Source organism: Macaca nemestrina, chromosome 14 (assembly GCF_043159975.1).
Source record: "Macaca nemestrina isolate mMacNem1 chromosome 14, mMacNem.hap1, whole genome shotgun sequence".
Lineage (NCBI taxonomy): Eukaryota > Metazoa > Chordata > Mammalia > Primates > Cercopithecidae > Macaca > Macaca nemestrina.
Genome location: NC_092138.1, coordinates 9761878 through 9833058, shown reverse-complemented (window position 1 = coordinate 9833058; position 71181 = coordinate 9761878). Strand labels below are relative to the sequence as shown.

Sequence of the window (71181 nt, the reverse complement as noted above, 5' to 3'; positions counted from 1 at the left end):
GCACTTTGGGAGGTCGAGGTGGGTGACCAGCCTGGCCAACATGGCAAAACCCTGGCTCTACTAAAAATACAAAAAAGTTAGCCAGGTGTGGTGGCGGGCGCCTATAATCCCAGCTACTCAGGAGGCTGAGGCAGGAGAATCGCTTGAACCCGAGGGGCGGAGGTTGCAGTAAGCCGAGATTGCACCATTGCACTTCAGCCTAGGTGAAAGAGCGAGACTCAGTCTCAAATGAACAAACAAACAAACAAACAAACAAAAATCCCTAACCCACGAGCTTTGGACGAGACGATTTGATTATAAACTCCATCTCCCATGGTCGTGAATGGCCTCATGTCTATTAAACTTTTTCTTTACTGCAATGCTGTGGTCTTTTTTTATACAATGGGCATGAAGAAACACCTGGGTGGTTACAACCTGACTGCGGGATCCCCAGGCCCTAGTGCCCATAGGCTCCTGGTCTCCACTCCTCCCCACACCCCCAACAGTGGGCCATGCTGATGATTGTGCTATACGCTTTAGGACCTCACTGCACCCAGGGTCAAGACTCAAACATCAGCTGTTTGTCTGGTGGAATGAACAAAACTTTCCATTTCAGGTGGTGGCACATAGACAGAAATTCTTGTGATTTAATGTTTTTCATTCCACCAGGGAAAAGCATTTTCCCCTTAGACACGCTCGTCCTGACAACCTATTTGTTTTCTCAAAGCAGTGATATTTCCAGAATTTGTAAGTGCCTGTGGTGGGGGAGGAGGGCTGATTGTAAGGGAGGAGACCACCCCTCATACTGTCTTATGCCCAATTTCTGCCTCCGAAGAAAGAAAAAGTAAAAACTAAAAGGCAGAAATGAAATCCACAAGCAGACAGCCCGACACCACATCCTGGGCCTGGTAGTTAAAGACTGACCCCTGGTCTAATCGGTTCTGTTATCTATAGATTACAGACATTGTATAGAAAAGCACCGTGAAAATCCCTATCCTGTTTTGTTCCAATCTAATTGCCGGTGCATGCAGCCCCCAGTCACGTACCCGCTGCTTGCTCAATTGATCACAGCCCTCTCACGCATACCCCGTTAGAGTTGTTAGCTCTTAAAAAGGACAGGAATTGTTCACTCGGGGAACTCAGCTCTTGAGACAGGAGTCTTGCCAATGCCCCCGGCAGAATAAACGCCTTCCTTCTTTAATTCAGTGTCTGAGGAGTTTTGTCTACGGCTCTTCCTGCTACATTTCTTGGTTCCCAGACCTGGAAGCGAGGTGATTGGCAGATGGTCGAGGCAGCTCCTTAGGCGGCTTAAGCCTGCCCTGTAAACACCCCTGCGGGGGACTCTGACCAGCCCGAGCGACACGGATCCTGAGAGCGCTCCCGGGTAGGCATTTGCCCCAGCGGGGCACCTCGCCAGAGCAGTGTGTTGCAGGCCTCTGTGGAGGATCAATGCAGTAGCTGAACACCGGGAAGGAACTAGCACTTGGAGCCTGGACATCTAAAACTTGGTAAGACTAGTCTTTGAAACTTGCACACTCTGTTTGAGTGGAAGTGTGTCTTGATCACCCACAGCGTGCCTTTATCAGCACTTTGGTTTTGGTTTTGGCTTTGACTTGGTTTAAATTGCTTGACAGGACCGGTTGTGGGAAGTTGCCCACTCCATTTGAGTGGAAGCGTGGCCTGATCACCCACGGCGTGGCTTTATCGGCACTTTGGTTTTGGTTTTGACTTGGTTTGAATTGCTTGACAGGATTGGTCTTGGAACTTGCCTACTCCATTTGAGTGGAAGCGTGGCCTGATCACACGTGGTGTGCCTGTACCGGCACTTTGGTTTTTGTTTTTGACTTGACTTGGATTGCTTGACACTTTGGTTTTGACCTGACTTGGATTTCTGGATACTCTGAGTTTGGTTTTGATTTTGGTTTGGTGCAAACTGCAAAAGTGTGTGTGTGCCCTTTTTACCTGTTCTTTGTTTTGTGGTGTGCATGTGGTTGGAGCATGGTGTTTTGTCTTGAAGAAGCATAGGTCAGGCACAAATAAGGCCATACTACTAGGAACTATGTTGAAAAATTTCAAAAAAGGATTTAAGGGAGACTATGGAGTACTATGACACCAAGAAAACTTATAACTTTGTGTAAGATAGACTGGCCAGCATTAGAGGTAGGTTGGATATTAGAAGGAAGCCTGGACAGGTCCCTTATTTCAAAGGTATGGCACAAGGTAACCCGTAAGCCAGGGAACCCAGACCAGTTCTCGTACATAGACACTTGGTTACAGCTGGTTTTAGACCCCCCCGCCCCCAACACACAGTGGTTGAGAAAATAGCAGTATAAGCAGCTGGCAGAGGCAAGGAAAGACCAGGAGAGAGAGAGAAAGGAAAGAGACAGAGAGGAAAAGAGGCAAAGAGAGAGACGAAGGGACAGAGAGGAAGAGACAGACAAAGGGAGTCAAGGCCAACATGATGAAAGCCTGTCTCTACTAAGAATACAAAAAATTAGCCAGGCGTGGTGGCATGTGCCTATAATTCTAGCTACTCAGGAGGCTGAGGCAGGAGAATCACTTGAACCAGGGAGTCGGAGGTTGCAGTGAGCCAAGATCACACCATTGCACTCCAGCCTTGTGACAGAGCGAGACTCCATCTCAAAAAAAAAAAAAAAAAGTCAAATAGTATGCTGGCATGGACAACATACAGGAAACCTCATATCAGTTAAGAAAGGCCAATTGAGTGTCTTGCAGAAAATTACCCCCAAAGGAAGAAGGAGAGAAGGAGGCTCTCCTAACCTGAGTGCCAAGAAGGAGCAGGGCAGATTCAGGGGAGCCCAGACCAGGTCACGCTTTGGAGAGATGACCCGAGGAGCCTCTCATTTTCTTCTTTTTCTCAGACAACTGGTCACTCCCCAGGGTTTGACTCTTTCATCCTCAAAGCAAGTTAAAATAAAGGCAGAGCCAGATGAGGACCCATCTTATTTATTTATTTATTTATTTATTTATTTATTTAACTTTCACTGCTTTACAATGTCCATTTTTATGAGGAGGGTCTGGGACCATCCCACTCTCTCCAAGGGCCTCTAACTCCCCTTTATCCTGGCCACATCGTGAGATCCTCCCTCTGGGAAGGCACAGGGTCACTCAGCTGGGTGGCTCTGCGGAACCCCAAATCCTGTCTTCTCCACAGTTGACTGCACCCTCCCTTCTGTGTGGCCAGTGGGGAGGAAGACAGAGAGGACACTGGTCCTGTCCTTGAGGGCCCAATCTAGATGCTGGCCTAGGCCACACTGGGTGGGTGACACCTAACCTGAGGCTGTGGTTGAAGGGGCTGTCTTGGATTGGGCTGGTTAGAAGCAACCCCTGCCTTTTCACACAGTACCTGAGATGAGCATTTGAGTATAAATTATTATTATTGTTATTATTATTGAGATGGAGTTTTGCTCTTGTTGCCCAGGTTGGAGTGCAGTGATGCGATCTCGGCTCACTGCAACCTCCGTCTCCTAGGTTCAAGCAATTCTCCTGCCTCAGCCTCCCGAGTAGCTGGGACTGCAGGCACCCCCCACCATGCCTGGCTAATTTTTGTTTTTTTAGTAGAGACGGAGTTTCACCATGTTGGCCAGGCTAGTCTCAAACTGCTGACCTCAGGTGATCTGCCCACCTCAGCCTCCCAAAGTGCTGGGATTACAGGTGTGAGCCACCACACCCAGCTGAGTATAAATTATTAATATTGGGAGTGATCTCAGGTAGTACAAACTAGAGTGGGGCAGTGGGGCCAGCGACGGGGGAAGCTTCAATAGGTAAATTGTAAGGCAAAGAAAGAGATGGACTTGGACAAACAGATAGAAACAGTGTCTAGGGATGCGGCCGGGGTGACGCACCAGGAAGAAATGTGAGGGGGCGATTTCTAGGGACATCAGGATGTGGCCACCTTCCTGGGGAGGGAGGGAGCCTGGGAAAACCTTGGGTGGGGGCAAAGCTTCTTCATGACTTAGGTGAGGAGTGCAGGGGTATTCCTCTGAAGATAACTCATTCAGCTCTATGTTTGTTTTGTGTGGTTTTCTGAATCTCATTTTTGTTTTACAGTCAAAGCTGGAAGAAACACATGGATGAGATCAGGAAAAAATGGGGAGGACTGAGAAAATGTCTATGCGTAGGCTGCTGGAATGTGTCCTTTCTAGGGAGGTCTAGCAGACTTTTTATGCTACACAGATTTTATGCAAAAAAGCTCTTGCCTTTTGTCTTTGACTTGGGTACCGAAGAGTTGAAATGATTTCCTATAACTATGAATTATGCCCCACTTCCTGCTTTAATTGCTTTTTGCTGAAGTTGATACAAAGATGAATGAGTCTGATAATGTGGTGGTTTCTCATTATCCAAATGCAGGTGACTTGAGGTCTCCAGGTTTGGTCTAAGGTGAAGTCACGTGTTCTCAGGCGAGACTCTAAGACCCTGGGCATTTGCACATGCTAAAAATGGCACAGGAAGGAGCCCAGGGAGTCCTGTATCCCTAATGACCTTCGGTGTGGCATGGAGGCATCCTAGCCATGGTACCCTCCACCCCAGGGGCTGGCCTTTAAGAATTCATCAAATCTCTCTTTCTTTCTTTCTTTTTTTTTTTTTTTTGAGATGGAGTCTTGCTCTGTCGCACAGGCTGGAGTGCAATGGCACGATCTCGGCTCACTGCAACCTCTGCCTCTCAGGTTCCAGTGATTCTCCTGTCTCAGCCTCCTGAGTAGCTGGGATTACAGGTGCCCGCCACCACGTCCGGCTAATTTTTGTATTTTTACTAGAGATGGGGTTTCACCACGTTGGCCAGGCTAGTCTCCATCTCTTGACCTCAGGTGATCCGCCTGCCTCAGCCTCCCAAAGTGCTGGGATTATCTCTTAAAAGCAAGTAACTGGCCAGGAGTTGGGGAGGGAGGGGACGTGGACAAACATTCTGATAAAATGATAAAACAATGACAGGTCTCAAAGGCTGGATACTATTGGGTTGTACTCAGGGGATACAAATTCAAAGGAAAAAGTTCCAAGTCAAAAGCTGTGTGGGTCAATGGAGTCCCCCACCTCACCCCGACATGAACAGCTATTTCCTGTTAACACAATTTTTGTACAGCTCCTTCTTTCTTCAAATTTCCCCTCACATGAAATGAGGTCTTTGGAGATGGTTTCATCTGGAGAAATGGTACATTTCACGAGGATGTGATAGGACGTGGGGCATGAACACCCCTCTGGGTCAGCAGTCAGGGGTTTTGGCTCCAAGCAACAGAGAGTCTTTCTCAGAGGGGACAGGGGATGGTGGGGGTGGGGGGGTGGTGCATATAGATTCTTTTAAAAAGGTCCAAGGGCAGGTTTGGCTCTAGAAATAGGCATAACCCAAGGGTGGGTCCTGCCCTGCACTCTACAAGCCGCCACCCTGGCCCTTCCCACTGAGTGACCTCTTCCCTGTTGCAGGGGGAGAGAAGCCTCTCATGGGCTGAGCCCATGACTGTGCCAGGCTGCGGCTGCCGAGTCAGGGAGGAGCAAAGGAGGCTTCCACGCAGGCAAGACCTAGCCCCGAGTCCTAGAGGGGCCATCCATGGGGCTTGGAAGCTGGGACACACATGCATATATATACACCTATAACCCTTATGCACATGTACATACATGCACAACACTCCTATACACACCACCATACACACACACTCACATATGGATGCATGCTAAGTTAAAGACTGAATTTTCTTCTTTTTTGTTTTTGTAGAGATGGGGGTCTTGCTATGTTGCCCAGGCTGGTCTCGAACTCCTGGGCTTAAGTGATCCTCCCGCCTTGATCTAACAACTTGCTGGGATTACGGGCACGAGTCGCTGCACCTGGACTGAATTTTCAGCTGTGGGTTAGGACTATTGGGTTTTCGTGATTTTCTGACTTGGCGATGGTAGTTCTCTGGTCAGGCTTAACAGATGACTGAATGCTGTCTGTGTCAAGGGTTTTGTTCTGAAACGAAAAGGACTTCGTGCTAGGGGGCTTGCTGCTGTCATAATTAGGAGTAGCTCGTGTGGTTAGTTTTGGGGAGTGTGATGAAGTGATGGTGACTGTTGGAAATGTTGTCTGTAAATGCTGCTGGAAAAATGCTGGAAAAGCAGAACAAAACAGAACACCAAAATCAAAAGTCCTGGGCACCTGGAAACGTATTTTAAAAAATACAAGCTATAGAAATGTGTTCTGTGTCATAGCGAAGCATCTTTCAGGTGCCCTGGTAGGTTTTCTTTTTTTATTATTTTTTTTGAGACGGAGTCTTGCTCTGTCGCCAGGCTGGAGTGCAGTGGTATGATCTTGGCTCACTGCAACCTCTGCCTCCCGGTTCAAGCGATTCTTCTGTCTCAGCCTCCCAAGTAGCTGGGATTGCAGGCACGCGCCACCACGCCCAGCTAATTTTTGTATTTTTAGTAGAGACGGGGTTTCACCATGTTGGCCAGGATGGTCTCGAACTCCTGACCTCAGGTGATCCACCCACCTTGGCCTTCTGAAGTGCCGGGATTATAGGCTTGAGCCACCGTGCCTGGGCAGAGAGTGGGTGATTTTAATGTGACAAGTTACGTTTGCAGAGCAGACAGTCATGGCTTGTTCCCTCTTCATTTCCACCCTTCCTTGTGTTATCAAGAGTCCTGTCAGCTGAACCTCTTTCCCCCATACAGTCTGTTCTGTCGTGCCCTGCCTGGGCCGTGGGGTTTATCTCCTAGGAAATCCCCATAGGGGTTTGACCAGATCCTGCTTCCTGGGCAACAGTGTGTCCAGCCCTAGAACTTGACAGTGGGGTCAGATGTCTGCAGCCAGTGACAGCCACCCTCTTGCAGATCTTGCCACAGTGTGTTGATACTGTACATCTGTCACCTCTCTAGGTGGGAGCTACCTGGGGGCAGGTACTCTCTGACTTCTTGCTTTCCATCTTGGCCAGCTGGTACTATAGGAGGGCACCACCCATAAAGATTTGTGGGTAAATGCACAAGGGAATGAATGTGGGCATTTATTGGCTCACCGGGTTCACATTTCTTAAAATGATTTCTGAAGCTCTTTTTAACTCCAGTGATAGTAGCTGACTTTTGTGAAGGTTCCAGAGGAAGGTCTGAAGACAGATTTGCAAATTATTGGGAGGAGGACAGTTCTCTGGCCCTGAGGCCAAGCAGAATTGCCAGGAAAGGGTTGGACAGGGCTTGCTGGTGGGTAGGGAGGGCTCTGTTCTCTTGGATGGGAAGGAAAGCTGAGGGATACACACAGGAAATCCTCACTGAGTAACCACACCATATGGCATGACTTAGAGAGGGCCTGGGGTCGATAGGGGCCCTTAAAGCTATGTAGAGAAAAACCCCGAAAGAGCAGGAGAGTCAGCGAGAGATTCTCAACGCTCAGCTGCTCTAGGTAAGTTGCAGTTTTTGCTCTGTTCTGCACTGAGCCATCCTCCTGGTCCTGTTTAGGTTACAGCTATCTTGAAATAAAAAGACGAGAATCACTGGGTCCGTTGGTGGATGCTGAACCATCTGGGGAGAGGGGGACAACACCTGGTCAAAGTGGACATGAAGACTCCATGTGGGAGGGGCGTGAGGGGGCATAGGGGCTTGGGGGGGCATTATCAGGGCGTGGGGGCTAATTTTTGTATTTTCAGTAGAGATGGAGTTTCACTGTGTTGGTCAGGCTGAAATCCTGAACTTGAATTTCTGACCTCAGGTGATCCACTCACCTCGGCCTCCCAAAGTGCTGGGATTATAGGTGTGATCCATTGTGCCCGGCCAGAACTTTCAAATGTTGACCTAGTTCATATAACATAAAACATAAATCACATTTGTTAATACCACCACCAGTCTCTCCCGAGAAGTCTGTAAGTATTCGGAAGCTGTCAAGCTCTTGGTGCCGGGTAGCTGCTTTTCAAAATCCTAATTTTTGCTTGAAATATTGAATGGTATCACTGGCAACAAAGGGTGTCAGTTGATTCATTTAAATGGACAGGTTCAAGTTATTCATATCTAAGAAAATGTCTGTCACATACCTATGTCTAAATATTCATAGTTCATCTGTCATTTGTTCCTTTTTTTTTTTTTTTTTTTTTTTGAGACAAGGTCTCACTCAGTCACCCAGGCTGTAGTGCAGTGGCATGATCTCAGCTCACTGCAACCTCCACCTCCTGGGTTCAAGTGATTTTCTCACCTCAGACTCCTGAGTAGCTGGGATTACAGGTACCCAACACCACACCCAGCTAATTTTTGTATTTTTTGGTAGAGATGGAGTTTCAACCATGTTGGTCAGGCTAGTCTCAAACTCCGGACCTCAAGTGATCTGCCTGCCTTGGGCTCCCAAAGTGCTGGGATTACAGGTGTGAGCCACTGCACCCAGCCTCAATTGTTCTTTCAAGAAGAAATGATGTTCCATGAAAAAGTGGCTAGTTCAGCTGGTAACTAAAACAATCACACAACTGCATTTCCTCAAGAACACCCACATACTTTGGTATGCAAAAGTGCCTTCTGCAAACTCCCCATTTTGTCCCACAGAATATTAAAAAGATTTGTACTCAGGGTTTGAGATGTAATAAAATGAGTAACTCTTGAGCATCACTGTGAACATTCTTAAGTGAAACTGGCTTATTTATTTATTGTGTATCTGGCAGAGAAGCATACAGTGACTACTGAGTATAGTTTGGTGCCACTGGCTTGATTCAGGTCCTGACAGCAGTTTATCCATCATTACTTTGGCATCATCAGGGCAAATGTCAGCACAGTGAATAAGACAAATATCATCTTTGTGTTATTAAGAAAACAGTTTTGGCCAGGCGTGGTGGCTGATGCCTGTAATCCCAGCACTTTGAAAGGCTGAGGCATGGATCACCTGAAGTCAGAAGTTCGAGACCAGCCTGGCCAGCAAGGTGAAACCCTATCTCTACTAAAAGTACAAAAATTAGCTGGGCGTGGTGGTGGGTGCCTGTAGTCCCAGCTACTAGGGAGGCTGAGGCAGGAAATTGCTTGAACCCATGAGGCGGAGGTTGCAGTGAGCCGAGATCACACACCATTGTACTCCAGCCTGGGTGACAAGAGTGAAAACTCCATCTCAAACAAACAAACAAACAAACAAGCAAAACAAAACAAAAAAAGAAAAAGAAAAGTTTTGACCTTGCAAACCACCTCTATGGGTCTTGCGTCATCACCTGGGGTTCTGCAGAACACGCTTTGAGAACTGTCTACAGTTGGGATGTATTTTTTTGGTGAGCTGTGTGGGGGTAGATCATTACTGGTTTGGGTTTGTAGATACAACAATTTCAGAAGTTTAGGCAGATGTCTCTGAAATTCTCTTGGTCTTTTTTTTCCCCACAGTGTTAAGATTGCTGCAGGAGCTCCAGACATGTCCTCATTCAGATTCAAAGTCAGGAAGAGGGGGCAGCATGAGGCAGGGGATTCTTCTTATTCCTCTTGTATCAGAAAGAAGTACATCATTCAGGAAGAGCTTTATATCCTCCCACTGGCCAGGCCTGGGGAAGGCTTGGAAAGGAAGTGTTGTGTTGTCCTGCTTCTGTGGAGGGTGGCAGGCAGGATTAGCCATGGAAAGCTACAGTGTCTGAACAAGCAGACTGCTTTCGGACTTCATGGTTTCTTATTTTTATATTTATATTTTTATTCATTATTATTTATATATTTTTTGATACAGGGTCTTTCTCTGTGTCAAAATTCCATTCTGTTCTTCTCCAGGCTGGAATGCAGTGGTGTGATCACAGCTAACTGCAGCCTGGACCTCCTGGGTTCAAGTGATCCTCCTACCTCATCCTCCTGAGTAGCTGGGACCACAGACATGTCCCATCAAGCCCAGCTAAGTTTTAGGTTTATTTTTTGTAGAGAGGAGTCTCACTCACTATGTTGCCCAGGGTGGTCTCGAACTCCTGGCCTCAAGCAATCCTCTTGCCTCAGCCTCCCAAAGTGCTAGGATTACAGGCGTGAGCCATTGTGCCTAGCCTGTTTCTCATTTTTAATAAAACCAAAGTCCACATTTCTGATATCATAGTTTCTTTTTTCAGAGTGAGGAGTTCCATATATTATTTTGTTTCTGAAATACATCACAGGAGTTTTTTGAGGATTTAACAAATTAACATAAAATAGGTAAAGTACCTAAAAGGGGGCCTGGCACTCAATAAACACCATCATTGTTATTATACATCAGGCATCCAGGGCCACCCTGGCCAAAAGCCACCTTCCCACTGTCCTCTCTACCTCCCAAACACCACGTTCACGGCACCCAAACAGAGAAGCTCACTCTTCCCTCTCCCAATCCGCTCTGGCTCCGCTCTTGCCACCTCTTTCAAGGTCCAGCCTCCTTCCAAACTCTTTCCCAGTCGTGCCCCTTGAAGAAACTCTCCTTCCTCCACACCTCTATTATGGGTTGGATTGCATCCCCCCAAAAGATGAACCGTTCTGAAGTCCTAACTCTCAGGACCTCAAAATGTGACCTTATTTGGAAACAGGATCCTTGCAAATGTAATAGTTAAAGTTAGGTCACACTGGAGGGACCCAATGTGACTGTGTCCTTATAAAAAGGAGACCGGTGAAGATCTAGGATTGGAGTGACACAGCCACAAGCCAAGGAACTCCAAAGATTGCAACAGCCATCAGAAGCCAGGAAGAGGCAAGCAAGGAGTCCCTAAGGTTTCAGAGGGAGCACGGCCCTGTGCCACCCTGATTTCAGACTTCTGGCCTCCAGAGCTATGAGACAGCCCATTGCTGTTGTTTGGAGCTACCCAGGTTGTCTTTGTTACAGCAGCCCTGAGGAACTAACCCAACCTCCATCCAGGAATGGACTGTATTTCCTGCTGCCAATGCTGGAGCAGGGTGGCTTCATGGCCATGCAGCCCCACGGAGGCACAGGGCCCTGCCCTTGGGGCTCAGTGCTCTGTGGTTGCTGTCTTGAAATTCTTAATTATTTTATCAGGCCGGGCGTGGTGGCTCATGCCTGTAATCCCAGCACTTTAGGAGGCCAAGGGAGGCAGATCACTTGAGGTCAGGAGTTCGAGACCAGCCTGGCCAGCGTGGAGAAACCCCGTCTCTACTAAAAATACAAAAAATTAGCCAGGCATGTTGGTGGGCACCTGTAGTCCCAGCTGTTTGGGAAGCTGAGGCAGGAGAATCACTTGAACCTGGAAGGTGGAGGTTGCAGTGAGCCAAGACTGTGCCACTGTACTCCAGCCTGGTTGACAGAGTGAGACTCTGTCTCCAAAAAAAAAGAAAAAAAAACTTAATTATTTTTATCTTTGAATTTGTGTGGTATAAGTGAGGCCTCATCGCGCAGTGGAGCATACGTGAGCACCTGGAGCCTATCTCATGCGTGCTCCCATCTGCTGCTGATTCGCTACCTCCCCCAGGCACATTCTTGACTGCTCATCTCCCTCCCTTTGGTGTCCTGGGCCTCACATGGCCACCCCATCCCCACCCTCACCCAGCAACCACTGGTGCCCTCCATGGTCAGTGGGAGCCTGAGTGTGTATGTGTGGTGGGGTGTGGGGTTGACATCAGATGCTTTTACTGCACTACCTGTGGCATCTCAGGGTGGACATGGCCATGCAAGCAGCTGGTGGGCTGCATACCCACCATGTCACTCAGCAGGGCCTCTGGGCAAGTGTGAAAGTTGACACTCACCCTGTCCCAAGAAAGCATGATATTCAGTAGCAAATAAAAACACCATGATTGGTCAAAAGAGAGACCATGGAAGAAAGGGAAAAGCCTTTGTTTTAGTTCCTTTGCTGGCCCATTCTTTTCCTGCTGTTTGAACAAGGGGCTCTGCATTTTCATTTTGCACCAGGCCTTTCAAATTATGTGGCTGGCCCTGGTTGGGAGCTGCAAAGTGATGCTCCAACTTAGAAACGAGACATGGGATCCATCAACTATGATACAAGATGAACTCCTGGTGGATTGGAACCCGGCCAAGCAGCCTCATGAAGAAACAAGGTATGCATGATTCTATTAGCAGGCAAGGGCCCTGGTCAGCTGAGACGGTCCTGTTTCCTCTGGATAGGGTATCCTGGCCACTGGAATATTTAAAACCAGGAAATTCAGAAAGTTATATTTGCACACTGGGATGTCTAATTTGTTTGTTACGCTGATCAGTGCAAAAAATTTTTTCCATAATTGTATTTGAATATTCATAAGTGTTGCTAGAAGAAAAAGTGAATTTCACGTCAAACCACCAAGGATCACATTTTCTTCACATGCTGCTCTTTTGCCAGGGAGAAGCGATTCAATGTATGTCGACGAAAAGCAAGAAGAGTGGAACTGGTCCAAGAACTTCTGAAATACCCACATTCAGGGAGACTTTCTCTAAGGAGAAATACGCCTCTTCAGAAGTCCGGGGGGCTTGCATGCTGAGTAGAAAGGCAGAGCCATACCCCCCTGGAGAGTCTCTGAAGACCCCATCTGCCCAGCCATCCAGCATGAGCTCTGGAAGCCTCTGCCTTTTAGTCTATGTCAAGGCTGAAAGCCAAGCGAGGTGTCACAGCCCGTCATAACTGTTAATGAGAAAGAGAACTGAATACTATCCAAGGCAAAATACTCTGTTCAGCACTACTGCAAAAGGAAAGCGCCAAGCACAATTCCCAACACAAGGACAAGTGGGGCTTTACAGCTGAGGAACAGGGTGGAGGTGGGGGGCTGGCAGATGGAAAATAGAGGGGACCCTGACAGTAGGGGGCATCTTGCTAAACTAACTTAACAGGACGCTTGCTGCAGGCAGGCCGGGGTGATTGGATACCAAGGGCAGAGGAGGACTTTACAGGATTCTTTGTTAAGACTGGCTCAGGCAGGCTGAGCATGGGGTCCAAGGACGAGGCCCAGTTGAGAAGAGTGCCAGAGGAGCCTGTCTGAAGTTGGTCGAGCAGTGAGTTATTATCATGCTCTCGGGAGGAAATGCAGAAAAGACTACCCTTAGATCAGGGGCAGTGGGGTGGGGAGAAGGGCTCGGGGAGGGAGGGCAGGCCTGAGGGAGCCTTCACTGGGGTCTCGCGGGCCAGCATCTAGAGTGGGACTGGTTGCCCAGTTTCCCTGTGGGTGTCCGAGGCAAGTAAAGCTGCTTACGGATGCCCACACTCATGTCACCTTTAGATGCCCTGGAAGGAGGTTCGGTATGAAAGTGACTTTGCATATCTCAGCTAGCAAAGTAGGGGCCACCTAATCTTGCTTCCAGGACTGCATTTGTGGGTGTTCCTGTGCGTGTCGTGCAGCGGGAAACATGAAGGAGAACTTGGCTCCAGCAGCGGTGGGAGAATGCAAGGCTTCATGCTGCATCCGGTGGCCCCTGCAGCCCACTCCCTGCCCAGGGAGAGGTCAGGGCGATCGCATTTGGAGGCAAATGATGCAGGCCTTCTGCAATAGGAGGGGGTTTGCAAAAGTCCATTTGAAGACTGGTTGCCCCGGAAGAGTCAGCAATGACCCTCAAGAATGCCCTTTACAGGTGGAGCTGAGTGAGCCAGGCTGAGCTATTCTGGAGTCTCTGGTGCACACATCTGAGGAGGACCCCTCTTCCTTGCTGTTTACACACAGCCGCTCAGAGCAGGCCGTCCAAAGAGAATCTGGGATGGGGGTGGCTGACTCCGTTCCCCCATGATCACATCTCCCTGGAGGGCTTACTCGCTTCACCCAGGTCCCTGATATAAACGAAATATAAAATCCTAACCCTCTACTCACTGAACAGACCCCCCGTTGGCCAAGAAGATCCCAGAAAAAAGTTAAAAACCAAATTCCTGGCCACAATGGGAAGGGAGGTTGGACTCATGCCTTGTTACATGCCCTCCCTTTTGGAGTTTAGGCAGAACTGACCAGCATAAATGTTAAAATAGAGATCATAAGACAAAACAAATTCTATGTGACAATATGGTACCAAATGATAAATAGGACCTAAGTCCATGTCAGGCAAGGATTAAGTCATACACCCCATGGGTCACTCTGACCCAGTGGTTTGGTTAACAGACTTCCTTATCTTAACTGAAAATATTCCTTTCTGCTGACTCAAAATTTTTAGACAAAGTTTTACTCTTTTAACCAATTGCAAATTGAAGACTCTGGAGCAACCTATGACCAGTAAGCCCCCACTTTAAGATATTCTGCCTTTTTGGGCCAAATCAATGTCTAATCTTCACGTACCGATGTATGACTTTTTCATAACTTCTACTTCCCTGAAATGTGTAAGACAGAGTTGCAATGTAACTGCCCTGGGACCACTGACTCAAGGCTTTTTCAGTTTATGTCTTTCCCTGGGCTGTGGTCACTCATACTAGCTCAGAATAAACCTCTTTCAAATAGTTTACAGAGTTTGGTTTTTCCTTTAACACTGACTGGGCTGCTCTCCCCAGCAATGGAAATGCAGTGCCCCTTCCTTCCAGGACAGGAAGGTGCCAGCAAAGGCACTAACATGCAAAAGCATTTCTCTTTCTAGCATGGTCTTTTATTTGCCATTGAATGTCACACTTTTTTGGGCACAGGGTGAATGTCAACTTTCATCCTTGTCTGGGGGCCCTGCCCAGTGACCTGGTGGGCATGCAGGCCACCAGCTATTCCTATGCCGTACCCACCCTGAGACCTTGTGGGGCAAAGGCCTCGGACGTCAGTCTTCCCCCCATCACCTGGGACCCCACTGACCATAGAGGACACTAGCGGTTCCTGGGTGGAGGTGGAGATGGGGAGCCCAGGTGTGGCCCAGGACACCAAAGGGAGGGGGAGGATTGAGCAGTCAAGAACCTGTCTTGGGCTGGGCACAGTGGCTCACTCCTTTAATCCCAGCACTTTGGGAGGCTGAGGTGGGCAGATTACCTGAGGTCAGGAGTTCAAGACCAGCCTGGCCAACATAGTGAAACCCTGTCTCTACTAAAAATACAAAAATTAGTTGGGTGTGGTGGCAGGCACCTGTAGTCCCACCTACTCGGGATGCTGAGGCAGGGAGAATTGCTTGAACCCAGGAAGTGGAGGTTGCAGTGAGCTGAGATCACAGCACTGCACTCCAGCCTGGGTGACAGAGTGGGACTCCTTCTCAAAATAATAATAATAATAATAATAAGAAGAAGAAGAAGAAGAAGAAGAAGGAGAAGAAGAAGGAGAAGAATCTGTCTTAGGGAGGTAGGGAGGCAGCGGCAGGTGGGAGCACACATGAGCTAGGGTCCAAACACTCATATATGTGCCACTGTCCAAGACCTCTCATATACCACACAAATTCAAAGATAAATTAAGAATTTCAGCCGGGTGCAGTGGCTCACGCCTGTAATCCCAGCACTTTGGGAGGCTGAGGCGGGTGGATCATGAGGTCAGGAGTTCGAGACCAGCTTGGTCAATATGGTGAAACCCCATCTCTACTAAAAATAAAAAAATTAGGCAGGCATGGTGGCACACACCTGTAGTTCCAGCTACTCAGGAGACTGAGGCAGAAGAATAGCTTCAACTCAGGAGGCGGAGGTTGCAGTGAGCTGAGATCATGCCATTGCACTCCAGCCTGGGCCACAACCGACACACCATTTAAAAAAAAAAAAAAAAATCACCAGGCTGGGCAACACTGGGAGACCGCCATCTCCACAAAAAAAATTTTTTAAAAATAGCTTTGCCCAGTGGCTTGTGGCTATAGTCCTAGCTACTCAGGAGGCTGAGGCGGGAGGATCCCTGGAGCCCAGGAGTTTGAAGCTGCAGTGAGCTATGATCCCACTACTGTACTCCAGCCTGGGTAACAGAGTGAGATTCAGTTTCTAAACAAAAAACAAAGCAACAAAGACTGCAACCGCAGAACACTGAGCCCCAAGTGAGTGCAGGGCCGTGTGCTTCTGAGGGGCTGCATGCCTAGGAAGCCGCCCTGCCCCGACATTGGCAGCAGGAAGTGTGATCCATTCCTGGATGGAGGTTGGGTAGTTCCCCAGCGCAGGCAGGATTAACGCCAATGACTATTGATTTTCTCAGGAGGGTGGCACCGTCAGCTAATTAGGAATGCTGTCTACTTTGGCTTATTGTGTGTTCAAGGATAAAACGACCAAACAAAATAGTCTGGATGATTTTGAGAGCTTAGCTGCATTTCATTCCTCTTACCTCTGAGTTTTAACGTAAGTCAGGGACCTCCTCATACAAGATTTATACTGCTCACCGTTCCTCTCAATTTTTTCCTTCGATTTGTCTATCCATTTTCCCCAGAGGACAGTGAATCGGGGCTCTGACAGCCTGCTTCATCTAAGAGCGCCAATCAATCCTCCCGCAGGGTTTCCACTCAGCTTTGGCTGCTAAGTACATTTACGCGACTGAGCCGACGGGCTGTGCCTGCAGGCAACGGCGTCCGCCAATTTCCGTTCATTTAACGGCGAGACTAGGGGGAGCCCGCGCCGGCAGGCGTGTCCTCAGGAAGCGCAAATCTCACCTTCCCCTACTCCTCTCACCGCTAGATTAAAACTGCGCCCCTCGGTGGCTCAAGCCTGTAATCCCAGCACTTTGGGAAGCAGAGGTGGGTGGATCACCTGCAGTCACGAGTTTGAGACCAGCCTGGCCAACATGGTGAAACCCCCGTCTCTACTAAAAATACAAAAATTAGCTGGGTGTGGTGGCACGTGCCAGTAAACCCAGCTACTCAGGAGGCTGAGGCGGGAGAATGGCTTGAACCTGGGAGGCGGAGGTTGCAGTGAGCCGAGATTGAGCCATTGCACTCTAGCCTGGGCAACAAGAGCCTCCGCCTCAAACAACCAACAAAACCAAACCAAAATAAAACAAAACAAAACCCTGCGCCCCTCCTCATGGCTCTTCTTTTGGCATAGCACCTGCAAAATATCTTATTTATTTTTTTTGTGCCCATTAGAACGTAAGCTCCAGGCAAGCACAGGGGCAGGACTCAGGGGTCAGTGAGTGTGATGGGAGTGCAAAGTTAGTGGGGGATCCATCTCGTCTTAGGAGAGCAAAGACCTTCTCTCTATCTTCCCTGGTTCCATAGCTGGCTCTATGAAATTAACTGCCAAAGGGCAGTTGAACGGGGGAACGGGAATACACATTTATTAATCTTTAATATCATCTGCACGGGGGCATTGCAGGAAAATAGGTGAAAACCCCCCAAACCAGTGAATAGGGGAACTGGAAGCTGGTGTAGGCCACTTAGGGGAGAGTAACCGATTTTTAGGAAAAATGAATAGGTCTTTATGAGTTTGTGACAAAGTTTGTCTAGGTGTGGTGTGGACTTCGGCTGTGATAAGAGTTCATCCTCCCGGGAGGGAATTTATGACAGTTTCTTTTGGAGGCTCCGTCTTTAGACAGGTAAGGGGAGAAGGTCTCTCTGCATTTGCTGTTTTCAAAGTGCCTCTCGCTCAAAATAAGATGCCAAAGCGGCATATTTTAGGATGGCATATTTTGGTTTCCTTCACTGTCTTAAGTTTTTGATATTTTGTTCATTATAAACTTTTCTTTGCATTCATTTTGACTTTTTAAGATATTGTATTAAAACATTATTTACCCTGATTACTGAGCGAGTGCCTCGCTCGCTTGCCTCCTTCTAGCCCGGGCCTGGCAGGGAGTTGCAACTGTTTTTCTCACTGCTGAATTCCCAGGGCCTACAACAGTGCTCGCCAAAAAATTAATACTCTTGGTTCTCCAAATAAAACATTCTGTAAGGACTGCTCCCAAATTCTTCCTGAACTTCACGAATCCTCCCGGCCAGGACACAGGATGTCAGGGGCAAACACCCTGAACCAACGGAGCTCAGGTTCCCTACTGCCCCGCCCAAGTCCGCTCCAAGCCCAATTACCCTTCCCCTTCCTCGTCGTCCCATCTTCCCCATGCCCCCTCCAGGGGGCTGGGTCGCGGCAAGAGCTCCAAGGCAGGATTCAAACGCCCTGGGGTGACGGCTGCGGGACACTTGCGGCGGGGCCGGGCAGGGAGCGCGAGACTGGAAGAGAGCCCAGGAGGGAAGGAGAGCAACGCTGGGTTTCTGGGGAGGGGTGGCGTGGGGCGCTGAAGGGGAGCGGGGGAGTGGGAGGAAGTGAAGGAGGAGGAAGAGCACGGTGTGGGTGAGGCGCAAGAGGCAGTAGGTGGGGCGGGACGGAGGGCGGGGCGCTGCGTCCGGAGAAAGTGTAGACGCGCTGGGAAGAGAGCCCATGAAGGGAGAGCCCAGGGGCGGGAGGGCGCGGGAGTGTGGGCGGGGCGCAGTGGGGATGGGGGGGGCGGGGGCGCGGGATGTGTGCGGGTGGCGCGTAGTGGAGCGAGAGTGCGGGAGTGTGGGCGGGGCGCAGTGAGGGGAGGGTGCGGGAATGTGGGCGGGGCTCAGTGGAGGGCGAGTGCGGGCTGTGGGCTGGGCAACCAGTGGGAGAGGGCGCGGGAATGTGGGCGGGGCGCAGTCGGAATGGGGGCGGGGGCGCGGGATGTCGGCGGGGCACAGTTAGGGGGAGGGCGCGGGAGTGTGGGCGGGGCGCAGTGGGGGGAGGGAGCGGGAGTGTACGCGGGGCTCAGTGAGGAGTGAGTGTGGGGATGTGGGCGAGGTGCAGCTAAAGGAGAGTGCGGGGATGTGGGTGGGGTCCAGTGGGGGAGGGTGCGGAGATGTGGGCGGGGCGCAGTGGGTGGAAAGCGCAGGGATGGGGGCCGCGCGCAGTGTGGATTCGGGCAGGGCTCAATGGGGGAGGGTGCGGAGATGTGGGCGGGGCGCAGTGGGTGGAGAGTGCAGGGATGTGGGCAGGGCGCAGTGGGGGGAAAGTGTGGGGATGCGGGGCGAGGCGCAGTGGGGGACGGTGCGGGTTGTGGGCGGGGCGCAGTGGGTGGAGCGTACGGGATGTGTGCTTGGCGCAGTGGGGGGAGGGTGCGGAGACCTGAGGGCTTGAGGTTGCCCGGCTGGCTCGGCTCCCAGAGGCGGGTGCCACGCTGTCGCCCAGGCATCTGGCGTCTCCGGTGTCTGAGTGTCTCATTGTCAGCGCTGACACTCTTGCCCCAGCTACGGGCGAGGCCGGGCCCGAGGTGTGGGCGTATCTCGGGCAGGTCTTGAGAAGTCCAGCGCCCGTCGGTGCGGACAGTGGCGGGGCACCGCGGCGCTCGCCGCCTCCTTCCCGCAAGTGATCATCCTCCTGCAGGTGTCCTCGGGCCTCAGGTGGCTGCGCGTCCGCGCCATGGTTGACATTCTGGGCGGGCGGCACCTGGTGACCCGTAAGGGCGCGGCGGTGGAGGCCGAGGCGGCGCTACAGAACAAGGTGGTGGCACTGTACTTCGCGGCGGCCCGGTGCGGGCCGAGCCGCGACTTCACGCAGCTGCTCTGCGACTTCTACACGGCGCTGGTGGCCGAGGCGCGGCGGCCCGCGCCTTTCGAAGTAGTCTTCGTGTCAGCCGACGACAGCTCCCAGGAGATGCTGAACTTCATGCGCGAGCTGCATGGCACCTGGCTGGCGCTGCCCTTCCATGACCCCTACCGGCAGTGAGTGGGGGTCCTGGGGGGCGGGGGCCTCCGGGCGCGTCGCCCCCATCTTCCCCCAGGCCTCCCACTCTGCACTGGGGAGCTCTTTATGACGCCCCCCTCCCCCACCACCTCCCCGTCTCTTGGTTCCCGTCCGGACTCGGGTAAATCACCCTCAGTCTCAGTTTCAGCCTCCCTTGGAGACCAGGGAGGGTGCAGACCAGATTCGAAAAGCCAGGGCATCGACACCCCCACGGGGCTCGTGGAGCATGGACGCGGGCCCATTTCTGCTTAGGGTCTGGAGCTGCGGGAATCTGCATTGCGAAGGAGCTCGCAGTGGTGTTGATGCTGTGGGTTCGTGGCTCGGCTCCGGGAACCGCCGGCCCAGTCAGCCCTGAACTCCGGGCGCCGCTGCGTCATCCTCCCAGTTAGTGGGCAGGAAGCACAGGGACACGACCTGGTGTCTGGATGCAGGGATGAGGGATGACCTGCGAGGACATCAGCTCTGTGACAGGCACCCACAGTGCAGGCCGTGGTTGGTGTGCTGGGAGGGAGGGACGGGGACTCCAGGGCTGGCAGGAACTCAGGTGCTGGCCACCTTTGCAGTTTCATTTTTACCGACGCTGATGGAATTTCATCACTAGAGAGGCATAAAACTCATTACTGTAAACTTTATTACTCTAGCTGTTGGAAAGGAGTGGGTAGGGATTGGCAGAGAGGGGCATATGGGGATTGATTGTTCTGCTTTTGGGGTGGGTCTCCTGTGGTCTCCTATGGTGTAAGAGTCCAGACTTAGGTTTAAAGCAGGCCTCGTCCATGCACACCGCTCTTCTGTTTCTGATGCTCTGGTCAAGCCGGTGAGCTCCAGCTGGAGGCAGTGAGCTGCCTGACGTGGGTCAGCGGTGCGCTCCAATCTTCTCAGCCTGATTGGCCTGGGAGGGATTTTTCTTTTTGTAAACTTAGCTGTTTGTCCCTACCCCTTTCCACACTGAACTTCCTTAACCCTGTTGTTGTCATGTGTAAGCTAGGAAGTGGGATATTCTGTGGGAATTGTTGGAGCTATGCCCTAAATTCTGCTTATCCTATCCTGGATTTGTGGAATCAGATCATGAGGAAAATGGAAATAGCCACCGCCAAGAAGCACAAAGAAATGCACAAAGGCTTCAGGGGCATTTTGGGAAGTTGCTAATGTGTGCAGAACACAATACTTTGTGGTTGGTGCTGTGGAGAGGTGGGGCCCAGGTGGGTGGCATTATGGGAACTCCACTTGGTAGGTACAGGGTCACAGGGCCTCGTGCTTCCTTTCCTCAGAGGCCTGAGCTCATCACCCTCCTTCCACTGAATTCCTGGTAAATCATCTGAGTCAAGGGAGGGGAAGAAAAATGGCTGCTTCCAGAGAGATCACAGAATGGCGCCCTTGGGAGTTACTCTTGGCGTGGCTGGAGGCAGATGTACCTGCAGGGAGAGGAGGCCTGGAGCCCTCACCTTGTCCCCTAAGCTGTGTAGATCTCAGCTTTTCAGTGTACCCTGCACCATACACTCAACACAGCAGTGACGACTGCCTTCAGCCCCCAGAGAGGCAACTGTTTACTAACATCCCTGAAAGTAGAGATGCGGGTGTGTGGCTGGGGCTAGTAGTTCCCTGTCTAAGTGCCCCAGTGCAGGTGGGCTAGGAGGAGGTGCCAAGCCTCAATGTGGGGACAGCTGCGGTGACACATGCCAGCATGCCCTGGAGGCATGTTTCAGGATGAGATTCCATCCTGCCCTGTCTTTCTTCCCTGCGTTACTGGGTTTATGAGTAAAACTCATTATCTGTCCAAGAATGAAGTAACAAGTTCTAGATTCACCAGCAGGAATTCCCATTACATGCCGCTGTTCACGAAAGACATGATCAATGGTGATTTTATATGATTTTATTATAATGATTGTCTCATAACAGCTGTCATCCCTACTTGGCCTCCAGAACGTCAGTGGACCCCAAAGAGCACTGGAGGAGGCTGTCCGTTCCTCCTGCCTGCTCAGGCTCTCAACACTGCCTCCTGGCCATGGCTGGTGGTGCAGTGTGCCTCAACTTCCAGGCCCACAAGTTTAGATCTGATGGAAAAGGAAAAACTGGCTGAAAAAAAGGGCTTCATTTCTCGGGTAGGGAATGGCTCAGTGGGGGAAGAATCAGTGCTTGTGCCAACGATTCCTGACTCTGCCTTTCCATCCCTTGACCCTCTCCAGCTCTGTGTTCCCACTGCCTCCTGGGCCCTCTGGTCTCAACACAGCCTCTGAATCCACTGATTTTGCAGCTCTCAGATCCTTCTCTGTCTTTCTACTCATTTCTGTTTCCTTCACTCAGGTTCTGGAGCTTTAGAATATTCCCCTAAGAGGTCTGCAGGGCCTTGGTGTTCCCATCTGATTGGCTCTTGCTCCAACTCTCTGGGGGTTTCCTGGGTTTCCACTGCCCACAGGACAGAGCCAGACATGGTTCAGTGCCTGGCATCCCCAGGGAGTGTGTTTGGTGAGTGGTTGGAGCAAGTGAGCAAAAGACAGTTCTGCAGAGAGATTTGCTTGGCCACAGCCTGCTCCTGGCTGAGATAACAGAGACTAGAGTCAGGAGTTGCTATGGCAACCCAGAAGTGTGGTTTATGCCAGCCACAAGGATGTGGCTGTGTTCGTTGAGGGCAGGGACCAACGTTGGTTGCAGCAGCGCTGAGGACAAGGAGGAACCGGGCTCTTGGATTTTCCCCAAAGGCTTGAAGTCCTAAGTTATTACCATGACAACGTTCTCTCCTCCAGAAACAAGTTCTTTTCTCTGTGGACACAGCTCAGGGCCCAGAGGGGACTGAGATGACATTAGGGAAAAAGTGTGGTTCTTTGCCTCTCATGGCAGCTCCAAGGTTACATTTGTCCCCAGGCAGAGGCTGCCGGCCTGGGGATTTGAGGGCTGGTACTGAGTGTCTCTTGGAATATCAGTGAAATGACTACCTCAAGCCTTCCTCATTCCTCAAAGCCCAGCCTGCTCTGCATCCCCCTGACTGTGTCAGAGCTTGATTTAATGTTGCAAGTGATTAAAACAACAACAATGAGAACAACTCAAAGAGCTTAAACAGTAAAGGTTATGGGCTGGCTTTAATGAAACACCCATCAGCCAGAAGATGGTTTCAAGGGAAAGTTGGAGGCCACTGAGGATGATGCTTTGTGGCTTGTCTTTTGCAATGTCTGCCCCTTGCTCAGGCTATAGGCAGTGGCTGCCTGGCAAATCCTGTGTCTCCTCACGCTGGTAGAATGGCTGCTGTGTCTCAGACTGCACATTCCCATACCTTCCTCTTTCCCAGCACACAGCCAAGTGCCACACCAAGCCTCGCTGATTCTGATTCGGCTAGTTCCCCATTTCTGTACTAGGAAGTGTAACCAGGGGCCGCCAGATAGATATGCCGACTGCGCAGTCGGCCCAGGTGGAACTGGAGGTGGGCCTTTCCCACGCAGTGAGAACAGCTAGCATTTATCAAGTACTTATTATGTGCCAAGCCTCATTCTTCATCAAGCTATTTATTTAATCCTCACAGCAACTCCAGGAGGTGGGTTCTGTTACTCCCGTGGTGCAGATGAGGAACCCGAGGTGCAGGAGGTTGACTAGCTTGCCCATGACACGCAGCCAGTTCATGCCAGAAAATGAAGGAGACATGGTTTCCCAAGGAGGGTCACAGATGCTGAGCGCAGCAAACCATAGGCCTGTACCTCCCGTGCTGTCAGGGGCACCGTGACCAGCCTCCTCTCCGCTCGCTCTCTCCTACCTCCTCCCAGTTGATGCAGGGAATGCAGAAAGCCCTGGAAGACAGCCGCGGGGCTGGGAAACTTGAGCGAGCATAAACCACCGGATCTCGGGCACCGCCCCAGCGTCAGGGGTGGGGAGACTGCGTTTCTGATGAGTTTCCGGGTGATATTGGTGTTGCTGCTCCTGGGACCCCACATTGTTCCTGACAGTGCTGGTCAAAGGCTGGTGCATGGACCCGTGTCAGTTGGGAATCAATCAGGAGTGCAGACGCTGTGGAACCTGGGGGTGCTCAGGAATCTGTAGGTGAGATACTGCTGCTGCTGCTGGCATCCCATCCCCTTCACGACCCACGTGCAGCAGCCCTCCAAGGAGTCCTCATGACCTTGGGGAGGAGGTTCCAGGTTCCTGGGATGACAGAGTCCCACCTGGTCTGGCCCCAGCCGGGCAGTCTGCTTTCCCTTCTGGAAGTGACGTGTGCGGCCCTGCCCTGTCCCACTGCCCAAAGTACAGATGCTGAAATAACCCATTTGCCAAAACTGCTGGATAAAGAGCTTAAATCAGGCTGCTGGCCATTTTGCTGTAGTCTTTATACAAAGAGCTACTTGATTGTTTCTCTTTTCTTCACTTTTTTCTTTTTCTTTCCTTTTTTTTTTTTTTTTCCTGAGATGGAGTTTCACTTTTGTTGCCCAGGCTAGAGTGCAGTGGCGCAGTCTTGGCTCACGGCAACCTCCGCCTCCCGGGTTCAAGGGATTCTCCTGCCTCAGGCTCCCAAGTAGCTGGGATTACAGGCACCCACCACCACATCCAGCTAATTTTTGTATTTTTAGTAGACACAGGGTTTCACCATGTTGACCAGGCTGACCTCGGAACTCCTGACCTCAGCTGATCCACCCATCTTGGCCTCCCAAATTGCTAGGATTACAGGTGTGGGCCACTGCACCGGGCCACACATTTTTGTTTTATGCCATTGGGAAAAGCTAATTGCTTAGGCATTTTAAATTTTAGGTGTTGTGCGGCCGGGTGCGGTGGCTCATGCCTGTAATCCCAGCACTTTGGGAGGCCGAGGCGGGCGGATCACGAGATCAGGAGATTGAAACCATCCTGGCTAACACAGTGAAATGCTGTCTCTATTAAAAATACAAAAAACTTGAACCCGGGAGGTGTAGCTTGCAGTTAGCCGAGATTGCGCCACTGCACTCCAGCCTGGGCAAAAGAGCGAGACTCCATCTAAAAAAATTTAGGTGTTGGGCAGGATTCGTAAGGTGCTAGAAGGGACATCTCTGCCACATCTTTCATGCCCACTGCTGTCGTTCATTGACCTGTGCAGGCTCCATCCAGCCGAGTTCCACACGAGCCTCCCCTGTTGTGAGCACTCATGGCTGTTCGTGAAGGAGCTGGTGTCTCCTAAACCTGCAGTTTGACCTGAATTCACATCTGCTCTGTGTTTGAGACATGACTTTCTCAGTTCTGCAAATACAGTTTTGACTGAGTGGTCTCTGCTGTGTCTTTTTTCACTACGCATGATAGGTTTTAGAGAATAGTTTACGTTTTTATTTTTTCCCACCTTTCCTTTCCCTCCCCAGGTGAGTCATTGGACACCACAGGAAGCAGGTCCGGAGCTGCCAGGGTGGGGGCTGTGTCCACTGGTTCTTTGGGGAATAGGCCTTTCCTGGTAGGGGTCATGCATCCCCAGAAAGGCCACAACCCTCCCACCAGTGTCCCCTCAAGAAGGTTCAGTCCACACTGGGCCTGTGTAATGACCAGGCTGGCCTGATTTTTTATATTCTTGTGCCTTCTCTCTTTTTCCTTACTCAATCTCAGTAGATTTGTTTTTTAGAGATAGGGTCTTGCACCGTCATCCAGGCTGGAGTGCAGTGGTGCGATCACAGCTCCCTGCAACCTTGAACTCCTGGGTTCAAGCAATCCTCCTGCCTCAGCTTCCCGAGTAGCTGGGACTACAGGTGTGCACAACCACACTTGGTTAATTTTTTTTTATTTTGTGGACACAGGATCTTGTCATGTCGCCCAGGTATGTCTTGAACTCTTGGGCTCAAGTGATGCTCTCACCTTGACCTCCCAAAGTGTTGGAATTACAGGTGTGAGCCGCTGCGCCCAGGCTCAGTAGACATTTGTTTCACATGTTAGTGTTTCCTAAGAACCAGATTAGGTTTTATTGCTCACCCCATGTTGGTTTTTGTTGGTCCAACAAAAAAATAATTTTTGTTCCAACAAAAATTATTTCAGTAATTTTTGTTCTCAATCTTATTCTGCCTTCTTTCTACTTTCTTTGTGTTTGTGCCATCCTTATTTTTCTAGTTTCTTGGATTAGATCCATAAGTCATCCATATACAAGTTTTGGATAAGCGTGTTTAAGGCTACAGCTTCCTAAGTGTGTTTAATTGTGTTTACAGCTTGGGATTTGTAGTATATTCCATATTGTTCTGCTTTAAATATTTTGTCATCTGCATTGCTGTTTCCCATATAACATATAGTTAGTTTTAAAACTCATTCTTAAAAATGATTTCTTTTTGGCTGGGTGCAGTGGCTCAGGCCTGTAATCCCAGCACTTTGGGAGGCCGAGGCAGGTGGATCACGAGGTCAGGAGATTGAGACCATCCTGGCTAACACAGTGAAACCCCATCTCTACTAAAATATTACAAAAAAATTAGCTGGGCGTGGTGGCAGGCGCCTGTAGTCCCAGCTACTTGGGAGGCTGAAGCAGGAGAATGGTGTGAACCTGGGAGGCGGAGCTTGCAGTGAGCTGAGATAATGCCACTGCGCTCCAGCCTGGGTGACAGAGTGAGACTCCATCTCAAAAAACAAAAACAAAAACAACCAAAAAAGAAATCTTTGTTTTTTAATTTTTATTTTTGAGACGGAGTCTCACTCTGTCACCCAGGCTGGAGTGCAGTGGCGTGATCCTGGCTCACTGCAACTTCCGCCTGCCAGGTTCAAGCAATTCTCCGGTCTCAGCTTCCCCAGTAGCTGGGACCACAAGTGCGTGCCACCATGCCCGGCTAATTTTTTGTATTTTTAGTAGAGACAGGGTTTCACCGTGCTGGCCAGGCTGGTCTCAAACTCCTGACCTCATGATCCGCCCACCTCGGCCTGCCAAAGTGTTGGGATTACAGACTTGAGCCACTGCTCCTGGCCCCAAAAATGATTTCTTATTGGTTTCCAATTCCATTACCTTTGGTCTCATTAAGTGATCTATATGTTATTGACCACTTGAAATTCGTTAAGACTTCCTTTGTGACTGAGAACATGATTGATTTTGTCACTGCTTCATAGATGTTTGGAAACAAAGCATATTCTCTCTCTGTTGAGCACAGGGGACACTGTATCTTTTCCTGCTTGAGTGATGGTGTGTTTTTCATCTGGATGCCAGAAACTGGCAGGAAGAGCTTGATGGACATGTCAAAGGGGAGATTTGCTAATAGGAGAGTCTCAAATGGGTTTTTCCTTCCACTCAGGTTCACAATCCTGAGGGTGACAGATCAAGGAAATCTGATTACTGTCCCTGTGAGGCCCTCGTGAGCTGGCCATGGTAAACAGGAAAGGGATTTCACTCGGCTGCCCTCTCTTGAGGGTGTAATCCCAGTGAAGATCCCAAGAATTGCAAAACCAAGAAGGCAGATGCTCCTTTCCTTAAATGAATACAAATAATTTTGTAAAAAGACCACTCATCAGATTATAGATACCGTAAATGTAAATGATATAAAATGAATCTAAGAAACCTCTCATCATTATAATGGCAATTGGTGCATCATTGAATTTGTAGAGTAGAAAGTCAAATGAGGCTCTAGATGTATTTAGAACTCATGGAATTTTAACTTTTTTTTTTCTTTTTTTTTTGTTGTTAGAAATGGAGTCTGTTGCCCAGACTGGAATGTAGAGGCACTAACACGGCTCACTGCAGCCTTGACCTGTGCTCAAGCGAGCCTCCCACCTCAGCCTTTCGAGTGGCTGGGACTATAGGTGTGTGCCACCACGCCCAGCTAATTTTTTAACTTTTGTAGAGACAAGGTCTCACTATGTTGCCCAGGCTAGTCTTGAACTCTTGGGCTTAAGCCATCCTCCCACCTCACCACCTCAGTCTCCTGAAGTGCTGGGATTACAGGTGTGAGCCACCACACCTGGCTGGAATTTTAACTTTTACCATTATATGTATCTGATATTTTTCAACCCCTTGAGATGTAGAGGACATAAAAAATTACTGGGTTTATTTGTGGGTTCAGACCTGCACTATCCAATCTGGTAGCCACTAGCCACTTGTGACAATTTAAATTTAAAGTAAAAATTAATTAAAATTAAAAATGAAAACTTCAGTTCCTCGGGCACACTAGCCGCATTCTGAGCTCTCCCAGCCATATGTGGCCGGTGGCCACCGGATTGGGTAGCACAGATATGGAGAGTTCACTGCTGCAGGCAGCTCCCTGGGGTGGAACTGGGTTAGAAATGGTAGCACCAAGTCTGGGCGTGGTGGCTCATGCCTGTAATCCCAGCACTTTGGGAGGCCAAGGCAGGCAGATCACCTGAGGCCCGGAGTTCCAGACCAGCCTGGCCAACATGGTGAAACCCCGTCTCTACTAAAAATACAAAAAATTAGCTGGACGTGGTGGCACACACCTATAATCCCAGCTACTTGGGAGGCTGAGGCAGGAGAATCGCTTGAATGTGGGAGGTGGAGGTTGCAGTGAGCTGAGATCACACCATTGCACTCTAGCCTGGGCAACAAGAGTGAAACTCCGTCTCAAAAAAAGGAAAAGAAATAGTAGCACCAAGAAGAAAGGAGCCCACACCCCAGCAGGAGGGAAAGCAGGAGCAGGCGCGGTGGGGCACCCGGTGGCTTCCTCGAAGTTGGCTGTACTTCAGGTTGGAGGGAGGGGGCCTGTCTCTTCAGATGTGCATGTGGAAGTGCTAACTTCGGTACCACTCTTCACTCCTGCAGTGAGCTGAGGAAGAGGTACAACGTCACAGCCATCCCCAAGCTTGTGATTGTGAAACAAAATGGGGAGGTCATCACCAACAAAGGGCGGAAGCAGATCCGGGAGCGGGGGCTGGCCTGCTTCCAGGACTGGGTGGAGGCAGCCGATATCTTCCAGAATTTCTGCGGTTGAAGTGGGAGGGATCTCAGAGGGCCAGGACAGGTGCTGCTTTTCCAGCACAGACGCTGGGGCAAAGAGGAGTATGCTGGGTTCCTTCCTCTGTTGGTGTGATATTGTATTTCAGAGCAGAAGCACTAAGCTGTGTTCAAAAGCAACTATTGCTCAGGAAATAATGCACTCCCTGTTTTGATCATGCAGCCTGCTTGTATTACAGTTATTTTTGTTATTCTTTGCATACCTTTATCCACCTGTGCTTAAGGAAGGATTCTCATATGTTCATCCTGAGCTGTTGGAAATCTATGCAAGACATTTATTTGTACAAGTCTCTTCAGGTAAAATAATCTCTTTATTGATAACATTTTCTGGTGATCTGTTTATTTTAATGATATGCTTTCACAACTATCTTAATAAAGTTTGCAAGCTGTGTGCTTTAACAAACAAGCCTATTGCCTTCCTTCTCATTCCAGTCCAAGTGCTGGTAGCAAGAAAAGGAGTCTCTTGACAAATACCATGCTTAAATATGTTTTATTTGTCACAGGTGGTAGTTTTTAATTATGTGTCATCTTGGAATTTTCTTCTTCTCTTTGTTTTCTTCACACTTATTTGTAACAGCATTGCAATATCCTAGAAAGCAATGAAATTTTCAAGGGTGTGTTTCCACATCTTCAAGATCAAACCTCAGTGTTACCTAAAAGTTAATAATCCATCGAAGTAAACAAAAAGCCCATTTACAATCGTTGTTAATGGTGGGAAAGCCATCAGTGGTTCAGATTACTGTCCCAGCCTGCCCTGTGGCCTCTTGCTGGCGGGTCTTTCCTGTTTCTTTCCAGCCTCGTTCTTATCCAATCAGCTGGGGTTGTGAAAATACCAATACCCGTCTCTGGCCAAGTCCTCACCTGCAGATCCGGTCAGCTTGCTGGGTTCCTCAGCTGAGAATTTGGAGCAAAGCTGACACCACTATGACCAGGGATAGCAGAGTAAAGAAGCCCAGTGGGTGACACTCAGTGAACCGTGCAGACATAAGCTGTTAGTTAATTAGTCCCTTCAATCTCCCTCACCCTCTGTGTTGTCAGTTAACTTCCCTGACCACTGAGACCCAGTCTCCTGGGGGCCCTGTAGGTTGACTAAGGGTGCATTTATGCTAACCTGATTGTTATTTGCCGCCCCACCCCCCAGTAAGTCATGTAAGAATTCAGTTTTCTTCCAAAACTCAGAGATGGGGTATTTTGGTATTTGGTAATTATAGTATTTTCTTTTTTTCTGTTTCTTTTTCTTTTTTTTTGAGACAGAGTTTCACTCTTGTTGCCCAGGCTGGAATGCACTGGCACGGTCTTGGTTCACTGCAGCCTCTGCCTCCCGGGTTCAAGGGATTCTCCTGTCTCAGCCTCCCGAGTAGTTGGGACTACAGGCGTGTGCCACCACGCCCGGCTAATTTGTGTATTTTTAGTAGAAATGGGGTTTCATCATACTGGTCAGACTGGTCTCGAACTCCTGACCTCAGGTGATCTGCCCACCTTGGCCTCCCAACGTGTTGGGATTACAGGGGTGAGCTACTGCGTCTGGCCGACGCATACTTTAATATTATAAACATCCCAAACAATTTTTCTTGATGTAAGGCAAAGTATTCCAGCCTTCTCTCCGAGAACTGTGTAATTTGTGACATTTCTACAAGTACCTTGTGCCGCTTGTGTTCCAGAAGCAATACGTGCTCACTGTGGACAAACATCAGGAAAAAAATTCCATCGTCCTGAGGGAAAGCCACGATGGATGTTTTAGTCCATTTATATTTCCCACTAAAGTCACCACCTTTTTATTTTTTCTGCGTGTACACATTGCTTTTCATCTTTATACACTTGCCACTCTGCGTGTGGACATAGACAAGCAGTGGCAGCGTGGTGTGGGCACCATGGGGTGGGGGTTGAAAGACATGCAGCATCGTTGTGACCCCGCCCAGGCCTACGTCTCATCCAGACTCCCTGATTAGCCCCTTGGGCACTAACATCTGAGAAGCACGGCTCTGCAAAGGTGTCTTGTCCACTAAATTTGTTGAAGTCAATCCACTGATTTCAGTCAATCCACAACTGGGGCATCTTTATCAAAGCCCAAGGTGCTCCACAAGCCATCAGGCCTGGGGCAGGTGGGGGCCCTCCCCTCTCTCAGGAGAGGCCCAGCCACTGGCATTCCTGTAGGAGCACGTGCAGGCCTTGGGGAGACTCATGAAGTGTTGGTCACTGTGCACTCGAGAGGGGCAGTCACTGAGAGAACACACATATACACCACACATACAACCTACACACACCACAAACACACACAGACACAGACATTCCTAGAGAAAGGAAGACGAGGGGTAACACAGAGCTCACCAGTCAGGAGAATTACGCTCTGTTGGGCTGGACTGACTTAGGCAGAATTTACAAACACGATGACTCACCATGGGAGGTACCTTAAAACCCTATCCTTTCAATAGGGTGTCCTGTGCTAATTTTGATGGAAAAGAGCCTCTGTTTTAATCACCTCCACTTTGCCAGCTATCTAGAACCTTTGAGCCATTTGGTAAACTGGATTACCCTTCTCTCCTGCATTTTTGTTTAAGAATTATCTTATCTGGGCTGGGCACTGTGGCCTGTAATCCCAGCACCTTGGGAGGCTGAGATGGGTGGATTACCTCAGGTCAGGAGTTCAAGACCAGCCTGGCCAACATGGTGAACCCTGTCTCTACTAAAAATACAAAAATTATCCAGGCATGGTGGCAGGCACCTGTAATCCCAGCTACTCAGGAGGCAGAGGCAGAAGAATCGCTTGAACCCGGGAGGCGGAGGTTGCAGTGAGCTGAGATCACGCTATTGCACTCCAGCCTGGGCAATAAGAGCTAGACTTTGTCTCGGAAAAAAAAAAAAAAAGAAAAAAGAAAAAAGGCTGGGTGCTGTGGCTCACGCCTGTACTCCCAGCACTTTTGGAGACCAAGGTATGCGGATCATGAGGTCAGGAGATTGAGACCATCCTGGCTAACACGGTGAAACCCTTTCTGTACTTTAAAAAAAAAAAAAAAAAAAGCCAGGCATGGTGGCACGTACCTGTAGTCCCAGCTACTCAGGAGACTGAGGTGGGAGAATCGCCTGAACCTGGGAGGTGGAAGTTGCAGTGAGCTGAGATGGCACCAGTGCACTCTAGCCTGGGTGATAGAGCAAGACTCCATCTCAAAACAAAACAAAACAAAAACAGAATTATCTTATCTGGCTGTTTGCGTTGTGTGTGTATTTTATTCTATGTACTTGCCATGGTCTGAATGGTTCCATCCTGTGTAATTCCTGTGTTGAAGTCCTAACCCCCAGGTGATGGTAGTGTTAGGAGGTGGGGCCTTTGGGAGGTGATCAGGTCAGGAGGGTGGGGTGGAGCCCTCATAAATGGGAGTAGTTGTTTTAATTTAATTTAATTTAGGAGAGCTAAATAATTAAACATGAGGCCAAAGTACATAAGAAAGTGGCAGTCTTTTATTGCAAATATGCACACACTCTTGGGCGAAGTTCTCTGGTCCTCAGGTGTGCGGGGCCAGGGAAGTCGCCCGGGCGCTCTCGGGTGATGTTCTCCGGTACACAAATGTGGGGGCCGAAGAAGTCACGCTGGCTCCTGCCAGCAGCGGACTTTTATACATTGGTACTGGAAGGGGGAGGGCAGTGGGCGGGATAAGGGCGTGATAGGCGTCTCCGTAGGCGTGGCCTGGTAAGTTTCGATCTCTTCGGATTGACATCACCTGGCGCATGCTCAGCTGATCTGCATCTTCCAGGGGCGGGCTGCATTTTCCCGCGCGCGGGAAAGTTGGTGAGGAAGAACCCGGAAGCAACATAGATTATGCCTTCTTGTTCACCTTCCTCCATCTTGTCCCTTCTCCCTCACCCAAACAGTAGTGTCCTCCTAAGAGAGACCCTCAGGTCACCCCTTCCGATATATGAGGACACAGTGAGCAGATGCCATCTGTGAGCCAGAAGTGGGTCCTTAGGAGACACAGAAACTACTGGCATTTTGACCTTGGACTTCCAGCCTCCAGAATGGTGAGCAATGAATTTCTATTATGATAAACAGCCTCGTCTTTGGTATTTTGTGATAGCAGCCTGAACAGACGAAGGCAGCGCCTATAAGTAGTTTAACCTGAATCCTCCGCTGGCTCTCCAGGTCTTCTCTCGACATACGCAGACACATATTGTGGGGAAAAGAAAGATCAGACTGTTACTGTGTCTATATAGAAAGAAGTAGACATAAGAGACTCCATTTTGTTCTGTATTTGAGATGCTGTTAATCTGTGACCCTACCCCCAACTTTGTCCTTGCAAGAGACATGTGCTGTGGTGACTCAAGGTTTAACGGATTTTGGGCTGTGCAGGGTGTGCTTTGTTAAACAAGTGCCTGAAGGCAGCTTGCTGGTGAAAAGTCATCACCATTGTCTTAATCTCAAGTACCCAGGGACACGTATACTGCCAAAGGTCGCAGGGACCTCTGCCTAGGAAAGCTAGGTATTGTCCAAGGTTTCTCCCCATGTGATGGTCTGAAATATGGCCTTGTGGGAAGGGAAAGACCTGATCGTCCCCCAGCCTGACACCCGTGAAGGGTCTGTGCTGAGGAGGATTAGTATAAGAGGAAAGAAGGTCTCTTGGCAGCGGAGATAGAGAAAAGCATCTGTCTCCTGCCCGTCCCTGGGCAATGGAATATCTCGGTGTAAAACCTGATTGTATGTTCTGTTTACTGAGAAAGGAGAAAACCGCCTTAGGACAAAAGGTGGGACTTGCTAGCGCAATGCTGCTCTTTATGCACAAAAAAGGTTTATGGAGATGTTTACATATGCATATCAAGGCACAGCACTTTTCCTTAAACTTATGTCACGGAGATCTTTATTCATATGTCTTACTGCTGACCTTCTCCTTACGATGATCCTATTATCCTGCCACTTCCCTTTTCTAAGATGGTAAAGAATGATCTATAAATACTGAGGGAACTCAGAGACTGGTGCTGGTCCCCTGGGCCCACTTTTTCTTTCTCTCTACTTTGTCTCTGTGTCTCATTTCTTTTCTCAAGTCTCTTGTTCCACCTAATGAGAAACGCCCACAGGTGTGGAGGGGCAGGCCACCCCTTCACATATATTGGTCTGTCTCTTCTATCTTCTTGAGGAAACCTGTGCTGAAGCCCCCCGACATCTCTGTAGGTTCTGGGGAGCTATGTGCCTGGTGTATCTGTCAACCCGATGTCACTCTTTGGAATGATCCCAAGGCTACTGCATGGCTCTCTCCTGCATTGAGTTTCTCTTTCCTATCATTCTGTTTCTTGGTTTCCACCCTTGTTTTGTTGGAATACATCCTCTAATAGTTTCCTAAGGGTGATGGGTGAAAGGGGGCAAACTCTGAATCCTCCAGAGTCTGAAAAACCTCCATTCTATATATACTCACTGGATGAGTGGCAGGTGCAGAATTTAGGTTGGAAGTACTTTCCTTCAGTGATTTGAAGGCACTACCCCATAGTTTTTTTTTTGTTTCTTTGTTATTGTTGAGAGATCCAACTACACTGTGACCCCTGGCCCCTGTGAGTGGTTACTGTATTAGGCCATTCTTGCATTGCTATAGATATCTGAGACTGGCTCATGGTTCTGCAGGCTGTAAAGGAAGTATGATGCTGGCATTTGCTTAGCTTCTTGGGAGGCCTCAGGAATCTTACAATCATGGCAGAAGGTGAAAGGTGAGCAGGCATGTTACATGGCCAGAGCAGGAGCAAGAAAGGGAGGGGGAAGGTGCCGCACATTTTTTTTTTTGTTTGTTTGAGACAGAGTTTTGCTTTTGTTGCCCAGGCTGGAGTGTAGTGTTGCTATCACAGCAAACTCTGCCTCCCAAGTTTAAGCAATCCTCCTACCTCAGCCTCCTGAGTAGCTGGGATTACAGGCATGTGCCGCCACACCCAGCTAATTTTTTAGTATTTTTAGTAGAGATGGGGTTTCTCCATATTGGTCTGGCTGGTCTCGAACTCCTGACCTCAGGTGATTTGCCCACCTCAGCCTCCCAAAGTGCTGGGATTATAGGCGTGAGCCACCGTGCCCGGCCCGCCACACACTTTTAAACTACCAGATCTTGCAAGAACTCAGTCACTATTGCTAGGACAGTACCAAGAGAATGGCACTAAACCATTCATGAGAAATCCACCCCCATAATCCAATCACCACCCACCAAGCCCCACCTCCAACAATGGGAGTTACAATTCAACATGAGATTTGGCAAGGGACACACATCCAGACTACATCAGTGACCAAGCTGAACCTGGGTCTGCCCCACCCAGCACAGCAAAGCTAAACACTGACATGGTGATTGCAGTGAGAGAAAGTGAGGCATTTATTGTAGAGTGCCAACAAGAATCAGGCAGCTCAGGCTTAAGACCCAAACTTGATGGCTTATGTGTAAGGGTTTTTAAAGGTGGGAGGCAAAGTTTACATGCAAAGTAATACATGAATACATGGAAGCTATACATTGGTTTGGCCTAAAAAGGTGGGACATCTTGAAGCAGGGAAGCTCGTAGGTCATAGGTAGATTCAAAGATTTTCCAGTTTGTGATTGGTTAAGCTTTGTCTAAAATCTTGGGGTCAGCAGAAAGGAATCTTGAACTCTGGCCTGTGGGTGTGACTTCCTCCATGCCCGTTAGTAGGAAGAAATTTAGAATAGAGAACAGTGGTCACAGATCGGTCCTCAATTTTCTCTTCTCTGAGGTCTATGCACCAGTAGATGACATTTTCCATTTGGTATGGTCCAGGTTTCTGAAAAGCAACTCAAGAACATTGTTAAGGTGTCATCTTTAGTTTCTGTAGGGAACCGAACATTCTGTGGCTCTGACTTCCTTGGCTATTGTGTGAGGCTCTCCTCACCTTCTTGTTCACTAGGTTGCTTATTTACTTCTCAAGGCTAGGTAGGTGCCTGGAATTTCCCTTAAAGAAACTCAAAATGTTCCTTTATTTCCATGCTTGTGGGGGGTGGCAGGCCACCAAGAGGGGTCCCTGCTGCATCTCAAGTGTGGTCTATTCTCTGTTGGGAACTTGTCAAATATTCTCCTTGCCTGTTGTTCTACACTTTCGTGATGACTTAGCGAGCCTTTGTTTTCACCCTAGGGCCTGTTGGCTCTTGTGAGCTGTTCAAGCTGGAAACACACTAGTTTTCTTCTGGGAAATGTTTCAGAGTTATTTTTCTTAATTTTCTGTCTTCTGTTTTGTTGGCTTTGTCTTTCTGCAGTTCCTAGTATTTGAATGTTGGACTTTCTAGATTGAACCTCTACCATTCTTACATTTTTCTCTTCTATCTGCCATCTCTTTTGATTTTTGTTCTACTTTTTGAGAGATTTCTTCAAATTTGCCTTCAAGCCCTTTATCTGTGATCAGGATTTTAATACATATAAAGAGTTCTTTGTTGTCTGAGTCAGTTTCTCTTTGTCTCTCTTCTCTCCCTCCTTCCCTTCCTATCTCTTTCTTTCATAGCATTCTGTTCTAGTTCCACGAAAGCAATATCTCCTCACACCTCTCTAAGGATATTAACCATATTTTTGAAATGTCTTCTTTCTGCACAGTTTCTGTTCACCCCAAGTGGCTTCCCCTTCCCCTGTTGCTTCTCTCTCCTGTTTACTTTGGGAGGGACTTAGCAGAACACCAGTGGGTCTTGGTAACGCTGAGCTTCCCTATAGAGTGATCCTGCCGCGACCATTCTGTTAGCAAGATTGCTGTTTCTGGCTTGTCACATTTACTAGAAAGCATCCTCTTGTCTCCCATCAGGAAGAGGGATGAAAGGCTCAGTGTTCTGGGACCTGGGTAGGATCACAGCTTTTCATGAAATTACCCTGATTTCACTTTGGCACTCTTACTTTCAGCCACATATTTCTCAACCAAGAGAGCCCGTTTGACACTTCAGGGGTGGTGAGTTCAATCACTCAGCATGTGGAGGGAGCCTGGAGATCAAACCACTTTGTAAACACATCACACTCTTCCTTACAGGTGCCTGTATTACTACTTCAAGGAGGCTTCTGGAGCCACTTGCCCCCAGGCATTTGAGGATTCCTTGGGATAAACCAATTGGTTCTCACATTTTCCAGCTCTGGCCCAGATCACGCTTGTGTGTCTGTGGAGTCAGCCTCCACTCCCCTTCCGCTTTTACAGCTTCCAAACATATTTTTGTTTTGTTTACTCTTTTGTTTTCCCCATCATTAAAAAACAAATCCCTTTGCTGTCATTTCAACGGCTCTATTAGGGAGTGAAATTACATGCATGTGTTTAAACTGCCTATTTGCCTGATTGTTGAGAAAAGTTAATTTTATGTTTGTAATTCTACAAGGAAGACTCCTTTTAAAATTTTACTTAATTTAGTGAACTGACAAAATGCCATGTGAATCTAGTTTTCTGCTTTAAACATGCATTCTTTTTTTTTTTTTTTTTTTTTTTTTTTGAGACGGAGTCTTGCTCTGTCGCCTCGGCTGGAGTGCAGTGGCTTAATCTCAGCTCACTGCAAGCTCCACCTCCTGGGTTCAGGCCATGCTCCTGCCTCAGCCTCCTGAGTAACTGGGACTACAGGCGCCCGCCACCATGGCCAGCTAATTTTTTGTATTTTTAGTAGAGACGGGGTTTCACCGTGTTAGCCAGGATGGTCTCGATCTCCTGACCTTGTGATCCGCCTGCCTTGGCCTCCCAAAGGGAGGGGATTACAGGTGTGAGCCACTGCGCTTAGTGAAACATGCATTCTTAACCTTTATAATACCTCCACAGTTGTAATGACAAGTTCAAAGTTATTTTTACAATATCTGTCTGACTTTGCCATTGGAGTATGAGAATGAGAAAAATTGTGCCCAATTGAATCTGACCACTTTACACCAGAGGTAGGAAGTGGTGGAAAAATTGCCCATGACTAAGACCTAAAAGGATGATTTTAAACTGGGTGCAGCTAGCTAGGAATCTTAGATCTAAAATCCTGGATAATAACCTTCCACACCACATGAAAAACCCATCTATAATCTAATGTCCCATGGGACCCAGTCTTGCCTTCAGTGAATCCCATAATAATTGCAAAAAGCAAACTCCAATTGTTACTTGCATCATTTGAAAAATAAGAGGAGATCCACTTCACAACCCAAGGCTACTCATCTAAAACCCCCCTTGCTAGCCAGGCATGGTGGTGTGCGCCTGTAATCCCAGATACTCAGGAGGTGGAGGCAGGAGAATTGATTGAACCTGTGAAGTGGAGGTTGCAGTGAGCTGAGATCGTGCCATTGCACTCCGGCCTGGGTGACGAGCGAAACTCTGTCTCAAAAAAGCCCAAAAAACAACAACAAAAAACCCTTGCTTCTCCTCCCCAAATAGCCCTCCAGAGTCTTCCATCCACTCCTTCTGAGGCCCAGCCCATGTGGCTCTGCTCCCCACCCTCCTTCTCCTTGTCTCTGAATTCCTTGCTACATAGCATGTTGCAGCACGTCTGTTGAATCTGCATTGCTTTATTTTTTTCTCCTGGTGCTACATCTGCTGCTGGGTCTTAACCCAGAGGCTCTTTTTAGTGGGTTGGGGAGGTGGAGAGTCCGACAGGGTAAAAAGAACATTTTTCTAATCTAGCTGTGGAGTGACAGAGAGAGGGCTGGCTAGGGACATAACAAATCATATCTCCTTTATACTTCATGTAAAAGATCTGATATTATTCCAGATGTATTTACCTGGAATAAATCCTCAAGATTAAAGCCTTATGGTTTTTTTTTTTTTGGGTAAACATTTGCAGTGATAAGGCATAAGAGACATCATTTTTCATTCCTATGTTCTTTTTGCTTTTCTATTTTCACTTTCTGAAACAGAAAAGTAATGATCTATATTCTTCTTTCCTTATGTATGTGTTATCATGATTTTATTTGTTACAAATCATCATCTTCAGATAAATGTATTAGTACAAGGTTTTAGATATCAATTAATTAATTCATCCATTCATTCAACAGGCATTTGGTTCTTGTCTTTCTGGGCCTGGGCTGACACGAAACTCATTGTTATAATGGTATATGATGAGGTGGTGGAGTCAGGGCCTCAGGCAGGGATGAAGCTCAGAGGGAGAAGGTAGAGTGAGGCTGGAGGAACCTGTAAGGACCGCTGCCCCATTCTGACACCATGGCTCTTTATTAATTTTCATTATGTTTTTGAGATGGAGTCTCTCTCTGTCACCCAGGCGGGAGTGAAGTGGCGAGATCGCGGCTCACTGCAACCTCCGCCTCCCACGTTCAAGCGATTCTCCTGCCTCAGCCTCTTGAGTAGCTGGGACTACAGGTGTGCACCACCACAGCAGCTAATTTTTGTCTTTTTAGTAGAGACGGGGTTTCACCACATTGGCCAGGCTGGTCTCAAACTCCTGACCTCAAGTGATCTGCCCATCTTGGCCTCCCAAAGTGCTGAGATTACAGACTTGAGCCACCGCACCCAGACGTGGCCCTTTAAAGAAGACCTCAATGACCACTTCCCGGAGAGGAAATCTGATGCCTTTGGCAGAGAATGATTTATTTATTTACGTTGATAATAACCATCTGCTGGAGTCGAACCAAGAATTATCTATCTGCACTGAAGGAAATCATTTAGGAATATTTCTCTGTATTGCACAGCCCTGAATATAACAACATTGCGGCAACCAATACTAATTACAACAAGTATATTTGGCAGGTTGCCGTCTCGTTTACATATCTCACCTGAATGAGGCTCCTCTTTTTCCGGCCTCTCCCTGGACATTGTAAAAGAAAATAAAATTTCAGGACCCTACAAATTTTTATGCCATGGGAGAGAAGTTAAGCCCTGGAGACTGAGTCACGTAGCACGTTGTTTGCAATTCTGCTTCTTCTTATCGCTTAACTCTCTTACTCACTGTTCTTGTCCTAGAATTGACTAGGAGAGACCAGATACCAGATCCACCCACCTTCCAATCACTGATCTTTGTTATAGATTGAACTGCTTCATTTATTATCCTGTACCTAACTCAGACCAGATGGTGCTCAAGACTTGATGATGTTGCAGGGTAAACCCTGAAACTGGGGCTTAGCCCAGGAGGTCACGTCGGGTTTTTGGCTTTGCACAGGAAAGAATTCAAGAGTGAGCTGACAGAGACAGTGAGAGCAAGTTTATTAAGAAAGTGAACGAATAGAAGGGCGATTACTTCATAGGCAACCCTCATGGCTGCTGGTTGGCTATTTTTATGGTTATTGCTTGATCATACGCTAAACAAAGTGTGGATTATTGATGAGTTTTCTGGGAAGTGGTGGTGAATTCTCAAAACCAGGGATTCCTCCTCTTTTTGGACCATATAGGGTAATTTCTGGAAGTTACCATGGCATCTGTTAACTGTCATGGCGTTGGTGGAGTGTCTTTTAGCATGCTAATGCACTATATAATTAGCATATAATGAGCCAGGAGGACAAGCAGAGGTTGCTTTCGTAGCTATCTTGTTTCTAGCTGGTTTGGACCTGCTTCTCTGCCACATCAGCAGGGTCTTTGTGACCTGCGTCTTGTGAAACAAAGACACAAACTCCTTTCTCAAACTTGCAGACTCCTATCTCGATGACAGTTCTATTTTCAGTGTGGAATGTAAATATACTTTTTCTGAAAAGAAAAAAGCACTGGAGATTCTTTGGGTGCTGCTTTGCCAGCTGGAAACCTCTGTCTGGCAGTGCCTTTGCTTAGGCTTCACTTGGCTCTCGGCTTGGCGCTGGCCTCGCTCCTCCCACTTAGCCTGGCAGGCTGCGCTCAGTTCTTGCTACTGTCCCAGGTCCTTCACCCTCTGTGGGCAAGCCAGGCGCAGAGCGGCAAAGGGTGTGTGAGCCAGTGAGCAGAGGGTCCGGCCACAGTGCACAGCCAGGCATGCTGGCCGTCGTGGTGGAGTGGGCAGCTCTAGGTGCCAGCACAGGCATGGGCTCCATGTGAGGCTGCAGCTGGACCAGGCGTGCCTTGAATGGCTTCCACCTTGGGTGCTGGCATCTGGGTGAGGGCAACATAGTGGCTCCCAGAAACTCGGAGACACAGCAACCCTGGAGCCCGAAGGGGGTGTTACAGTGGGTCACAGCTCTGACTCAGGGAGTCCCGAGATCTGGGCCCCCAGAGAGTCACAGCTCTTCTCTCGTAGTCTGGTGAATGGGAGTGCATCATCGCCTGCAACTTAGTGGGCCAGCCAGGAATATGTTTCAGCTCATTTGTGTTACAGCTTGTTCGGTCCTGCCAGTCCACTTCAGCCTGTGGCTCCTGGGCTGGCCTGGCCCCACTGCTGCTTCCTGTCACGTGGGGTGGTCACCTGGCACTGGCAGAGGGCAGGAGGGCTACAGTGTTACAGCTCCTTTCTTGCTCACTGTTTGGTGGGTCCTGGGTTCTTGTCCTGTGTCCAAGAAGAATGAGGTTACATGGACAAGCAGAGAGTGAGGAAGGCAGAGAAGAGTTTTATTGAGTGACAAAACAGCTTTTGGCATGAGAGGGGACCTGAAGTGGGTAACCCCTATCTGAAGGTGGGGAGTCCCAACATGTAGCTGAGTCCGGGGGTTTCATGGACTCAGAATGGGAGAATGTGTGCTGACTGGTCCATAAGCAGGCCTGGAAAAAGCACCATTTGATTGGCTATAAAATATCAAGGAATTTCTCACTCAGGTCATGGACTCTACCTGGAGCTGGCTGCTTGTTTTGCAGGCTTCAGGCTGTCTATGGTTTGAAGGTCGGGTTTCACTGGGGACCTGCCCCTGTCTGCCTAGGAATTTGTCTGCCTCCTACTGCTATCAACACTTTGGCTCATCAGGTTGTTGTAACTCTGCATTAAGCCTTCCATAGAAAGATGTTAGGCCAGGTGCAAGTGGTTCACACCTGTAATCCTAGCACTTTGGGAAGCCGAGGTGGGCGGATCACTTGAGGTCAGGAATTTGAGACCAGCCTGGCCAACATGGTGAAACCCCATCTCTACTGAAAATATGCACACACACAAAAATTAGCTGGGTGTGGTGGCAAACACCTGTAATTCCACCTACTCGGGAGGCTCAGACAGGAGAATTGCTTGAACCCAGGAGGCGGAGGTTGCAGTGAGCCAAGATCGCGCCACTGCACTCCATCCTAGGTGACAGAGCGAGACTCCATCTCAAAAAAAAAAAGTAAGATGTTGAAATTCTGTTAAGTTTCCTTAAGCTTTGTTCATAGAAGCAATCCCAAACTTCTACTACACTTTGAAGCACTGAATTCCATTCTTCAGAATATATTCTTCCCAAGTGGACTGTCCTCGACTTTGTACTGTTGGGGTAAATTCTCTTCAAACTGGATTTTGAACCTTTTGATTATTTTAGGTTGACAACACTGTTGGGACATCAGCTTTGAAAGAGACCTGAGAAATCATAGGCTTCGGTGGCTTTCCTTTCATGCTGGGCATCAAATTTTCCAAATTTTCCTAGTGGAGGCTTCTGCACCAGAGTCAGGATTTCTGCAGAGCTCACAGGGTGAACATGTTCTTAAGGTAAATGTGAATTAAGCAAATGCACAGACACATGAACAAACAACTTTTACTGTCAGAGTCATTCCAATTTGCAGAATCACTGGGCTTGAAATGACTTCCCTACTCCCTGTGTTCAGGTGGAGGGGAGCCACCAACAGCTGAGAAAGGAGGCAGGAATAATCTAATTTCTGAACAACTGACCTTTGTCCAAAAATGAGCACTGACTGGCAACCTTGGTTTACAGTTGTGCTTTCCACCTCACACTACCCAGAGGGGGAGAATGGCAAAGCCCAGAAAACCAGCCAACCGGCAGCCACTCATCAGAATCCCTGCAGTCACTCAAGAATCTGTGGGTTAGATAGAGCATAATTTCCAGGAGGGATTATTTCACTCTCCTGTTTGAGCATACAGTTGGAATGAGGGGCCTTTGCTCTCTCTTTCCAGGAAATTTCCCCTGCAGCAGTTTTTCTGCTCTTGCTTCATTCAGCAGACATCACTGAGAACACGTTCAGTGGGAAAAGGATTGTGCCTCTGTGACTCTGTGAAATATATATTTGGGCTTCATCTGTTTCCTGGAACATGGCTCATAAAACACTTGGAATCTCCAAAGTGATAAGAGTCTTTTGTACGTCAGTGAAATGACTGCTGGTTGGGGGCCCCTGAATAGCCTCAGGATGGGGCTGGTTCCCAGGGGAACCAAACATGTGGTCAGAGGGTTGGAACTTTCAGCTCCAATGGGACCTCCTGGGAGGGGAGAGGGGCTGAAGATTGAGTTGACCACCAATGGCCGATGATGTCATCAGTCATGCCTACATAATAAAGCCTCCATGAAATCCCAACAGAACAGAGTTTGGGGAGTTTCTGGCTAGCTGAACACGTGGAGATTCCTGGAGGATGGTGTTCCCGGAGAGGGCATGGAAGTTCCGTACCCCTTCTCTCATATGCATCTCCCTAAGCATCTCTTCATCCTCAGACATCCTTGCATAATCTGTATCCTTTTTCCTATATTTTATAATAAATGGATAGATGTAAGTGAAGTGTTACCTTGATATCTGTGAGCTGCTGTAGCAAATTAAACAAACTTAAGGGGAGGGTCATGGGAACCCGATGTATAGCCAGTGGGTCAAAAGCACAGGTTGAACAACCTGAGGCTTCATTGGTGTCTAAAGTGGAAGAGGCCATCTTGTGGGATTGATCCCTTAACCTGTGGGATATGACCCGACATATCCCAACCTGCCTGCTAACTACAGGCAGCTTGTGTCGAAATGGAATTGAGTTATAGGACTCCTAGCTGGCATCCACTGGAGAACTGGTTGATGTGTAGGGAAAACCCCCACACATCTAATGTCAGAAATGAGTGGTGAGTGGTAGTGAGAATAAGAGAAACACCTTGGTTTTTCCTATCTTTTAGCCTCCTTCTGCCCATAGGGGCTTAGGTCTCAAGGGGAGAGATGGCAAGTAGGGAGAGATGGCAGGGAGATAGTCCTCTCTGATTCCAGGTAGCAGGTCCCTCAACACTGATGGTATCCCTGTCTCCATCTTCCCCATTATGGGACCCAACACTCAGCCTCCCTTAAGTTCTCATGCTAAGCAAATAGATGCCTCTGCATGCAACTGATACCCTCTGTGTTTCCCAAGAGACACGGACAACAAAGAAAAGTCAGAGGGTCCAGGTAGCCCTCAGACCACCCCTTTCCCATAGGGACCACTGCCTGCTCTCTTGTTTGCTTCCACTTCCAGGTGGCCTCTGGAGGGATGGGGACAAGGAGCTTGGTGCCTTTCATCTGTTGGGAAGGCATGTGCTCAGGCCCCGGAGGAGGCCTGCTCATGGCCCGTGGGCTACAGGTAACATGCCAGTATGATCTATGCCACCAGGAATAGCAGCAGCTCTCTGGAGACTGAAAGCTAATTCTAGGCACCCATGATGCTGGGCTCTAATGACAGCCCAGAGAGGAGGCTGCAACGGGAGCTCGTCCCCTGAGACCCGGAGCTTTGCCCCTTGCAAGGCTCTGTCCTTCATGACCAGCCAGCCTCTGGTACTTGCCCCTCCAACAGCAACAAAAACAGCAATACTAGTAATCGAACTGCAAAGGGCTTCCTCGCTACCAAGCATGTTCACTTGCTTGACCTCATCCCTGCCATCCGTAGGCCTGGGGCTGAGTGTCCTGTCCCTTGAATGGGGATTCGAGGGCCTAGGTGGCCAGCTACTGTAGCAGGCCCCTGAGCCAAACTCTGAGCACAGAATCCACACTCCATGCACTGCCTGTGGTCAGAGCCTCATTCTACTTGCCCAGTTTGTTTAAATCCCACACTTCAGAACAATCACAAGTAAGTCCCTCTACCCTGAAATTGCAAAACAAATGGCCTCAGAAGAAAGAGCATGTGTGCCCATCTTTCAGGACAGGCCAGTGCCCTTCCTGGCCATTTCCACTCCTCATAGAGAGCAAAGTCACCAAGTGGCAGGTTTTATGAAGTCAGCCTGTCCTGAGAACATAAAAGGTTTGACTGAAATGGGACAGGTGTAAACACAGGATGTGAGTGTCTGGAGGGTCTCTGAAACCTTTTTGGGTTAACTTTCATGGCCTGCCCTGTCCTGGCCATGCTGCGTGGCCTCAGGATCTAGTGGGGCTCATGGAAGGAGGTCTGTCGTTTTCCCTGGGAATAATTGCAGGGTTTTCCTGTCTTTCATCATCAGGGACCTAATACACGTCCTTAGGCAGCAGTTTAAACATCCCAGTAAATTCTGGCCTCAGTGAAGATGATGAAAAAATGTCTGGTCACTTTTGCAAGACAGCCCTTCCTGGACCTCTGGACGTGGACGCATCTCTCTGCCAGAGGGAAGTTATCCCTTCAGATCCCCGCACTGCCTTTCGGCTTGTTGGAGCTCCTACCCAGTACTAGACAAAGATACAAACTGGCAAGCCACAGAAAAGAGACGGAAAGACTGATGCCCCCACGAGGAGATGCTAAACCTCACTTGTCATCAGAGAAATGGATCACCGGGGCATCTCTGGAATCGGAGGGGCCTGGCTGTCCACCAAAGCGGAGATCCATATGGTGGACGCAGCATCTAGGATGCAGGGGACTAGATGTTTATGAAGTGTAACCGAATCAGTTAGAAAAGGGAAACTATGCTACCTGTGACAAACAGAGAGAAGAGCATGCAGAAATATCTTGGCTATGCAAAGTTGGAGAGCAAGAAAGACACAGGCCAGGCGCAGTGCTGTGCATTATAAATCCCTGCTATTCCAGATGCTGAGGTTGAGCTCAGGAGTTTGAGTCCAAATCTAGCCCGGGCAACATAGTAAGATCCAGTCTCTAAAAAAGAGAAAGAAGATTTAGGAAGCTGCAGACAATGAGCCTGGGAATGTTGAATGTCACTATAGGTTCTCATTCCTAGCATCGCAGTGTAGAGTGGAGAGGGGTGGCCTTGGGCTGAGACCCAGAATGTGATCCTGCAGCAGCAGGGATGGATATTGAGAGCACTGCACTGGGCGAGGAAAGCAAAACACGGGATGATACATGAGCTACGTGTGCAACATAATCATTTATGTAATTAAAAATATACGTACACATACAAGAAAACCCCACACATGGGTTGTGATGGTTAATACTGAGTGTCGACTTGATTGAAGGATGCAATATTGATCCTGGGTGTGTCTGTGAGGGTGTTGCCAAAGGAGATTAACACTTGAGTCAGTGGGCTGGGGAAGGCAGTCACCTCAGTCAGGTGGGCACCATCTAATCAGCTGCCAGCGAATGTAAAGCAGGCAGTAAAACATGACGAGATGGAACGGGCCTAGCCTCCCAGCCTACATCTGTCTCCCGTGCTGGATGCTTCCTGCCCTCAAACATCAGACTCCAAGTTTTTCAGGTTTGGAACCCGGACTGGCTCTCCTTGCTCCTCAGTTTGCAGACAGCCTATTGTGGAACCTTGTGATCATGTAAGTTAATACTTAATAAACTCCTCTTTATCTATCATCTATCTATCTATCTATCTATCTATCTATCTATCTATCTATCTATCTATTATCTATCTATCTATCTATCTATCTATCATCTATCTGTCATCTATCTATCCAATTAGTTCTGTCCCTCTAGGAGAACCCTGACTAATACATGGGACAATGACACACACAAACCAGTCTACACAATAAAAGCCTTAGAGTGAATTCCTAATGCTGGAGGAGGGGGAAAGGTAGGGGTGTGGGGATACGAAGGGGCATAAATAAGCAACAATAACAAGAGGGGAGCCTTGTGTGGACAGTAATCCCAATGTGCCGAGAACCTCCGCCCAGAGGATTAGAAACCAACCACACCAGCCGTGACACACTGGTGCACACCCACCAGGAGGACTCTGATCCTAAAGGTGGGAAAACCAAGTCAGGAGAAGAGGTGGAATAACCGGAAGTCTCTGTGCTGCTGGTGGGGATGCGGACTGATACAGCCATGCAGGAAATTGAATTTGGCTGATTGCACTAAAGCTGAAAAAGTGCACATCTAGGAATTCCAAGGTGTATCCCAACAGATCCTATGTTACCCAAAGACAAGACCAGGAATTTGCATAGCAACAATCGTTGTAACAGGTCCTTACTGGGAATAACTCCATCACCCCTCAGAAGTAGAATGCGTAAATCATTTGTAGTATATTTACACAACAGGATACGACGCAGGAACAACCTGCAACTACGTACAATAGAGATGAATCTCAACAATTAACGTGGAGGAAAAGGAGCCAGACACACAGGTACATACTGTATGTTTCCATTGATAGAAAATACAAAAGCAGAGAAGATTGATCTGTGTTTGTTAGAAGTCAGAGAGTGCTCGCTCTTGGTGGAAGGGTGGTTAGAAATGCAAAGGGCACCCAAGGGTGCGGCTGGGGTGGCTGGGAGTGCTGGAGGCATTCTGCATCTCCATCTAGGTGCTGGTTACACGGCTGTGTTCACTTTGTGAAAATCCATCAGGCCCTTCATTCCTGTTAACTTTCAAATAAACAATAAAAAAAGAAAGAAAGAAAAGCAATTTAAATTGTAGTAAGGAGGCTGGGAGCAGTGGCTCATCCCAGCACTTTGGGAGGCTGAGGTGGCTGGATCACTTGAGGTCAGGAGTTCGAGACCAGCCTGGCCAATATGGTGAAACCCCACTTCTACTAAATTAAAAAAATTAGCCAGGCATGGTGATGTGGCCTGTAATACCAGCTACTTAGGAGGCTGAGGTAGGAGAATCACTTGAACCCGGTGGGTGGAGGTTGCAGTGATCTGAGATTGTGCCACTGCACTCCAGCCTGGGTGACAGGGCAAGACTCTGTCTCAAAAAAAAAAAAAAAAAAAAAAATTGTAATGAGGCATTAAAAGAAATACAAATAGTAGGACAGAAGGCAGAAGAAATTTTGCTTATTGACAAAATCTCAGCACTTTGGGAGGCCAAGTCGGGTGGATCACGAGGTGAAGAGATCGAGACCATCCTGGCCAAGATGGTGAAACCCTGTTTCTACTAAAAATACAAAAATTAGCTGCGCGTGGTGGCACACAACTGTAGTCCCAGCTACTTGGGAGTCTGAGGCGGGAGAATTGCTTGAACCCAGAAGGCGGAGGTTGCAGTGAGCTGAGATCGTGCTACTGCAATCCAGCCTGGCGACACAGCGAGATTCCGTCTCAGAAATAAAAATAAAAATAGAAATAAAATAAACAGACTGAGGGCTTACCACATGTGGGGTCTGGGATCAGAACACAGAGATAGACCGACTTGATTCCTGTTTGTGGTAATGGACACAGCGAACAGACATACACATGTATGCTCGTGCACACGCATGCTCACACATATAAATGTGTGTACACACACACATGTGCGCTCTTGGCCACTTTCTATTCTGACTTTTCTGCACCCTGAATTTCTCATGTCACCGCATCTGTTGCTGACTACTTTATATTCATACATTAGTTCTTCTCCTGACTTCCCGTTGCTCAGGTCAAAAGCTGTGGAGTCATCTCCAGTGCCTGTTGTTCCTCACATCCCAGACCCCCGTGCTTTGGGAGGCATCTATCTCGAACCGCCCACTCCCATCCTCCTCGCGCCCCCTTACCTCTCACTTGCACGGTCACAGTTGGCTCTCCGACGGATTCCCAGTACCCACTCTTGCTCCCCTATAATGCTTTGTCCATGCAGCCACTCAAATGAGCCTTCTGAGGTTTAAATTGGATCATGTGGTGTTGCTGCTTCTCAGTGCCTTTAGACTAAAGCCCAGTCCTCTCCCAACCGCTCTGCTGCTCCCCTGTTTCTCTGCACCTCCCTTTCTCCCCTCCAGACACACCACCCTCTTCTCTCAAGAGCTTGTGGCTGGCTGGGCGTTCTCTCAGGAACATCCTTCCCCACCTCTTTGCAGTCATCGCTCTGCAATTGTTCGCACCTCTGCCTAAATATCTCCTCAGAGGATCCTTCCCTGACCCTCCCATTCAAAACTGGCACCTGACTTCTAGTGCACTTGAGTTTCATCAAAGCCCTTCCCTGGGTCGGGCGTGATGGGTCACACCTGTAATCCTAGCACTTTGGGAGGCTGAAGTGGGTGGATCGATTAAGGTCAGGAGTTTGAGACCAGCCTGGCCAGCATGGTGAAACCCTGTCTCTACTAAAAATACAAAAATTAGCCAGGTGTGATGGCACATGTCTGTAACCCCAGCTACTTGGGAGGCTGAGGCAGGACAATCGCTTGAACCTGGGAGGCAGAGGTTGCCATGAGCTGAGATAGTGCCATTGTACTCCAGCCTGGGGTACAAGAGCGAAACTCTGTTAAAAAAAAATGCCCTTCTCTAATGTTGTCTGTCTGTCTATCTATCTATCTATCTATCTATCTATCTATCTATCTATCTATCTATCTATCATCTATGTAGAGCTATCGTCTGTTTATCTGTCATCTATTATCTATCATGTATATATGTACAATGTATGTACGTATCTATTTTTTTTTTTTTTGAGATGGAGTTTCACTCTTGTCACCTAGGCTGGAGTGCGGTGGTGCGATCTCGGCTCACTACAACCTCCGCCTCCCGGGTACAAGCGAGTAGCTGGGATTACAGGCATGTGCCACCATGCCTGGCTAATTTTGTATTTTTAGTAGAGACAGGGTTTCTCCATGTTGGTCAGGCTGGTCTTGAACTCCTGACCTCAGGTGATCCGCTCGCCTCGGCCTCCCAAAGTGCTGGGATTACAGACGTGAGCCACTGTGCCCAGCTGTATCTGTCTACTAATTTGTCTAATCTATTATCTGTCTTTTATTTATCTTTTTCTTTCTCATCTATCTTTATCTCTGTTAATCATCTGTCCATTATACATTTATTGATATTTCTTTTTCTTTAGATCTCTCGATTCTTATTTTGATTTTATTTTGGTAAGAAGACTTCACATAAGATCTCCTCTCTTAGCAGATTTCTAGTTGACAATGCAGTATTGCCAACTGTAGGCACAATGCTTTGGAACAGGTCTCTAGAACTTACTCATGTTGCACACATGAAACTTCATATCCACTGAGTAGCAACCTCCCATTTTCTCCTCCCCCAGCCTCTGGCAACCACCATTCTACTCTATTCCTGTGAGTTTGACTGCTTTAGACACCTTCTATATGTGGAATCCTGCAGTATTTGTCCTTCTGCACCTAGTTTATTCCACTGAGCATGATATCCTCAAGGTTCGTTTGTGTTGTCACAAATGGCAAGGTTTCTCTCTTTTGTGAGGCTGAATAATATTCCATGATACATGTGTGCCACATGTTTTATCCGTTCATCTGTCGATGGACATGATGGTTATTTTTCCATCTTGGCTATCATGAATAATCCTGTAGGGGACTTGGGACTGCAGGTATCTTTCCCAGATCCTGATCTCAATACTTCTGGATAAATACCCAGAAGTAGGATTGCTGGATCATATGAGAGTTCTATTTTTAATTTTTTGAGGAATTGTTCCATATTGTTTTCCATAGCAGCTGCATCATTTTGCGTTGCCACCAACAGGGTACAAGGGTTCCAATTATTCCACATCCTCTCCAACACTTGCATTTTAATTTTAATTTTTTTTTTTTTAAATTTTTGAGATGGACGCTTGCTCTGTCTCGCCCAGGCTGGAGTGTAGTGGCATGATCTCGGCTCACTGCAGCCTCTGCCTCCCAGATTCAAATGATTCTCTTGTCTCAGCCTCCCGAGTAGCTGGGATTATAGGCGCCTGCCACCACACCTGGCTAATTTTGTATTTTAGAGACGGGGTTTCACCATGTTGGCCAGGCTGGTCTCGAGCTTCTGACCTCAGGTGATCTGCTCGCCTCGGCCTCCCAAAGTGCTTGGATTACAGGCATGAGCCACCGTGCCCGGCCAACACTTGTATTTTTGTTGTTGTTAACGATGGCCATTCTAACAAGTGTGAGGTGATATCTCATTATGATTTTGATTTGAATTTCCCTGATAATTATGAGGTTGAACATGTTTTCATATACCTGTTAGCCATTTGTATGTTTTTGGAGAAGTGTCTATTCAAGTCCTAATCCCATTTTTAACTGAGTTATTAGTTTCTTGTTTTTTTTGTTTGTTTTTTTGCTATTGAGTTGTATGAATTCCTTATATAATTTGGAAATTAGCCCCTTATCAGATATACGGTTTACAGCTATTTTCTCCCATTGCATAGGTTGCCTTTTCACTCTGTTGATTGTTTTCTTTGCTGTGTTGAAGCTTTTCAGCTTGATGTAATCTCACTTGTCTATTTTTGCTTTAGTTATCTGTGCTTTTAGTGCCAGATCTGTTAAATCATTGCCAAGGCCAATGTCATGAAGATTTCCCTTATGTTTTCTTTTCTTTTCTTTTCTTTTTTTTTTTTTTTGAGATGGAATCTTGGTCTGTTACCCAGGCTGGAGTGCAGTGGAGTGAACTCGGCTCATGGCAACCTCTGCCTCCCGGGTTCTAGCGATTCTCCTGCCTCAGCCTCCCAAGTAGCTGGGACTACAGGCACCGGCCACCACACCCAGCTAATTTTTGTATTTTTAGTGGAGACGGGGTTTCACCATGTTGGCCAGGATGGTCTCAAACTCCTGACCTCAGGTAATCCACCCAGCTCAGCTTCGGAAAGTTCTGGGATTTCAGGCGTGAGCCACCATGCCCGGCCAATCCCTTACGTTTTCTTTTAGGAGTTTTACAGTTTCAGGTCTTACATTTAAATCTTTAATCCATTTTGAGTTGATTTTTGTGTATGGTGTAGACAAAGGGCACATTTCATTCTTTTGCATGTTTCATTCTTTTCTGGTTTTCCCAACACCACTTACTGAACTTCTTTCATCAAAGTTTGTAGTTTTCAGTGTTCAAGTCTTTCAACTTTTTAGTTACGTTTATTCCTAAATATTTTATTACTTTTGATGCTATTGAAAGTGGTAATTATCTATCTTTCTATCTAATCTATTATCTATCTATCATCTCTCTATCATTTCTGATCTATGATCTGTCTATCTATCTATCTATCTATCTATCTATCTATCTATCTATCTATCTATCTAATCTTCTAATATGTTTTCTTTCTCCACAGACAGACTGTGACTTCCTTGCGAGCAGAAATTCCATCTGCCTGGTTGATAGAACTGGTGTGTAGTAGACTCTCCATAACTATTTGCTGACTTATTGAATTCTTTTTTTTTTTTTTCTGGAGGAGTCCTGCTCTGTTGCTCAGGCTGGAGTGCAATGATGCAACCTGGGCTCACTGTAACCTCTGACTCCCAGGTTCAATAGATTCTCCTGCCTCAACCTCCCGAGTAGCTGGGATTACAGGCACCTGCCACCATCCCCAGCTAATTTTTGTATTTTTAGTACAGACAGGGTTTCACCATGATGGCCAGGCTGGTCTCGAAGTCCTGACTTTGTGATATGCCCGCCTCAGCCTCCCAAAGTGCTGGGATTACAGGCATGAGCCACCACACCTGACCTTGAATTCTTTTTAATGTCTATGCAGCATGTGAAAGTGGGCATACTATAATTTCTTCTCTACAGTCCTTTGTTGATAGAATTGATGCCAGTCTTTAACTATTATTGCACTAAATGTCCTCGTACATTTGCCAACCAGGACTTTTGTTGGACTACAGTTAACTTGAAGAAGAATTGGTAAAAGAGTAAAAAAAGTGATTCATCTCTGTTTTTCTAAACAGTGTGCCAGTGTCCCATCCCGACTTAGGAATAATCTGTCTTTCTCCCACAAATACAGTAAGACACTAGTACGTAAGGCACTAATCTCTCACTTGCACCGCAAGGGCCTTGAGCTGTGACTTAAGTACTCAGGCCTTTCTTCTCTGTGTGGGGAGCAGCCCAGACTCCAGGCCAGCCCCTGCACTCTCTCCATCGGGTTGCTCTCCACTCCCTACAGCAGAGTCAAGACCAGCCCGAGTTGAGGGAGGCACTGATGCTCAGAATTCAGGGGGACCCTCACTTGGGTGACGCTGGGTGCCAGTCCCTCCTTAAATTTTGCAAGCTAGGTACGTGGCTTGCCTCACCCAGTCCCAGCCCTGCCCCCAACACAGGTCGTGTTCTTACTGTGTGACCACAGATGGTTACTACCGTGGGTGGAGCCAGGCTGGGCTGGGGGATACCCAGGGGAAGTGACTCGCTTTTAAGTTAGAGATGATCAGGTACACGGAATTCCCTATAGCCCAACACTGCAGCCACAGGCACATGCGACTATTTGAGCACAAGAAATACGGCTAGTGCAACTAACTGCATCTTTAACGATGGCTTTTTTTTTTTTTTTTTTTGAGACGGAGTCTCGCTCTGTCACCCAGGCTGGAGTGCAGTGGCCGGATCTCAGCTCACTGCAAGCTCCGCCTCCCGGGTTCAAGCCATTCTCCGGCCTCAGCCTCCCAAGTAGCTGGGACTACAGGCGCCCGCCGCCTCGCCCGGCTAGTTTTTTGTATTTCTTAATAGAGACGGGGTTTCACCGTGTTAGCCAGGATGGTCTCGATCTCTTGACCTCGTGATCCGCCCGTCTCGGCCTCCCAAAGTGCTGGGATTACAGGCTTGAGCCACCGCGCCCGGCCAACGATGGCTTATTTTAAGTAATTTAAATTTAAACGCTCACACGTGGTTAGTGGCTACTGAATGGGATGGCACAGGGGGATCCCCACTCTGCACTTCAGCTTTCCTCTCTCCGGCCAAGACTTGGTCACATGGCTGTACTTGAGTAGAGACAGCCTGGGGGTGTCGTCCTTGGTCAGACAGCCATGAACCCAGCTCTGCACCGGGGAGAGTGAGAGGCAGGCCTGGTGCCACTGAAAAGACTGATGCGACACTGGGCCCCCCAGGGGATCAGCAGTGGTGGCCACAACCTCGAACTCTGAGTTACCTGCATCGGCGTTATCTTTCCAAATTTATGTTTATACATGGGCCTCTTTCTAGTCTTTCCATGGAGTCCATCAATCTGTTTGTCTTATCAAGCTATTTTAATTTCTGTGTCATTATAATGTTTTATCATCTGGTAGAGCAAATCTTCCCTGTTTTTTCTTCTTTTGCAGAACTTCTTTGGTATTCCCACATGTTTAGTTTTTCTGCAATAAGCTAAATGTCAATATGTAGTTCAGAAGAGAATCCTGTTGTGTTTACATCAATCCACATTCATTCCATATTCGTTTATAATAATTTGATGAGAATCCACTTGGTTACATCACGGAGGCTTCGATCCAACAAGAAGATCTGAGTTATCTTTTATTCAAATTTTGTTTCATGACTCTTGATGAATTTTTCTTTTCTTTTTTTTTTTTTGACAAGGTCTCACTCTCAGCCAGACTGGAGCGCAGTGGCACACTCATGGCTCACTGCAGCTTCAACCTCCCAGGCTCAAGCGATGTTCCCACTTCAGCCTCCTGAGTAGCTGGGAATACAGGCATGCACCACCACACCAGGATAATTTTTTTGTATTTTTTCTGTAGAGACTGGGTTTCGCCACATTGCCCAGGCTGGTCTTGAACTCCTGGTCTCAAGTGGTCCTCCTGCCTCCGCCTCCCAAAATATTGGGATTACATGCGTGAACCCCCATGCCTGGCCCACTTGCTGGAGTTTTAATGTTTTTTCCATACAAGTCTGCATGGCTTGCAACTTTTCACATATGTTATTGCTGTTGTCATTGTAAAGATAATCCTTTCTTCCTTTTTTTTCTTCCTTCAAACTTTATATATAGAAAAGAAGTTCTGTGTAGCATGTAGTTTCTTGCCGGCCACCTTATTGTTTTTAAGGCATTTCAGTTGTATCCGGATTTCCCAAGCACATGGAGGTACCATCTTTCAATTTTGTCTTCCTTTGTATAATTTTTCATCTCTTTGGCTTTTCTCTTGCCTTAAATTGACATTTAATAATGGCAGAGGCGTAATGAAAATATGTCTGGTGTTTTGGTCTCAAGTTGAACACTTATTTTTGGCTGAAGAGATGCTCTTTGTAACAATATGCACTTATTGTTATTAAGTGTTTTAAAATTTTCATTGGGAATGCTGAATTTTTAAAGTGCCGTTTTAGCTGTATGCGGACAATTATGTGGTTTTCCTTCTTTGACTTATTAATATGTGAATTATGTTAATAGATTCTTAATTTGAATTTTCTTTGCTTTACTGTGGGATAAATTCTATTTGGCCATGGTTTATTATTATTTTAATGAGTTTTAGAATTAGATTTGCTAATATTTTATTTAGGTTATTTGCAGAGATTGTTTTTTGTATGCTATTTCTTCTGCCCTTTTTGCCCCCAGATCTTGCCACTCCCAGCAACGTGCAGTCTTTTCTGAAGGCCTCTGCAGGGGCCTCATGTCTGCAAACCTCCATGCCCATTCAGGGCTTCGTCCACCCACCCGCGTAGTTTGCAGTGTACTCAGTGGTTTTTCATAGGGTGCCACTCTTGATTTTGCTTGTTTTAAGTTTTTAAAATTAATTAACTTATTTTTATTTTTATTTTTATGTTTGACACAAAGTCTTGCTCTGTTGCCCAGGCTGGAGTGCAGTGGCGTGATCTCGGCCCACTGTAACCTCTGCTTCCCAGCTTCAAGTGATTCTCTTGCCTCAGCCTCCCAAAAAGCTGGGATTACAGGCACACACCACCATCCCGGCTAATTTTGGTATTTTTGTAGAGATGAGGTTTCTTCATGTTGGCCAGGCTGATCTCAAACTCCAGACCTCAAGCAATCTCCACGCCTTGGCCTCCCAAGGTGCTGGGATTACAGGCGTGAGCCACCATGCCCGGCAGGTTTAACTTGTTTTTAATTTTCAAAGATGTGCTTTTCTTCTTGGTGAATAGAGTATGGAGATGTACTAGGTTTGAATCCTTTATTTAGATGCAAACTCCTGGGCAAGTTTATTTACCTCATCATGCGTCAATTTCCTCATTTGTAAAATAGAGGTAATTATCAAACTTATCTCATAAGGTTGTTGGGGGAATAGATGGATTGTGAATATATGCAGACTTCTTAGAAGAGCATCCAGCAACCAGCAAACATTATGTAAATGCTTGGTTCATTTGGCTAGCTTCAGAGAATCTCAGGTTTAACAGGAAGAGTCCAATACTGGTTTTTGTTTTGTTTTGTTTTTTGAGATGGAGTCTCACTCTGTCACCTAGGCTGGAGTGCAGTGGAGGGACCTTGGTTCCTGGGTTCAAATGATTCTTCTGCCTCAGCCTCCCGAGGAGCTGGGATTACAGGAGTGTATCACCATGCCTGGTTAATTTTTGTATTTTTAGTACAGACAGGAGTTCACCATGTTGGCCAGGCTGGTCTCGAACTCCTGACCTCCGGTGATCCACCTGAGTTGGCCTCCCAAAGTGCTGGGATTACAGGTGTGAGCCACCGGTGCCAGGTCCCCGATACTGTTTTGATGCCTCCCCTCCCCTCCCCTCTTCTCCCCTCCCCTCCCCTCCCCTTCCCTTCCCTTTCCTTTCCTGGAGTCTTGCTTGGTTGCCCAGGCTGGAGTGCAGTGGTGTGATCTTAGCTAACTGCAATCTTTACCTCCTGGGTTCAAGCGATTCTCTAGCTTCAGCCTCCTGAGTATCTGGGACTACAGGTGCGTGCCACCATGCCAGACTAATTGTTGTATTTTTAGTAGAGATGGGGTTTCACCATGTTGTCCAGGCTGGTCTCGAACTCCTGACTTTCAGGTGATCCACCCACCTCGGCCTCCCAAAGTGCTGGGATTACATGTGTGAGCCATGTGTCTGGCCCTGTTTTGATGCTTTCAAATGATCAGAGCTTGGAGTTGTAGGTGCTTTGGAAGATGCCCCCACTGTGTAGGAAGAATGTTGAGGCCTGTACATGGGAAAATCTTAAAGATCTTAATAATCTTAAAGCTAGTTGGCAGAATCAGAACTGATGTTTTATTTTTCTGTTGAAATTCCCTTTCTCTCCTACCACAATTTGGCTCTGGTAACCGTGCTGCGCGTGTGGAGTGGGCAGGGAACCTTGTGATTCCACCGTTGCTATGGAAAGAGCTCCTGTTTCCAAGCAAGGGTTGAATTAAACTCAATGGCAAGTTCCTGTGTCAGTGGGTTTAGTCCAGTCCTGTGTAATTCACCAAGGGCTTTGCTCCATCAGGAGGAGGGGCGCAGTCCCACCATGAGGCCTTGAACACCTGGGGGCATCTCACTGGGCAACACCTGGGGGCATCTCACTGTACATTCCCACGTGCAGGCCTTCGAAAGAAAAGAAAAAGAAAAGAAAGCATCAAAGAAAAGAAAGCAGGCCAGTCCTCCTCAGAATTGTGCCTTGCCCATTTAAAGTCTCCACCGGAGACCTTCAGCCAGGAGAGGCAGGACCACATCTATTCAGAGAAACATTTCCATCATCAGAGGGCACGCAGGGAGGGGGTGGAAACATAACTCGGTTACAGGGTGCCCGACTTTGAGTCCTGGCCACACAGGGTCCATGTTTATCTCTTCCTGACAGACTTAAGTGGCCTCTGGTCCCCAAACAAATGAAGAAGGTGAGTAGGTGTCCCAAGGCTGAGGAGCATGTGCCCCGAGAAGGCGGTTTCTCCCTCCCTCAGTCTCCCATAGCCCACCTCCAGGCAGATGCATCTGTAGCACTAGAACCTTTAACACTTTTGGTAGCGTTGTTTCTGGGGCATGCACTCATTCTTTCACTGTGTTGTATTATGGGGGGCCTTCTCTATCCCAGCCCTTGTGCCTGCTCTTGGGACACACACGTTCTGACTCTGTGGATGGTGGAGTAGATCCTAGCTGGGGACAGCTCCTAGGGCCCTCCTGCAAACCCCTGTTCGGCCTCCCACCCACAGCAGGAAACGAGCCTGAAATGGGCCATGGGGGAGTATTCACAGAGCAGAAATCAGAAAACACTTCTAAGTGGCGGCTCCTCCTGCAGCTGAGTGTTAAACACGCACAGCACACTCTGCAGGTAGTCACACATGTGACAGGTGACAGGCATTTGGAGATGCCCTTGGACCGGGTGAGCCGTGCCCCCACTAGGCGACATGCTCAGCAGTGGAAGCTCCTTCAGCTGGAAGGAGTCGCCAACTCTGGCAAACCACAGGCGATTGGCCTGTGCTGCGACCTGGGTGTTGGGAGGTGAAGGGGGATCATGAGCTTCCCTCCGAGGTGAGGCTGAGCCTTGCTTTAATGACGGACACCTTAGATCTCCATCCTCCATGTCACCCTAGGAGTATCTGAGTTAGGAGAAGGAAGCCCAGCACTTTGACGGCACCCTCAATATTCTTCTTTAGTCCTCCTGGTGAAGAGGTGCCCAAAACAGAGATGGATCTAAATCAAGTGTGGCTGGGATGTGCTCACAGGCTGGTGCTATAAGCCTCAGTCTGTGTCCACAGGAGGCCGTTGTGCAGAGACTTTGGTGCCAGCACTGCAGCCTCTGTTCTGCACTGTTGAAATTGGCACCCTGTGTGGGCCTCGATAATCTCGCTCGTTCCCATTAAACTGTCCAGTTAATATTGCCTGAAGGGCAGAGTTACCTGTGGACCAGGGAGTTCCCATGTGAGGAGCAATTACTAGCTTGCTATTGAACATTAATGGAAATTGTTCCTATGATTGATTGAAGGACATAAAATAGTCAAATTTATTTTTATTTTTATTTTTATTTATTTTTATTTTTTTTTATTTTTAAGACAAGATCTTGCTCTGTCACCAAGGCTGGAGTGCAGTGGTGAAATCTCAGCTCACTGCAGCCTCTACCTCCTGGGCTCAAGCAATCCTCCTACATCAGCCTCGCAGATAGCTGGGGCTACAGGAATGCACCACCATGCCCAGCTAATTTTTGTATTTTTTGTAGAGAAGGCGTTTTGCCATGCTGCCCAGGTTGGTTTCTAACTCCTGGACTCAAGTGATCCCCCTGCTTCAGCCTTCCAAAGTGCTGGGATTACAGGCATGAGTCATTGTGCCTGGCCATATAGTAGTCTTGAAACGTGAAATACTCATAATGTCTTGGGTGATATTGGAGAGATGCTCTAACAGAGATCGGTGCCCCAGAGAGTTCCATAATAAAATGGAAATGTTTTATGTAGTATCATCACACTGGCGGATTGAACAGAGTTACTCACTGCACTCAAGAACAGGTGGTCGAATGCACGGAAATGGTAGACTGGTGGTTGCCAAGAGCAGGGGGAGGGGAAATGGGGCATGGTTTTTAGTGGGTATGAAAATGTTCTGGAGACGGGTTGCCCAACAGTGCAGACATACTGACCACTGCTGAACTGTACACTAAACTGTTTAGCATGGTATTACATTATGAGCATTTTGCCACAATTTTAAAAAAGATCTGTATAGACAGTTCTCCAAAGAAAATATACAAGTGGTCAAAAAGTATGTGAAGAGGTGCTAAACGTTAGTAGTTATCAAAAAAATGCAAATCAAAACACCGTGAGATACCACCTCCCTGCCACTAGCATGGCTAGAATGAGAAAGACTATTAATAACAAGTATTGGTGAGGATGTGGAGCCTCTGGAACATCCGTATTCCTGCTGGGATTGTAACATGGTGAGACCTCTTTGTAAAATAGTTTAGTGGTTTCTTTAAGAAGTTAAATGTTTTCATATGATCCAGCAATTCCATATATATATATATATATATATATATATATATATATGCCTTTCTGGGGCATATACACAAATGTTCCTAGCAGTGTTATTCACTATTGTCAAATACTGGAAGCAAGCCATATGTCTGTCAATTGATGAATGGATACACAAATGTGGTACCATACTGTAAACCAAAGAGTATCTGAGACAAGTCTCAATCAATTTAGGAAGTTTATTTTGCCAAGGTTAAGGACATGCCTGTGACACAGCCTCAGGAGGTCCCGATGACATATGCTCAAGGTGGTCAGGACACAGCTTAGTTTTTTTTTTTTTTTTTTTTTTTTTTTTTTTTTTTTTGAGACGGAGTCTCACGCTGTTGCCCAGGCTGGAGTGCAGTGGCGCGATCTCGGCTCACTGCAAGCTCCGCCTCCCGGGTTCCCGCCATTCTCCTGCCTCAGCCTCCTGAGTAGCTGGGACTACAGGCGCCCGCCACCGCGCCCGGCTAATTTCTTTGTATTTTTAGTAGAGACGGGGTTTCACTGTGGTCTCGATCTCCTGACCTTGTGATCCGCCCGCCTCGGCCTCCCAAAGTGCTGAGATTACAGGCTTGAGCCACCGCGCCCGGCCCACAGCTTAGTTTTATACATTTTAGGGAGACATGAGACATCAATCAATATATGTACGATGTACATTGGTTTGGTCCAGAAAGGTGGGACAACTCGAAGCAGGGAGGGAGCTTCTAGGTCATAGGTACATAACAGGCAAACGATTGCATTCTTTCGAGTTTCTGATTAGTTGTTCCAAAGGAAGCAATTAGATGTGCATTTATGTCAGTGTGCAGAGAGTTGACATTAAGCTCTGTCTGTTCTTCGTCCACAGGAATTTTAGTAAGAAATAGAGCAGTGGAGATTCTGAGGCGGGGACTTCCTTATACAGCATATTTGGGGCTGGATCCTTAGGAAGAGGATTGTTAGCTGATCTGAATAGAGGGAAGGAGCCAGCTTGTGGGGGAGAGGAATGTTTTCCAGACTTGAATGGATTTTTGCAGACTGGAAACTTGCAGAGGGCCAGGGACGGGGGATCCTGGCAGGGGCCCGGTGGTCTGAACACATGTGTTTGCAGATGTAGGGCCTGTCTCCTGCCATCCTGAGGGCATAACTCTAAGGACAGTGCTGTTTTTCCAAAGGGCACATGTTGCATAACTTACTTTAAATCATTTCTTTTTATAGGACTCTTTGATTTAGAAACCACATTTTCAAGCTTAAAAGGAGGTCATTAAAAGATCTGGCATTAAGCTCACCCTCCCCTTCTTATTCCTTTGATGCCATTGCTGTGAATTAGGTGAGGGAAAGATATTGAAGAGGAGTTGGACACCCTGAGAGTGCAGCTGTTCTCCCGCCGCACCATCCCTGTCCTGCATTCTGCGAGTCTTTGCTCATCAACCATGTGCTGGAACCATGTGGCTCAGCAGTCCTACTGCTGGGTATGTACCCGAAAGAAAGGAAAAGGAAACCAGTATATTGAAGAGATATCTGCACCCCCATATCTACTGCAGCACTGTTCACAACAGCCAAGATTTGGAAGCATCCTAAGTGTCCATCAACAGATGAATGGATAAAGAAAATGTGGTACATAAAAACATGGTACATAAACACAATGGAGTACTCCAGCCTTTAAAAAAATGAGATTCTGTCATTTGCAATAATATAGATGGGACTGGAGGCCCTTATGTTAAGTGAAATAAGCCAGGCACAGAAAGACAAACATCACATGTTCTCACTTATTTGTGGGATCTAACGATCAAAACAATTGAACTTCTGGACATAGAATGGAAGGCTGATTACCAGAAGCTGGAATGGGTAGTGGGGTTGGGGGGAAGGTGGGAATGATTAATGGGTACAAAAAAATACAAAGAATAAATAAGACCTAATCTTTGATAGCAGAGCAGTGTGACTACCGTCAATAATCATTTGATTGTACATTTAAAAATAACTATAACTATGATTGCATTGTTTGTAACACAAAAGATAAATGCGTGAAGGGATGAATACTCCGATTCTTCCTGATGTGATTATTATGCATTGCATGCCTGTATCAAAACATCTCATGTACCCCATAAATATATGCACCTACTATGTACCCACAAAATCTAAAGATAAAAAAATTAGGCCAGGCATGGTGGCTCACGCTTGTAATCCCAGCACTTTGGGAGGCTGAGGCGGGTCAATCACGAGGTCAGGAGTTCGAGATCAGCCTGGTCAACACGGTGAAATACCGTCTCTACTAAAAAATACAAAAGATTAGTTGGGTGTGGTGGCATGCGCCTGTAATCCCAGCTACTTGGGAGGCTGAGGCAGGAGAATTGCTTGAGCCGGGGAGGCGGAGGTTGCAGTGAGCTGAGATTGTGCTACTCAACTTCAGCCTGGGCCTCAGAGCGAGACTCCGTCTCAGAAACAAACAAAAAAACCAACCAAACAAAATATTGAAAAACACAAACAAAAACCCAATGCGCTAGACCCTCCCGACACGTGAGCCCACAGCGATGGACCTAGACTTCTCAAGATTTCTCTACTCCTTTTATACCCGGTTCAACAGGTGGCTGTTTCTTTCTCATTTGGGGGCTCACACCTATGTGGTGGCCTTGGACCCCCAGCTCCCACGTGGGCCAGGTTTCCCCGTGACCTCCAAGGCCTTCCGAGTTCTCCCTGTGCAGGGTGAGCAAAGAGCTTGTCTGCTGAAGATAAAGACTCTCAGGGGGGCTTGCTGAAGGAAGGAGAGAGACCTCCAGTTTGCCAGCAGGTGACAAGGGAGACATGTCTGCTCTCCTGAGGGGAGAAGGGGAAGAGCAAGAATGGCCAATGGAGGTGCAGGAGGGGCAGCTATTCCTTGGGGCCCACAGGCCTGGAAGGATGCTCCTGAACTTGTGTCTTCTTGGCTGGGACTGCTCCCTTCCCCACCAGCCCCGCAAAGGGAAAGGGCAGAGCTTGTTTTCCTGGGACTATGGGGTAGACTAGAGGCAGCCTGTGGCAGGGAGGTCGGCCCTGCTTTCCTCTGGGTTCTCTGGGACGTAGGAGCCTGAGCACCAGACACTGCCCCTGCCATATTCCTGCCTGAGTGTCTCCATGAAGTGCTTCTTCTCGGCCATGCTTAAGGGGCTTCAACACTGTGTTCCCTGCAGCCTTATCGCCAACTGGGGTGAGCCATCCCCCATAGAGTGGTAGATAGGGGGATCCCAGCTCCCATCCCCCAAGCTCCAGGCTACTGCTTATGGCTTCCCTCAAGGTAGAGGGTGAGGGAGGGTCCTTGCGAAGTGTCCCGGCCATGAGTAGCAGAGGGGAGGCAGGGGAGTGGGGTGCCTGTTTTGAAACAGGTTGAAGCACACACAGCTGCCATCCAGAGAGGGAGGTCTGTCAGAGCCCCAGACAAGTGAGAGGGGTAAAGTGCGTGGATTGCTGAACAATTCTCAGCATTAGGAAGAGGAATTAGCTCCCTGATTCCTTTCCTGGATGCTTATTTCTACTGGTCATGGATGGGGAGTGTGTGTTTGTGGCTGGGGGCGGCATGAGACCATCAGGTGTTTGTGGTGCACCCCTGGGCAGGGGTTCAGACAGCCCTGCACAGACGATGGACACGGTGGTCTCTGTCCCAGGTGAGCATCTCTACGGTCTGAAGAGAAGTGCCAGCTCAGGCTGCCTCACATGATACCACAGGCTGGGCGCTCAAGTGGCAGCCATTCATTCTCTCACTGTTCTGGAGGCTGAAGTCTCAGATCAAGGTGCTGGCAAACCTGGTTTCTGATGAAGGCCTGCTTCCTGGCTTGTGGACACTGTGTCCTCACATGGCCTTTCCCTTTGTGCTTATGTGGAGAGAGAGAGAGAGAGAGAGAAGAGCAAGCAAGTGCAGCACCATGCATCTCTTCCTCTTCTAAGCATGCATCATCATATTGAATCAGGGACTCACTTATGACCTTATTTCAAAAGTGTGAGTCCCTGATCCAGTATGTCCTTCCAAGGGCCATTCCAAGCCATATTGGGGTTTAGAGCATCAACATATGAACTATGGGCACATGATCCTGTCCATAACAAGAACCCTGGGTGGCTGGGAGTCATCAATGCTTAGAAACCCTAGGTCCAGCAGTGGGTCTGGCAGCAAGAAGCCACTGTTGGAACTGCTGTGTCCTGCTGTGGGACCTGCCCATAGGCACAGGCCCCGCCATTGTATTCAGTCCTCATGGCACTCCGTGTCCAGTGTCTCCACGGTGGAGAAACTGGGAAGGCTTCACGTGAAATGACTGTGAATTTGGGAAATGTTGCTATGAAAACAAGAGCAGGGTGGTAGAGAGCACCCCTGGCAATGTCCTCAAGCCTACACAGTGCAGGTGCTGTTAATCTCCAAGAGAAAATGGGGTTCCGTCACAACCAAAATAACTGGACTTAGGATAAGAGACACCTGTCCTCAAGGCGAGGGTTCCCGGAACCCAGGTGGACTGTGCTGGATCCCAGGTGGAGACGGGCACAGCGGCTCCCAGGGGTACAAATCTCCCTTGCCTGAAGCAGTCCCTGCTGGTCCTGGAGTGGTCCGTGCTGCCTGTCCAGGATCTTTGTAGTTGGACAAATGTGTGAATTTGGATACAAATAATGCAGAAAAACAGGTATCTACTGATCTGGCTTCTTTCTTTCTTTTTAGTAATAAAACTTATTTGGTAATCAGTTACTTATCAATTACAGGACATTTGGGAAATAAGCATAATCTGCCACCCGCCACTCAGGACTGGCTGTTTGCCGCTGGCCGCCTATTTTCTCTTCCTTCCGGCTGGATTTCAGGTTGGGAAGTCAGGTCCGGCTGGTCAGCCAGGAGCCGCCGGCCTGGCCTACCAGCTGCTCCACACTGCCCCCTCGTGGTCATCCGCTAGGCAGCCGGCCCCGACCTCCGGAAGGCTGGACGCTCAGCCCCATCTCCTGACTTTCTTAGGAGGCAGGATCTGGTGGAGAAGTTCAGCCTCGACTGGGGCTCAGACATTGTCCACAGGCCTTTCTGACCCACCTGGACTCCATGCAGGGAACTGATTCACGAGGAAAGGGCTGGCCACGTTCAGGGATGCCCAGGCCATCTGAGGAGCAGTGGACAGAGCAGGGGACCTTGAAGTTGGAGATCTAGGCACTGGTGGGCGGCCTATATCTGTGTCTACGTGACAGCCACTCTGCTCCCCGCCCAGGAACTTGCAAAGGATGAACCAGACATGGGAATCACAGGAAAGGCTAGACTTCCTGCTGATTAAGGGGGTGGGTTGTCAGAACACCAAAGTATGGGGGCTTGCTGGCCAATGCAAAACATTTGTCCTCCCAGAGGCACACTGGTGGCCTCTTTGCCCTTTCCTCCTGTCCTCACTACCCCACCGATGCCGCCTTTCCTAACTTGAGGCTCTGACACCGCAGCATGTGGTTTGACTGATCTTGACTTTCTCAGCAGGAGATGGAACTCAGCTAAACATGGCTGTCTTGGTTGCCTGAGGCCCCTGCAATCCGGAGTGCCTGAAGGACAGGGGGCTTCGTGACCTCTTCTAGCTACAAGGCCCACGGGTGGAGTCAGGTGTGGCCTGACCAGGGATCGGGTGCTGTGGCAGGACTCATTTCTGCAGCTTCAGAGCTGGTTCCTTGCTGGGACAGACGCCCTCCTGGCAGCAGCTGGTCACAGAGGTAGCTTTGGTCCCCATTGTGCTCGTTCAGGTCCAGTGGAGGTGGGGCTGGTCGTGACAGCCTCCTGATGCTTAAGCCGGACTCTCAGAATGAAGTCTTCTTCCTGCTGTCGCATGCCCTCCGTGGAGGGCCATTGCACTCCAGCCTGGGCAACAGAGCAAGACCAAGACCAGGGCCAAGGAGACAGAATATGCTGCTGGGTAGGCTTGGGCCGCACACCTCTTTCCTAGGGCTGGAGTTAGCAGCTCCTTCCCCAGAATCTTATGACTGCGAGTCAAGCGAACAATAGACTCCTCAGTGAAAACCTAGGGCAAGAGAAGTGGGTGAGTGGGTGATGCAGGATGGCCCCAAACAAATGTCCACCACATGGCTGTCTCTTAACCTTCTGAGGGCCAGTAGCCAAATGAATTCAAAAATCATGGGTGGGTGTGGTGGCTCATGCCTGAAATCCCAGCACTTTGGAAAGCCGAGAGGGCGGATCACGAGGTCAGGAGATTGAGACCATCCTGGCTAACACGGTAAAATCCCATCTCTACTTAAAAAAAAAAAAAAAAAAAAAAAATTAGTCAGGCATGGTGGCACACGCCTGTAGTCCTAGCTACTCAGGAGGCTGAAGCAGGAGAATCACTTGAAACTGAGAGGCAGAGATTGCAGTGAGTAAAGATCACGCCATTGTACTCCAGCCTGGGTGACAGAGCAAGACTCCATCTCAAAAAAAAAAAAAAAAAAAAAACTTTCTTTTTTTTTTTTTTTTTTTGAGATGGAGTTTCATTCTTGTTGCCCAAGCTAGAGTGCAATGGTGCGATCTCAGCTCAATACAACCTCTATCTCCCTGGTTCAAGTGATTCTCCTTCCTCAGCCTCCCAAGTAGCTGGGATTACAGGCACCAGCCACCACGCCCAGCTAATTTTTTTTGTATTTTTAGTAGAGATGGGATTTCACCATGTTGGCCAGGCTCATGTCGAACTCCTGATCTCAGGAGATCCACCTGCCTCGGTCTCCCAAAGTGCTGGGATTACCTTGCCTGGTCAAAAATGATCATTTCTTTCCTACTGAATTTAAAGAAGATCGATGTCAGCCAACAGTGATGGGAGTTTCTCTCTCTTTTTTCCCCCCTTCTTGTTAAATTTTAAAGAGATTTTATTTTTTACTTTTTTAACTTGATTTTGAAATAAGTTGGAACTTACAGTTGCAAAAACAGTACACAAATTTTCCGTATGCCTTATCCCAGTTTCCCCAGTGTTTACACCTCACGTAATTATGTTAAGATAGTTAATCCCAGGGACTTAGCATTGATGCAGTACTGTTAACGAATCCACCCATCCTCTTCAAATTTCATCCATGGTCCCACTGATGTCTTTATCTGATTCAGGACCCGGTCCAATATCTCATGCTGTATTTAAGTCATCAAATGTCCTTGGTCTCTTTCAGTCTGAAACAACTTTTCTTTGTCTCTAATGACCTTTAGACTTTTGAAGAGTACTGGCCATGACTTTGTGGCTTATTCCTCCTGATTAAATGTAGCTTATGCATTTTTTTTTTTTTTTTTGCAAAAATATCATAAGAGTGACATGGTGTCCTCCTCAGTGCATGGTATCAGAGGGCACCTAAGGCCAGTATGTGGCATGACTGATGATGCTAATCCCGCTCACCTGGTGAAGGTGCTGTCTGCAGCTTTCTCTTCTGGACAGTTGCTATTTTCCCCTATGTAATTAATCTATATCTCCACACTGGCCTTTTCATGCACTGACTCACAGTGTCTGCCAAGTTAAGTCTTTTAGCTGCTGTCCTAGCCACTGCCTTGGAAGGAGCTTCTGTCTGCAGGCACCCACTGCAGGAAACGGGTGAAACCTAACTGGAGCTGCACTGAAACCAAGAGGACAAAACCGACTGGGGGTCCACATGGAGTTCCTCATCAATGACCTCCAGCACCAGTGTACCCAAAGACAAAGGCAATGCTACCACTTTTTGGGGGAGTTTGGCAATAGTGAGTATGAGTAATTTTAAATTAAGCAACCACTTTATTTTTTTTTTTGATGGAATTTTGCTCTTGTTGCCCAGGCTGCAGGAGTGCAATGGTGCGATCTCGGGTCACCACAACTAATCCCAGCACTTTGGGAGGCCGAGGCGGGTGGATCACGAGGTCAGGAGATTGAGACCATCCTGGCTAACATGGTGAAACCTTGTCTCTACTAAAAATACAAAAAATTCTCATGCCTGTAATCCCAGCACTTTGGGGGTTTGAGGTGGGCGGATCACGAGGTCAGGAGATCGAGACCATCCTGGCTAACATGGTGAAACCCCATCTCTACTAAAAATACAAAAAAAAATCAGCCGGATGTGGTGGCGGGTACCTGTAGTCCCAGCTACTCGGGAGGCTGAGACAGGAGAATGGTGTGAACTAGGTAAGTAGAGCTTACAGTGAACCGAGATTGTACCACTGTACTCCAGCCTGGGCGACAGAGTGAGACTCCATCTCAAAAAAACCAAAAAACAAAAAACAAAAAACAAAAAATTAGCTGGGTGTGGTGGTGGGCGCCTGTAGTCCCAGCTACTCGGGAGGCTGAGGCAGGAAAATGGTGTGAACCTGGGAGGCGGAGCTTGCAGTCAGCTGAAATTGCACCACTGCACTCCAGCCTGGGTGACACAGCGAGACTCTGTCTCAAAAAAAAAAAAAAAAAAAAAGAAGAAGAAGAAGAAAAAGTCTAAGTGGGGAGATTGCACCATTAGCAAGTGTTATGCATCATTTGCTGCATAGCAAAATATCTTAAAACTTAGAGGCTTAAAACAATTCCTTCCTTCCTTCCTTCCTTCCTTCCTTCCTTCCTTCCTTCCTTCCTTCCTTCCTTCCTTCCTTCCTTCCTTCCTTCCTCCCTCCCTTCCTTCCTCCCTCCCTCCCTCCCTCCTTCCCTCCCTCCCTTCTTCTTTCTCTCCTTCCCTCTCTCTCTCTTTCTTTCTTTCTTTCTTTCTGTCTTCTTTCTTTCTTCTTTTGACAGTCTTGCTCTGTCACCCAGGCTGGAGTACAGTGGCACAATCTTGGCTTACTGCAACCTCCACCTCCTGGGTTCAAGCAATTCTTGTGCCTTAGCCTCCTGAGTAGCTGGGATTACAGATATGCGCCCCATACCGGGCTAATTTTTGTATTTTTAGTAGAGATGGGGTTTTGCCCTGTTGGCCAGGCTGGTCTCAAACTCCTGACCTCAAGTGATCCTCCCGCCTTGGCCTCCCAAAGTGCTGGAATTACAGGTATGAGCCATTGAGCCTGGCCCAACGATACCCATTTTCTTTGGTTTACTAGTCTAGGAGTTGGTTGGGCATTTCTTCTAGTTTGGGCCAGCTTGATGGTCTCTACTGGACAATTCCATGTGTCTGTGACCAGTGGGCAGCCAGGCAGCTAGGGCACCCTGATGCTGCTCTCTGTGGCCTCTTATCCCCTGGCAGGCCCAGCTGGGCTCATTCCCATGGTGGTTTTGGGGTTCCAAGCCTGTGCAGCACTGTTCAAGTCTCTGCTGCTGCTGCATTTGTTACTGCTGCACTGCAAATGTGGGCGAAAGCCCTAATGCCTGGCATGCTCATGGAGACCCGCTCAGTGTTATCTTTTTGGTTCCTTTGGAATATCAGGGTTCACTCTGTCACCACGGCACAACTTCCAAGAGTGAGAGGGAATGTTCTCTGAATTCCCCCAATCCATAGCTCACTTTCTTAGGTCTGAGCAGGAATAATGGTATTTGATGCTGCATGGTAATCTGGCCCTAAAATGGATTTCCATCACCCCACTGGTCTCTGGTCAGCATCTGAGGGGTCTGACTGTTCACAGGTGACTCTACCCTACACAGACCCCCCCACTTTGGGGGTATGAAATCTTGGGATGGTGCTGAGATGGTGCTGCTCTGCTGTTTTGGGATGAAAGCTAGACTTTGGTCATGGTGGTGGTGGTTTATCATTGCTGTGGATTGAATTGTGTCCTGCATTTACCAAATTCATGTGTTGAAGCCCTCATGCCCAATGTGATTGTGTCTGCAAACAAGGTCTGTAGGATGCAATTAGGGTTAAATGTGTCACAGGGTAGGCCCTAATCTGATATGACTGTGGTCTTATAAGGAGAAGAAGAGAAAGAGCTTCTTTTCTCTCCACCATGTGAGAACACACTGAGAAGCCAGTTGTCTGCAAGCCAGGAAGACAGCCCTTGCCAGGAACCAAATCAGCTGACACCTTGATGTGGACTTCCCCACCTCTAGAACTATGAGGATGTAATTTTCTTTTATCTGTAAGCCACTCAGTCAGTGGTATTTTGTTTCAGCAGCCTGAGCCAACTAATACATGCGGCCACCTTCTCTCCATGCCTGTGCTTTCTGTTCCAAGCCATCTGGTGGAAGCAATCCAAATGCCTGCAGAATCATCTGAAAGCATCACTAGGAAGAAGCTGGTGGAACTAAGAAGCAATTCTTTAGCCTGACAGTCAGTCTGTTTTTAGTATTTCTAAATATGAAATCATCTCAGAAGAAGTCAAGGGCTGTTGAGGTGATTTGCCCAAGGTCATACAACTCATCATTGACTGTGTTTGGAGTAAGGAAGTAATTAACTTTAAATGTGATTATGAGGGTGGGGCCTTAATCTGATAGGACCTGTGTCCTTATAAGAACAGGAAGTGTGTGCGTTCACTGAGAAAAAACCATGCAAGGACACAAGAAGAAGGCGGCTGTCTGCAAGCCAGGAAGAGAGCTCTGCCTAGAAACTAATCCTGCCGGGCATCTTAATCTTGGAATTCCAGCCTCCAGAACTGTGAGAAATAAATGTCTGTTGTTTAAACTACTCAGCCTATGGTATTTTGTTATGACAGCCTGAACGAACAAATACAGTCATCTAATGTCCACAGAGAAAAAACACGTGTGAGGCGAAGAAACCATCCACTCAGGGAGGATCAGTCATCATTCCTCCTGAGTGTGAGCCATCTGAGCTATCAGCTCAAGTTCCTAGAGGCTCTAATGTTGTACCCGAGCGAGTGAGAGAAACGCTACACTTTAAGATGAATTTAAGAGTCCTTTATTAGCTGGCGACCGAGAGACGGCTAATGCTTGAAATTCTCTTGGCCCCGAGGAAGGGGCTTGATTTTTATACTTCAGTTTAGGAAGGGGAGGGGAGTTCAGTTGCAACAATTTTACAGAAGTAAAAACATGCAAAAAAATTAAAAAGACGAATGGTTACAGAGAAACAAGCAGTTCCAGGTGCAGGGGCTCCGAATCTTTCATAAGATGTTAGATATGGGGGCTCTGCTGGACACAAGCTCAAGGCTTTATGGTGTTATCTCTTGAGCAAAATCCTGGGAACATGTACATTGCTTGCTTCAGAACCTTATCAGTTAATTGGTCTCTTTGATATGTTGAGAGTCTGCTTACACAAGTTAACTCCTTGAGGAAGCGGGTGGGTAAGGAGTCCTTGATGTCTTGTAGATGAAGGAGCCAAATGGAGTTTGTCTGGCTTTCTCAGCTAAGGGAGAGCTTATTCATGTGGAAACAAAGCTAGGTGATTAAGGGAGAAAGGGAGAGTCTAAAAACAAAGTTAGTAAAAATAAGCTTAGGTATTACACTAGGGACAGGGGAGTTCACCTGTGGCTAGTCTCCTGAGCTACAATGAGGTATGGGGTGTGGATGTGTATTTTCTCCTGTTGCATTTCTGTTTTTTTTTTTTTTTTGAGATGAAGTCTCACTGTGACGCCCAGGCTGGAGTGCAGTTGCATGATCTGGACTCACTGCAATCTCCACCTCTCGAGTTCAAGCAATTCTTCTGCCTCAGCCTCCTGAGTAGCTGGAATTACAGGCGCACGCCACCATGCCCAGCTAATTTTTGTATTTTTAATAGAGATGGGGTTTTACCATGGTGGCCAGGCTGGCCTAAACTCCTGACCTCAAGTGATCTGCCTTCCTTGGCCTCCCGAAGTGTTGGGATTACAGGCATGAGCCACCACGCCTGCCTCTCCTGTTGTATTTCTAAGTCAGTTCAGAAGTGCGTCCTGATGAAAAGGGTGAAGGATTAGAGGCAACAACTTTAGCTCTATTTGAAGTCTTAACTCATGACATCTCATTTCTGAATGGTGAGACACAAAGATCACCGCCTACATGTCATTAAGCACAGAACCCTTGATAAATTAATGAGAAAGCACATTCTCACTTCATTTTATGAAGTCTAGGTTATGTAGCTATGTCCCTTCTCACATATATGTACATTAGAAGTAAAGACACACCCCAGCAAGTCAACTCAGTTTTCCATGGAGAAATTATTTTCTTAAGTTTTTTTTGAGCCAGACACACCAATAATACCAGACAGAGCTGAAATTCTGCCATCATTGTCTTGGAAAATGGTCAATTCTGTGCACTTATCCTGGATGATTTCTTTTCCCCGAGAAGTGATTTTAACATTCTCTTGAATCCAGACAAACATGTAATGATTATATGTAGCATTTTCTCCAGAAACCATGCTTATTTTCACCACTGGGAATTACATTTCTTGGACTTTTGGGGCACAGTTTCCCTGAATGTGTTCCAGTCATGTGCATAAACACAGCAGCAGTGTGTTACAAACAAATTCTGCTCCTTGCCAAGTGTCCAGGAATCCCAAAAGCAAATATTTCCTAGTATTGCTTAGGAGAGTAAAAAAGGAGTAATGAAAGTGAAGACATTTCTATTTGAATTGATACCACATTTGACAATAAATTTCTCCCGGCAGTGAAGACTGGACAGGACTTGAATGGAAGGCCCCTCTCACCTTTCC

The 71181-nt window shown here is 48.0% G+C and overlaps 1 protein-coding gene and 1 long non-coding RNA gene across 2 annotated transcripts; one reads left to right on the top strand and one right to left on the bottom strand.

Annotated features, from left to right (window-relative positions):
* Positions 1-12345: 12345 nt before the first annotated feature.
* Positions 12346-18909, bottom strand: LOC139358089 (uncharacterized). Its single transcript, XR_011612347.1, has 3 exons — positions 18771-18909; positions 16027-17857; positions 12346-12476 (listed from the first exon to the last, which is right to left on the bottom strand). It is a non-coding gene; the product is annotated as an uncharacterized lncRNA (long non-coding RNA).
* LOC105498795 (nucleoredoxin like 2) lies at positions 18513-29370 on the top strand. Its single transcript, XM_011771146.3, has 2 exons — positions 18513-19366; positions 28060-29370. Exons 1-2 carry the CDS (start codon positions 19065-19067, stop codon positions 28226-28228), a joined length of 471 nt encoding a protein of 156 aa, XP_011769448.1. The 5' UTR covers positions 18513-19064; the 3' UTR covers positions 28229-29370.
* Positions 29371-71181: the final 41811 nt, after the last annotated feature.

Excerpts from the sequence above, each read along its gene's own strand:
- LOC105498795 (XM_011771146.3), top strand. The coding sequence starts at position 19,065 with ATGGTTGACATTCTGGGCGGGCGGCACCTGGTGACCCGTAAGGGCGCG. Across the intron at positions 19,367-28,059 it reads TTCCATGACCCCTACCGGCA|TGAGCTGAGGAAGAGGTACA; the intron begins GTGAGTGGGGGT and ends TCACTCCTGCAG.